Source organism: Eschrichtius robustus, chromosome 11 (assembly GCF_028021215.1).
Source record: "Eschrichtius robustus isolate mEscRob2 chromosome 11, mEscRob2.pri, whole genome shotgun sequence".
NCBI lineage: Eukaryota > Metazoa > Chordata > Mammalia > Artiodactyla > Eschrichtiidae > Eschrichtius > Eschrichtius robustus.
Genome location: NC_090834.1, coordinates 18,605,394 through 18,677,482, shown reverse-complemented (window position 1 = coordinate 18,677,482; position 72,089 = coordinate 18,605,394). Strand labels below are relative to the sequence as shown.

General features: G+C 40.2%; 1 protein-coding gene across 7 annotated transcripts; it reads right to left on the bottom strand.

Annotated features, from left to right (window-relative positions):
* Window positions 1-13,991: 13,991 nt before the first annotated feature.
* Window positions 13,992-70,773, bottom strand: USP28 (ubiquitin specific peptidase 28). 7 transcript variants are annotated; one of them, XM_068554613.1, is made up of 27 exons: window positions 70,671-70,689; window positions 59,946-60,009; window positions 59,741-59,830; window positions 58,705-58,797; window positions 56,913-56,990; window positions 55,791-55,923; window positions 48,809-48,914; window positions 47,728-47,887; window positions 42,442-42,528; window positions 41,586-41,723; window positions 40,566-40,639; window positions 38,950-39,029; window positions 37,537-37,685; window positions 35,670-35,797; window positions 32,990-33,085; window positions 29,796-29,975; window positions 27,554-27,771; window positions 26,520-26,590; window positions 24,884-25,133; window positions 22,825-23,019; window positions 22,081-22,220; window positions 19,761-19,939; window positions 19,580-19,658; window positions 18,693-18,772; window positions 18,004-18,127; window positions 16,335-16,530; window positions 13,992-15,185 (listed from the first exon to the last, which is right to left on the bottom strand). In XM_068554613.1, the coding sequence occupies exons 5-27, from the start codon at window positions 56,979-56,981 to the stop codon at window positions 15,010-15,012; spliced, it is 3,108 nt and encodes a 1,035-aa protein (XP_068410714.1). In that variant the 5' UTR covers window positions 56,982-56,990; window positions 58,705-58,797; window positions 59,741-59,830; window positions 59,946-60,009; window positions 70,671-70,689; the 3' UTR covers window positions 13,992-15,009. The 7 variants fall into 7 exon arrangements, with proteins under 7 accessions (XP_068410714.1, XP_068410715.1, XP_068410713.1 ...); XM_068554614.1 differs by lacking the exons at window positions 58,705-58,797; window positions 59,741-59,830; window positions 59,946-60,009 and adding exons at window positions 20,633-20,728; window positions 21,734-21,919 and having other exon boundaries at window positions 24,884-25,112; window positions 70,671-70,773; XM_068554612.1 differs by lacking the exons at window positions 59,741-59,830; window positions 59,946-60,009 and having other exon boundaries at window positions 70,671-70,757.
* Window positions 70,774-72,089: the final 1,316 nt, after the last annotated feature.

Here is a 72,089-nt window from a genome sequence, read left to right as displayed (position 1 = left end):
ACCACTATTATTCAACATAGTTTTGGAAGTGTTAGACACAGCAATCAGAGAAGACAAAGAAATAAAAGGAATCCAAATCGGAAAAGAAGAAGTAAAGCTGTCACTATTTGCAGATGACATGATACTATACATAGAGAATCCTAAAGATGCTACCAGAAACCTCCTAGAGCTAATCAATGAATTTGGTAAAGTAGCAGGATACAAAATTAATGCACAGAAGTATCTTGCATTTCTATACACTAAGGACGAAAAATCTGAAAGTGAAATTAAGAAAACACTCCCGTTTACCATTGCAACAAAAAGAATAAAATATCTAGGAATAAACCTACCTAAGGAGACAAAAGACCTGTATGCAGAAAATTATAAGAGACTGATGAAAGAAATTAAAGATGATACAAATAGATGGAGAGATATACCATGTTCCTGGATTGGAAGAATCGACATTGTGAAAATGACTCTACTACCCAAAGCAATCTACAGATTCAATGCAATCCCTATCAAACTACCACTGGCATTTTTCACAGAACTAGAACAAAAAATTTCACAATTTGTATGGAAACACAAAAGACCCCGAATAGCCAAAGCAATCTTGAGAACGAAAAATGGAGCTGGGGGAATCAGGCTCCCTGACTTCAGACTATATTACAAAGCTTCAGTAATCAAGACAGTTTGGTACTGGCACAAAAACAGAAATATAGATCAATGGAACAGGATAGAAAGCCCAGAGATAAACCCACACACATATGGTCACCTTATCTTTGATAAAGGAGGCAAGCATATACAGTGGAGAAAAGACAGCCTCTTCAATAAGTGGTGCTGGGAAAATTGGACAGGTACATGTAAAAGTATGAAATTAGAACACTCCCTGACACCATGCACAAAAATAAACTCAAAATGGATTAAAGACCTAAGTGTAAGGGCAGACACTATCAAACACTTAGAGGAAAACATAGGCAGAACACTCTATGACATACATCACAGCAAGATTCTTTTTGACCCAGCTCCCAGAGAAATGGAAATAAGAACACAAAGAAACAAATGGGACCTAATGAAACTTAAAAGCTTTTGCACAGCAAAGGAAACCATAAACAAGACAAGAAGACAACCCTCAGAATGGGAGAAAATATTTGCAAATGAAGCAACTGACAAAGGATTAATCTCCAAGATTTACAAGCAGCTCATGCAGCTCAATAACAAAAAAACGAACAACCCAATCCAAAAATGGGCAGAAGACCTAAATAGACATTTCTCCAAAGAAGATATACAGATTGCCAACAGACACATGAAAGAATGCTCAACATCATTAATCATTAGAGAAATGCAAATCAAAACTACAATGAGATATCATCTCACACCGGTCAGAATGGCCATCATCAAAAAATCCAGAAACAATAAATGCTGGAGAGGGTGTGGAGGAAAGGGAACACTCTTGCACTGTTGGTGGGAATGTAAATTGATACAGCCACTATGGAGAACAGTATGGAGGTTCCTTAAAAAACTACAAATAGAACTACCATACAACCCAGCAATCCCACTACTGGGCATATACCCTGAGAAAACCATAGGTCAAAAAGAGTCATGTACCAAAATGTTCATTGCAGCTCTATTTACAATAGCCAGGACATGGAAGCAACCTAAATGTCCATCGACAGATGAATGGCTAAAGAAGATGTGGCACATATATACAATGGAATATTACTCAGCCATAAAAAGAAATGAAATGGAGGTATTTGTAATGAGGTGGATGGAGTTAGAGTCTGTCATACAGAGTGAAGTAAGTCAGAAAGAGAAAAACAAATACAGTATGCTAACACATATATACGGAATCTAAGGGAAAAAAAAAAAAAAAAAAAAAGACCATGAAGAACCTAGTGGCAAGACGGGAATAAAGACACAGACCTACTAGAGAATGGACTTGAGGATATGGGGAGGGGGTGGGGTGAGATGTGACAGGGTAAGAGAGTGTCATGGACATATATACACTACCAAATGTAAAATAGATAGCTAGTGGGAAGCAGCCACATAGCACAGGGAGATCAGCTCGGTGCTTTGTGACCACCTAGAGGGGTGGGATGGGGAGGGTGGGAGAGAGGGAGATGCAAGAGGGAAGAGATATGGGAACATATTGTATGTGTATAACTGATTCACTTTGTTATAAAGCAGAAGCTAACACACCATTGTAAGGCAATTATACTTCAATAAAGATGTTTAAAAAAAAATACTGGTAAGCTCATAACATTAATTATATACTTGATTCTTTTATTACTAGGGAAAACATATTACAAAATAGCATTCAACCTAGAAAACCTAGTCTACTGGATATGAAGATAGAAAAGCTAAAGATATGCCTTTGCAAATGAAAATGAATTATTGGCCTATAATATCACCTCAGGACAGGGACTCTCCTTGGGTTCATTTTCAGTCTCGGGTGCACGATTTGAAAGGGAGCTTCACCATACATCAGTCCTTGTGGCTGTACCCAAGGACTGCCCAACGTGGGCATACACGTGGAGAGAATTATCAGCTCCTCGGAAATGTCTTTTACCATATGCAAAATCACATTATAAATCCCTTAAATTTTAACCCAAATGTCAGCAGACCTACCTAGGCTGTGGCAACCAGTAAAGTCCCTTTCACAACAATGACCCAAGTTCCTTTGCTTCCTGACCGCCTGGCCCAGGTCTTCCTCAGGCATTTCTGCAAGTCCTCAAGGAGGAGCCTCCCATTTGCTCATAAACCTGCTCATCAGCTGAAACTACCCTGCGTGTCCACCCTGATCCTCTCGCTACCATCTGCCTCCCACTGCCTTAATCAGTTGAGAGTCACCACTGACCCCGTCGACAATTCCCACAGGAGAACAACTAAGGGTGATGGTTCCCAGTGTCCCCAGATATGTCCCTTTTCCAAGTTCGGAGGCACCTTTTGCTCGCAGGACTGAGGAGCTCCCTCCCTCCACACGCTGGTCCTGTGCTTTGCCTTGAGGCTGTACTGCCTGTGCTCAGATGCCTCTCCTTCTCAGTTAAATAACATCGGCATAGCCCTGGCATCTTGAGGTAGCCGCCACAGAATACGCACGCACCAACACAAGAATAAACAAGTTTGCCGGCATAGCCCAGACCAGTTCCCTTCTTTTTTTTCCTGAGGAAATGAGTCTGCTCAGGTGCAACTTCGTCTTCAGCACCTCACTCAGTTACCTTCTCACCCAGAATAGCATCCTCTAGGAGGCACAGTTTCTCCAGAAAGCTCCTTTCCCAGTATGTCCTTTTGTGTATGTCCACTTGACATACACAAATCCAAGTGACTCTTAGGTAAATACATTTTTGAGTATAAAAGAGCGGTTTGCATCAGATTTGTATTCTGGCCTTCTCTGGTTCCAATGCCCATTTTATCAACTACCCCTTCTTGATTATGTTTCAAGGATCTTTAGGCCAAGTTTCAATCAGGGGTGAAGCTCAAATATCCAAGAGTTATCCTTGGGTCCCATAGGATCTACAAGAAGGACTCATTTTGTTATTCATCCATCTGGCCGCTTATTCACTTTTTGAACAAATATTTATTGAGCACCTACCACGTGCTAGGCATTGTGCTAGCAACCAGGAATAAAACGGTAGGACAAAATGTATCCCTGCCCCTCATATAGGCAATTAGGGGAGACAAATATTAATGGGGAATCACATCAATGCAAATCGTAGTTGTGACAAACTTTACAAATCTGGAAAGGTACATGGTTCTCTAAGATCATGCAATAGGAGCAATTTAACCTAGTCGGGTTAAATGAGCGGGTACCCTAAGGAAATGATAACTGCCTACGAGCTAAAGGATGGATAGCAATTCTAGATAGAGAGAGAAAAAAGTAAAAGACAAGGCTGGTGAAGTAGGAAGGAACAGGATCTTGCAGGACCTGTAGGGCCTGTAAGGCCTGGAGAATATTGTCTCTGTTCTCAGAACCAAGGGAAGCCAAGCATGCGGCCAGGAACAGGAGCTCAGCTGACCGAAACAGTTGCTTGCTCCCCCTTTCCTAACGCCTTGTCCCTGGGCCGTATCCCTACCACACAGTTGCGTAGGGTTTAAGAGATGACAATGCACTTTCACATATCTTGTGTTTTATTTACTGTTATATTGAGGGTTTTTTTTTTTTTGAGATTGGGAGAACAGATATTATTTGTTTTGCTAATGGGAAAATGAAGAATTTCGGCAACATGCCCATGGTGAGTAATTAGCTGGCTGAGACTTGAATCCAAGGCTTGGATGCCATGGCAGGCTTTTGTCACCCACCCCATCCTGTTGCTTCATGGGGATGGGTTGCTGAGACAATCCACCAGACCAAAGGAAAAACTGGCACCCAAGCAGAAGAAAAAACCAAAGACCTAAAAGAAAAATCTTGTGCTCTGTGCGTTTGTTGAGGTCTAAACAGGATCTTTGTTGCCAGGTGGCTCACCTGGTCCTGCTGGTGACCTGCAGCCCTCATCCTAATCCCATGTGTGCAGGCGCTGATGGTATTTTTCATCAGCATGTGCTTATGGCTTCCTCTGCAAAGAAATGGACACAAACTAAAGATTTATTAAGAAAAAAAATAGCCTGTCTTCCTAACTCTCCTTTATGAAGGACACAAAGGCATTTAAAAAATTTTTTTAAAGGTCTGCATTTTAAAAATATTTACTTATTAATTTATTTTGGCTGCGGCGGGTCTTACTTGCGGCACGCAGGATCTTTTAGTTGCAGCATGCAGACTTCTTAGTTTCAGCATGCATGTGGGATCTAGTTCCCGGACCAGGGATCGAACCCGGGCCCCCTGCATTGGGAGCTCAGAGTCTTACCCACAGGACCACCAAGGAAGTCCCCAAAGGCATTTTTTAAAACGATAGGAGTGGAGCAGGGACTGTTGATTGATTCCCAAGCAGTCAATAGCATGTCATCCCCTGAAGGAAAGGTGATGCATTCTGGCCAGAATCTACTTTTATAGAAAGAGTCTGAGGAATAAGATGCTTTTCACCAAAAACTGCCACTGTTTTTATCTACCTGCCTTGTAGAGAAAATAATGAGAAATAAAAATAGAACTAATTAAATCTTAGCTTCAGTTCAGCCTTTTCTCATACATTTGTGGCAAATTAACATTAAAAACATTTCTTTATTGTGGTTACACATGGAGAGGTGTGTTGTCATATGTATTAGAAACAGAAAGGGACATCAATCAATCGATGTTTCAAGGCAAAAGCTTTTATTATGTGCAAAGCATTGTAAGAAAATAAGCCGGGGACTCGCCAAACGTGATGCAGTTAGAATTTGATATGTTCGGTGCTATCTTCTCCACCGGCCTTCCTTTGGGTCTGAACGTTTCATCATTAGCAGAGAAGGCATTCCAGAAGGTCCCTATCAAAACATTCATCTGTTACCCTTCTGAGCCTCTGAGACTAGCTCTAAGGGAAAAGTCCCAAGGGTTAGACACATTCTGGGATGGGAGGAAAGTAAGAAATAGTTTTATGGGCTTCTGGACAGGAGATGTGTCTTAGCAGCCAGGGAGGGTTAGGGTAATACAAAACTCAGAGTTAGGGAAATGTCTGCAGTCACTGGCCTCTGATATGGAACTGAAAGAAGCTGGGATCACATTCCACTCTACTAACTGATGGATTTCTTGTTTTAAGCCAGTTGTTCTTGCTACCTTGTCCACATTTATAGTATGTGTACAGACTGTTTTGTTGTTGCCCAGAATTTTTTTTTTTTTTTTGAATTTTGGTAGGAACTTTATAAATTTATTTATTTATTTATTTATTTGCTGTGTTGGGTCTTCGTTTCTGTGCAGGGGCTTTCTCTAGTTGCGGCGAGTGGGGGCCACTCTTCATCGCAGTGCGCGGGCCTCTCACTATCGCGGCCTCTGTTGTTGCGGAGCACAGGCTCCAGACGCGCAGGCTCAGTAGTTGTGGCTCACGGGCCCAGTTGCTCTGCGGCATGTGGGATCTTCCCAGCCAGGGCTTGAACCCGTGTCCCCTGCATTGGCAGGCAGATTCTCAACCACTGCGCCACCAGGGAAGCCCCCAGAATTTTGAATAGTGCCTCAAAGCCAAATCCCATGGGTGAAACACGCCCTGGATTCCAAAGACAGGGGCTCACCACACTGCTGCTAAGAAGTCACCAAACTGGTGGTCAGCCTTCACACCCAACACCTACATAAGAGAAACACCCAGACTCATTAGGGAGGCTTCCTGGAAGGGAATTCATAACAGTTGGGAGCACGGTGATGTCTCTACCCTTCCCTGTGCGGAGTCGGGTGGAGATAGACCTCAGAAGCACCACTCATGGATGGAGCTGTTCCCAGCAGGGAAGACGGGTATCTGAAACACACCCACCCCACCCGTGCCGAGCTGCAGAAACTCCTGGGCTATGGAGGCACAGACGAGGGTGCCTGACCACCACCGGAGCAGCCTGAAGCAGGGGGCTGGCTCGAGTGGGGCAGAGTGGCAGCACCTGCCCTTCTGCCTTTTACTGGGGCAAGGATGGTAAGCCTTCTGTAGCCCAGATGGGTGCTGGGGCAGGCAGTCTGGGTGACACTGTCCCAGAGCACTGCTGGACGGCGTGAGGGACTCGAGTGGGAGCTGAGAGGGACTGAAAGAGGCCAGCCAGGATGTCCAAAAGCCCTATCAGGGAATGATCTGGAAGTTTTCTACAGAGCTCTCTGAAGAACCCATAAAATACCCCACCCAAAAGCTAGTAATTGGATTCTTGCCATAACAAAGAATAAGAGTGTATTAGAAACAAAACTATTTCTTTAAAAAGTAAACAATGTCCTTTGCCTTCTTCTGCTGTAAACTCTCCTCCCCCAGGCTCTAGGGCTGCCAGGAGCTGGGGGTTAGGAGGGGAACGGAGCAGGGGAGCAGAAAAACATCCTACGGCTCTTTCCTTACTGTTAGTCCCTGAACTTCAGGCTGAGGCCTGGACTAACATGAGGGGAGAAGCACTGAAGCAAATGCATGAGAGTGAACTTTTGATCTAGACTGGTCCAGACACTGTAATACATGAAAATTATTCTTTTCATACTCAGACGTGACAATAAAGTTCTCAGGGAAAGGACAGCCAAAGGATCATACTGGAAGGTAGCCATGGGAACAAAAAGAAAGCTATTGACTCATTGTTCCCTATCAAGTTTAGGCCATTCAATAAAATGATTAAATAAAAAATATACCCAAAGCAAGAAAGGAATCCGATAGGAGATACTGTGATTTTTCTATCCAGCATAGGCCCGGATCCCTTCAGCATCTCTCTTCCAGTCAGACTGGCTAATATGAGCACATCCGCTTGCCAGAGACCTACAGCACCCTGGATGTCTACATTACGTCCCAGTTATTTAGAATCCACCTGTGAGCCCTACATAGGCCAAGGAGAAGCCTTAAAGACCTTGCCCCACAGTACATTTCCACACGAGACCTGCAGCTATCAATACTTTACACCGGGGGCTTCCCTGGTGGCGCAGTGGTTGAGAATCTGCCTGCTAATGCAGGGGACACGGGTTCGCGCCCTGGTCTGGGAAGATCCCGCATGCCGCGGAGCAACTAGACCCGTGAGCCACAACTACTGAGCCTGCGCGTCTGGAGCCTGTGCTCCGCAACAAGAGAGGCCGCGATAGTGAGAGGCCCGCGCACCGCGATGAAGAGTGGCCCCCGCTTGCCGCAACTAGAGAAAGCCCTAGCACAGAAGCGAGGACCCAACACAGCCAAAAATAAAAATAAATAAATAAATTAAAAAAAAAAAAAACTTTACACCGAGTCATTGCTGCATCTATTGTTTCTTTTAACCCTTAGAACATAACTGCAAGGTTAAGGATATTTTTGTTTTATAGACCAGGAAAATAGGTTTAGCCAGTATTTGAACTCAGTTGTTAGATAACGATGCCAATATTCTTTCCATGAACTACATCTTCGTGAGACACATTGATTCAGCAGTGATTTATAAATCAGGAAAGCTGTAAAACTGTTCAACTCATGAATGAGATCTGGCTATTCCCTACGTAGAGACGGTCAAGATGACTTAGTGAATGACGATGCTACTTCCGGGTCATCATTGGGAGTTCTATCCTTACTGTTAAAATCTAAATGCTAATTTGGGAAGACCATCTTTGGCATGAGTGATACCTCTAGCCCACCATTAGGGCTCTAGATAGAAAACTGGTCATACCTCCATGAACATGATTAATACCAGGACCGGCAGCGCACATTTAATTTTCAAAACTCACTCTTGGCAATCCCTGAGTACTTAGGTAGCAGCTTATCAATTCCAAGTGACCTAAATTCTTTTTTTTTTTTTTAATTTATTTTGTCTTTGTCTGCACTGGGTCTTCGCTGCTGTGTGCGGGCTTTCTCTAGTTGTGTCGAGTGGGGGCTACTCTTCGTTGCCCAAGTCACCTAAATTCTTTAGAAGGTTTCTGTCCCCTTCTCCTACCCAAAGTTAATATTCCTGCTTCATTGCTTATTATCACAATTTCCTGTCTTCCTCATAGCAGGAACAATCCAGGTTTATCTTATCTGGGAAGGGAAGAGACCAGGTCTCTACCTTATAAGACCCATTCACTTGTCTGTAAATGGCCAATCAGTTACACACAACAAGGAGGTTGCAGGATCAGGTAACTAGCCAACAGCCTATTGGGCAATGCAGCAAACAAGAGGGCTGAAAGGAGGAGGACATGAAAGTGCCCTGAAAATCTCTTAAGGCAGTTCCACTCTGATTTGTAGTAGATTACAATGTCAGTTTAGTGTTTAATAGCCTAAGAGAATGTGGATAATTTTTTTAAAGGTTCAGGGAAAAGCAATGTAATGACTGAATAGCTGAGAAGTTGAGCCTGTGAGCGAACTTTAAGGAACTGATGTGTTTACGGTAATTAAAAGAAAGGTTAATTACACAGAAAAAAATATATTTTTCTATATCTCCATCAAAGTTGAGTTTCACAACATGAGGAATACACCAAAGTTATAATATATTAATTCAGAAAGCATAAAAGCCTGTAAACTATCATTGCAGAAGATTCTACAGACTTTATGAAACCACAGAACTCAGTGTGTTGAGGACAATGTAAAAGCCACCTTACTAGTAGGCATGGAAGTTCTATGAAGAAATAGTTCTCAGCTGTGACTGTATGTTTATCAGAATCACCTGTGATGCTTTCCAAGCATAAAAGCATCTGGGGTCCAGCCGAAGTCTAATTAGTCCATATCTGCAGGGTTGAGGCTTTGGCAACCGGGATTTTTAAAGTGACAGCTGATTCTGGATTGGTGACCAGGGTTAGGAATCACTGCTGAAGAGCTCTGAATTAAAAAGGCAGAAAAGGGAATTCCCTGGAGGTCCAGTGGTTACACTCTGCGCTTCCACTACAGGGGGCACGGGTTCGATCCCTGGTTGGGGAACTAAGATCCCACAAGCCTCATGGCATGGCCAAAAATAAATAAATAAAAAGGCAGGAAAAAACTTACAAAAGAGAAAAATAAATAAAAACAAAATAAAGTTGTTTGAAAAGACCAATAAACCTCTGGAAATACTAACCAGAAAGAAAAGAAGATACGTGTCACCCAGTATCAGTAATGAAAAGGGGGACATCACTAAGATCCTGGAGCCATTAAACACACACACACACACATACATACACACACACACACACACACACACACACGAGGCGTTATTATAAACTTTTTGCCAAGTAAATTTTAAATTTTAGACGAAATGGACATATTTCTCTTTTTTTTGGACAAATTTCTAATAATTTTCCAAAACTGACACAAGAGGTAACCAAAAAAAGTGTGAAAACCCTAAATGTATAAAAGAAGCTGAATCTATAATTAAAAGCATCTTTTCAAAACACACAAAAAACAACTCTGGGATCAGATGGCTTCAACAATGAATTCTGCCAGACATTAAGGAAGAAATAATCCTATCTTATACAAACTCTTTCAGAGCATAGAAAATGAGAGAACATCCCAACTCATGCAATAAGGCCAGAATAATCTACACCAAAGCTTTGATAAGAACATTACAAGAAAAGAAAATTAAAGGCCAATCTCTCTCATGAATATACATGCAAAAGTCCTAAATAGAATATGAAAAAATTCCATATGCATATAAAAAATATATCACGATCAAATTCAGTTTCTTCTGGCAACATGGTTGGTTTAAAATTAATAAATGTAATTCACACATGAACAGAGTAAAGGAAAAGATCCATGTAATCATTTCAATAGATAAAGAAAAAGCATTTGATAAATTTCAACACCCATTCATAATTTTAAAAAAACTCAAACTTGGAATAAAAGGAGTCTTTCTTTATCTAATAAATGGAATTTATAAAAAGCCTACAGTATGGTGAAATACTGAAAACTTTCCCCCTGATATGGGGGTGGGGATAATGACACCCACTATCACCACTTCTATTCAGCATTGCACCAGAGGTCCAAGTGTGACCAGGCAAGAAAAAGAAATGTTGTAAGGACTTGAAATAAAAGTCATCATTCACAGATAACATAGTGTATAGAGAAGATCTAAAAAAAAACTGATAAACTATTGGAATTAATAAGTAATTCTTACAGGCTTGATATAAAAACATCCATTTGTTTCTAGATGTCAGCAACAAACAATTAAAAAGGGAATTTTAAAAAATCACAGCATTTACAATAGGTTGAAAAACATCAAAGATCCAGAAATAAATCTTATGAAAGAGGTGGAAGACCTTTATACAGAAACTGAGGAAAACCTAAATAAAAATTATATACAATGTTCATAGATCAGATGATAATTCTCTTCAAATTATCTATAGTCACTATAAACCACATCAAAATCCCTGGAGATTTGTGTATGCATGTGTGAAATTGACAAACTGATTCTAAAGTTTATATGGAAATATAAAAAAATCAAGAATAGCCAAGATGATATTGAAGATGTCCAGAACTGGACAATTTATTGTACCAGAAATCAAGACTTATAAAGCTACACTAATTAGGACAATGTGATATTGGTACAAGCAGACAAACAGGCCAATAGAACAGACAAAAGAGCCCAGAAGCAGAACCCTACATAGACACCTTATGACAAAGGCATAGCACTGGGAAACACAAAATGTTTTCAATAAATGGTGAGGGTCAGTCCACTAAATGTGAAGGGTAAAACAGTGAAACTTCTGGAAGATAACACAGAATATCTTTATGACCTTGGAAATAATTTCCTCAGTAGGGCACAGTAGCACTAACCATGAAGGAAAAGACTGATAAACTAGACAACCTTAACATTAAAAACTTGTTTTCACCCAAAGACATCAAATGAAAAGCCAGAGTGGGAGAAGATATAGGCAATGCATATAACCAAAAAAGTTTCCATAACTGGACTATATTTTCAAAAAACTCCTATAAATCACTAAGGAAAAGAAAAAAAAAAAGTGAGCAAAAGACTTAAATACGTATTTCAAAAAAAGAGAATAGCCAAAGGCCAATAAGTATATTAAGAGATGCTGGACATCCTTAGGACACAGATGTGGACAAAAGAATGTTGCCTGCCATCCCAGGAAAAAAACGAATGTTGCCCACCATCAAGCCATCAGCCACTGCAGCCAGCCCTGACGGTGCACCCTGAGGGCAATTCAGGACAGAGAAAAACAGGATACTGGCCCCAGATAGTTAAGATGCATATCTAAGGAATAATTTCAATGAGGCTCGCATCTTCTCATAGGTAGAAAAGCACTAAAATCATTAACTTGAAATGTCTGGTGTTTTTGTGATTATTAGTAGTCTTTTAATGTTCAACTACATGTTTTTCCCTCCCTTACCTCTTTGTAACAGTTCCTCAGAGTTATCTGAGAGGATGCCCCCAGGGCCACAGTCCTCAGTAAGGTCCCTAAATAAAACATAACTTGCAACTTGTAGGTGGTGCATTTTTCTTCAGCTGACACAGGGAAGTGCAAATCAAAATGAGATCATCACATGTCTACCAGAACGGCTATATTAAAAATACTGACCAAATCAAATCTTGACAAGGATATGGGGCAACCGGAACTCTTGTAAACTGCTGGTAGGAGTTTAAATCGGTATAACTGCTTTGGAAAACTGTTTGGTAGAACCTGACAAAGATACATCTACCTATTCCTATGACCCATATATTCTAATGATCCAGTAATTCCACTCAGAATTACATACCAACAGAAACGCACTCTTGGGTGCATCAAAAGACATGTACGTGAACGTTCCTTGTAGCATTATGGGTAGCAGCCAAAAACTGGAAACACTCAAATGACAATAGCATAATAAATTGTAAGATACATTCATTCAATGAAATATAATAAACCGAGCAAGGAAAATGAGTAAACTACGGCTGCAGTTAATTCTCCCTTCTACCCTATCCCTACTACATCCCAGCCCTTCATTCAATCCTTGCCTCTTCTTCATTCATTATTTAAATTGTTCTATGTATCCACTTCACACCTCTTTCTTGAAGTGGGTAGGGTAACAATGAGTTTATATGCTCCACAGTTCTTGAAAGAGCTAATTAACAAATCCAGATGGAAAAGGATTGCAATCCCAGTTAACCAGGGAAAGGCTAAACCCAGGCTCCAGGGAATTTATGCTGAGGTCAAGTACCCTGCCCAAACTCTTGAAATCATTTCTGGTGAAGGGTCACACTGGTTCTTTCTCCCACCCCACCCCCAACATCCCTTCCCCTCATCCTTCTTTTTCACAACCCTTTAAATAAGTAAAGCCATTCTTAGCTTGAGGCAGTTTGCTGACCCTGAAAGAAACTAAGCTGTACCTAAGGCAGCCCCAGTACCCGCCATGGTGGTCTGAGTGGATCCAACACTACAGATGTCCAGCTGTTCCTTTCTTCACCAACTGCAGATTCTCAAAAACTCATCAGGAAATAACTAATGTGGAAAGGTACAAAGCAAAAGATTTTACAAGACTTCCAAGGGCAGTCAAGCAGTTGTTAATAGCACAGGCTATGAAGTGAGACACACCAAGCGTTAGTGTCCTGGCTCCAGTACTTAGGACACCTATGACCTTGGGCAAACCACAGTCCCCATTTTCATCCCAGGGTTGTTATATAACTGTGCACAGTAATCAGTAATGACAGGTATTAAAAGCAGAAGGCAAATGGTGCTACTACCTAGAATTTTAAATAGTAAAAGGTAAATCAATGGGTAAGAAAATTGATCAATTTCCCATGAAACAGATCTTTGCAGTGAGCTTTAAAACACAAAAGCACCTCTGAATATCTGTAAAAGATGGCCTAACCATTAATTTAACCAAAATATAAGAATTGGTTTTCAAGAAAATAATTTTTTTGCCTTCTAAATCAGAAAAATTACAAAGTGGATACACTTACATGCAATGCAACTAGCAAATGAAATGAAAAGAGATTAGTCACCACTAGGTGCTGCTCAAGAAGTGACCACAAAAAGGTCATGAAGAACCTAGTGGCAAGACGGGAATAAAGACACAGACCTACTAAAGAATGGACTTGAGGATATGGGGAGGGGGAGGGGTGAGATGTGACAGGGTGAGAGAGTGGCATGGACATATATACACTACCAAACGTAAAACAGATAGCTAGTGGGAAGCAGCCGCATAGCACAGGGAGATCAGCTCGGTGCCACGTGACCAGCTAGAAGGGTGGGATAGGGAGGGTGGGAGGGAGGGAGATGCAAGAGGGAAGAGATATGGGAACATATGTATATGTATAACTGATTCACTTTGTTATAAAGCAGAAACTAACACACCATTGTAAAGCAATTATACTCCAATAAAGATGTTTAAAAAAAAAAAAAAAAAAAAGAAGTGACCACTGCCTTTCATCCCCATCAAGCTTCTCAACGCTCTTATCTGCCCTCTTCTTTTCAAGAAGAAAAACTGAAACATGAGAAATGCTTATTGAGTCCATCCATTTCCAAAATAGAAAATATATATTTAAATAAAGGCCATACTGCATACCAAAGGTAAAACAAATACTTTTATTGCACATTTATAAAATCTGCATTGTTGGAGTTAAGTGTTTTTCCCTCCCACGATTCCCTCATTAATCTTAAAATTTGGATACCCAATTTGGAGCCTTTTAAAAATGATCAACAGGGGATATTTCTCTCTCTACATATACATATATATATATAGATTTTTCTTTTCTTTTTACAAACCCACATCCCTTATTTTTTAAAAGCAAAAAAGGGGAGGGGCATCAAAATGTTCTTCTGGGCCAGCAGCAGCCTTAGACATGGGTTTTGACAATTTTCAGACACTAGAAAATTTTACCTAAATGGTTAACTATGAAAACGTGATCTTTAGTCAAGTTTCACAATGCTGTTACTCCGTCTGAAGTCCTTAATGCTTTCCTTTCTTTCACTCAGGGCTGAGTATGAGGTTTTCTGGTTTATTTAAAAATATAAAATAAAAGAGAGAGAAGAAAGAAAGGAGAGGCAGCTTTCTTTTGACTTTTGAACATCTTACTGCCACATGCATGACCTTATGTTCTACCCACGTGTGAAAGGGTAGTGGTTCATCAACAACCTATTTTGTCATCTCCTGTCAAGAGCCAGGCAAGGTGTATACTTCTCCTCTCTTGCAGTTAAGAATTTTTTAATGTCATCTGTATTTGATAAAATAACTAGTAGCTGTTCATATGGTTCAGGTTCTGATGAATCACCCTTCTACTCTGCTGTCAAAAATACTTAGGCCTGAAGGATAATTTTAAAAGTGTCAAGAGGCTTAGAAAAGCCCAAGCACGCTTGTAGGTACAAGAGGCATTTCAGGTCTTCTGCCATAAATCAATACCTTAATACACTGGTTCCTGCCTTTTTTAGTGAAATCGCTTTTATGATTCTGTACCTAAAAAGTGCAACTTTATTTTCAATCCTTCTTTACATACACAGCATGGTTGGGGTCTGGATCTGAATCTTACTTTTCCACCTAATCCCTTTCCCAAGGTAAACACTGTGACAACAGACTTCTGTGCAACAGACAGTCAATCAAAGACCAGGATGGGACTTGAACACGTGGGAGCTTATTTCACTGTCACAGTTGACACTCCTTGAATTGACTCCATGACAGCTGCAAACCTGCTACAAAGGTCATAGGGCGAATTGGGTCGAATAGTTGGAGGCTCCTTTAAGACAATGATTTCTGCAGAAGGATCTAGAAGTCTGGGTAGAAACTCCCCTAAGCACAGCTGCAGATTTTCTGTGGAGGAAAAATGGATGGTTACTATACAGCTAAATAAATCTCTGAGTAAAAACTAATAAGCCTGCAATGATAGGAGAAGGTCTTTCATATAGCCATCACCCACCCTGAAAGGTTAAAGCACTGTTCTGGCCAGCTAATGACAAATGATGATTCCTTCAGGTAGCAAAGACCCGTAGCAAAGACCTATTTGCCAAATATACCAAAGTTTTAGGTCACTGTTTTAAGCCATGTGACGTGTGGCAGAATAACACTATATATTCACTTCATTATGGACACGTCTTCCAATCAATCATCCTTTAAAATTTGAGAAAGTACCATAAATATAATGTACCATAAATATACTATCGCCATAAATATAATGCTGCTCTTTTCTTTCAAGTAATTAAAATATACCAGTGTGTACATGGCATTACGTAAAGCTATATATCACACATGGTCTAAATAAAAACTGAAGACATTAAAACAAAATTCATAGCTACTAATTATTATAGAATTTTTCAATAAATATTATAAACTTGAACATTTTAACAAGTCAGTAGAATATCTCTACATCAGTGAGAAACTAACAAAGAGGATTCGTATTAGGATACACAGCAACTTTCTAAATCTATCAAACTCACCTAAAAATACCTAGTTTTAGACTCCCTCTCCAAAATGCTTTTGGACATGCACAGACGTTCCATTTACTAATTTGTTAACCTTGAAGGCATCATAGTTAATAATATGTTTATGTCTTGCAACTTCAAGTCACAGGAAAATTTAATTACGGCACCAACAGGCAATCAAGCTGCATAAACAGATTTTTATTTTTAAACTATAAAATTAAAGTTCAGGTTTCGGCAGATGAAAAAGTAACAGCGGTCTGACATTCCTGGAGAGCAGTGATTTATTTCAAACAGAGCTGGCTGGCTGGCTGCAGAGGTGATTCAGCAGCCACAGAGGAGGTAAAGGGAGGCCAAGAAGGACAGGGGTTCAGGCTCCCACTCCTTGTTTCAACAGAGTAGGTGTACTTTTGACTCATTTACATTCAAGGGGATTCCAGTCCCTTAAAATGGTTTGACAACCGGTACTACAGACTGAGTCCACTGCAGTTTCTAGAATTCTCAAGGGCCTTAGAAATTACTGGAAGCGGCAACAACATCACACCTGCAATATCTTGCCCAAGGTAAGAGCACCAGTGGTTTCTCATGATCTCAATGGCATCCAAGTCATCCTTGGAGATGTCGTTATTAATGATAAGGTGAATGCAGGGAATGATCAACTCATTCATCACATTAATACCCTCTGTTACAGAGTGCTCATCATTTGTTTCAAACAGAGAAGCCGCTTTGGCATTCAGCTCCTACAGATAAAAAACAGAGTGGAAAAAAAAAAAAAAAGTCAGAAAGAGAAGATAAATATCTATTTTGGAAGAGCCTAAACAAGTACTTCCCAAACTTCACTGTACACTGGAATTGCCTGGGGATCTTTAAAAACTACTGATGCCCCAACCCAAGCAAGCTTACTGATTGGTATTTGGGTGACCTGGGCACTGGGAATTTTTTTTTTAATGCTCCCAAGGTGATCCGAATGCAGCAAAGTCTCTGACCCAGTGGCCTGAACTTACAAGTCAAGGTCATATTTAACACCCGCTTCTATCAAAAGGCCTATTCAATGGTTCTCAATCTTCACTGAACATCAAAATCACCTGCAGAAGGCAAGCTGGTGCCCAGGCCCCTCCCCAGGAGACTGGTTTAACTGGCTGGGGAGATGCCTGGGTCCCAACCATGTGAAAGCTCCTTAGGCGATTCTGACGCACACGGGGGGGGGGGGGGGGGGGGGGGGGAGTTGAGAGCCAGAGGTGGAAAGAATCTAAATCCCTAGTACTGTCTCCCTGTGGCAGCTGAGTGGGACATTCAAAATGTAATCTATATTTGGTGATTTAAAAAATAAAAGCATGTCTTTACTAAAATTTAGGTCCATCAAATCTACAAGGCCCTTTTTTCAGCTTCAAAGTACCCTGCCATACCTATAACTGATGCAGGAACCTAAGTCTAATCAGAAAATGAAGCTTCTGAGATAAATACATGTCATGACTTAACCTCCTCCACTTGGTATTAACAGAAGCAGTGGGAGAAATGCTGGCCTGACTCCTCCCATGAAGGGTGATCCTGCCGGGTGTCAGAGAGGCTAAAGGCAAGCACATGGGTCTGGGAAAGCCGCCTCTGTAGCTTCTGAAGGACAAGCACCTGCAGGAACCCCTGGGGAGGCAGAGGGGATATGGGTCTCCTTCCCACGTGGCAGCCAAATGCAAAACAGGTCAGGAGAGATCTCCAGTGGTGTATGACGAGGATATTAACAGAACGGCAGGACCAATCCTGATGGTTCATACCTTTTTTAAAAAAACTGGAATCTCTTTAGAGGTCACTAAAACTCTCATCTACTAGCTTAGCAGGGAACGCAGGAAAAACACACATTTCTTACATATTTACTCTGGGCCAGACACCGAGAAAACAGCTGAATAAGAAGAGGATCTGTGCTCAAGAACTCACAATCTAGCAGACAGGCCATGTGATAAAAGCTATAATGCAGTACATATAAAGGGCACCGAAATGGGGACAAGTGATTCTCACCTAACTTCTATCAGGGGTGGAAGAAGAATGACATTCACTGAAGTAACTTAATTTGTTTCAGTGTAAAACTACTCTTCAGAGTTTGGAAAAATCTAAAACCTGTTGGAGATATTTTAAAGTTGTATTTCTTCACGGCTTCAAGGAGCAGAGGTAAACACAATAAAATAGTAAAGAAGTCGTAAGGCTTTACAATCAGTACAAACCAGAAGGCATTTTCTTCGGTATAAGGCGATCACCGACTCTTTCACGCCCCGCCGGGGCCCCTTCATCAGCAGAGCGGCATTGCTCTGGTAGGCGTACACCAGGTAGGAAAGCGCCTCTTGGTACCTTAGAAAGTGGAAGATAAAAAACAGCTCAGTGCTCCTTCCCCAAATTCAGGGCTTAGTCCCCACCGTTCCCTAACACAAGAATGCAACTGGCTGAAATGACGGAAAAGTCTTAACGATGGAGGCAGCATGGAGCACCGGGAAAAGCCTGAGGGCCAAAGACCACAGCCAGTCTCAGCTCCTCTGCAAACTGGCCGAGAAACCCAAGGCAAATCATGGAACTTCCCCGGGCTTCTGTTTCTCCCAACTCTAAGACAAAGAAGTGGACGAGAGGCTCACTAAGGTCCACGCCAACTCTTAAAATTCACTTTCTGAGTTCATTTTCATTTATCACAAAGAAAACCTGGCCACTATATCTCTCAACTAAGAAATCTATCATTATGTAAAGGATGAAAAAACATGTGTGATGTTCAGAGCAAAAGTGAAGTGAAACACTGGAAAAAGGGAGAGGCACAGGGTGCATGTGAGAAGGGGGGTGAAGGGGCTGCGGTCTTCCGAATTCCTGGTAGGCATCAATAAATAAGTGTCCTGACCAGTAATCTCAGTGACATAAGAGGTCAACTTACTTTCCTTTCTGATAGAGCTCCAGGCCTGTCAGGAGATACACAGACACCTTTCGAAACAAACTGTAATCTTCATGCCACTTCTGAAAAGGAATGACAGCCATTCACGATTATGACCACCACTACTTCTACTCTTTCCACCACAGCAAACTTCAAACTCAGTACAAATACTCATTGAGCACATATGGCCAGGCACAAAAACAGGAGACACAAAAGCTTTCAGATAATAAAGTATTCGACATTTAGAATTAACGTCTACCGCTGACCTTAATTTTCCATGTCTTGTTCCTTCCACCAAGGAACAGAAATACTCATTTCATATGACCTTTAGAATTTAGGATCTTAATTTCCAACACCCACGTCAAAGTCATTCAGCTCTGGTCTAAATGAACGGCCTCCCAAGTTCCGACGAAACCATCCAGATGATGGAAGACGGAGGGACACGGCCATCCCAACCTCACAGAACAACACTAAGCTCAGTGGGGGTGGTGACATACCTTAGGTGGCACAGGACAGTGTCTTTCCTACAACACGATGCCTTTTTTGAAAATCTGTAGTCATGCATGCATTTTAATGTGTAAAAATCTAATTTCCGATATAGAAATGTTAGAGAACTAAATTATTTAAAGCAAACCAAAGCCATGAATTCAAGAATTTTATTGCCCAGAACAGAGCTAAAGTGGGTATTTAAGAGAAATGAAGTGCTGATTCAGGCTAACAGAACAATGGAATACAGAAACTGGCCATTCTAAGGGTAAGAAAAGATCATTCATTCATTCTCACCCAGCTTTTTTTGGGGGGTGGGCGGCGGGTGGTCAGTCTGTGATAATATAAAATTGTTGGTTTGGCCTTAATGTGTTTGCTTTGTAGATGTAAAGAGAAGATCTCACCTTGTACTCCTCCATATTCATGTCATCTGGACCAATCTCCTTCAATTTCGCTTGAGCCACCTTCATAATACTGATTGACCTGTGAACAAAGTTCAGAAAGCAATGAAAGCTCCCCCTTCAGAGGAGTTAGTCAAGCCAGACCCAGAAGGAAGGGTGGTTCACCGAAGTAGCCCCTCCTCACCTTTCGTCATAGCTAAGATTTTTGTCTGCAAATTGTTCCAGAAGGGTCCGCTCTACTACCCTTTTAGGCGCTTCATTCTGGAAGAAGTAGACAAGCACATGCTGAAGTCGAGGATCACTGTGAGAGGTGGGGGTCTCTTTGGCGAGCTGATAGAGCCTGGAGTACTCTTCATGGAATGCCTGTTGAAGACAGAACTGGTGGTTAGAAAAGTGCACACTGTGACCTTCTACACACAGAAACTGACGCCTAAGCGCTACAGAGGTTTTCATCAGTCTAAGAAGACTTCTGAGAAGTTCTTCTTACTGAGACATGACAGAGGCAACTATGGAATCTGAAAGTTTCTTTCATTTCATAAGGATAAAACTCCTCTGGCACCAAAGACATACTGTACTCACAAGAAACTCATCTTCCTCATCAAGTTCTCAGAAAAACAAATATTTAGTTTTAATTGTTTCAGGCATATCCTTGAGTACCAAGGACCTGAAATTTAGAAATCCACATGAATGCAATTTCTTCAAGTACCTTAAATTTTATTCAAGTACCTTAAAAAGCATGGCCTTCATTCTTATATTATGGCCCCCAAATTACAAAGGTAAGGTCCCATTCACAGCTTTATGAACAGACGGCTCCTAAGAACAACAACAAGCCCTCCAGGCCAGGTGTAACACAGAACACCAAAGCCGTGTCAGTGGCAAGAGAGGAGAAGCCATCAGTGCTGTGAGGTGGCTGGGTCATTAGTCGGGCAGGAAAGGAAGTTCTATGTTTTACTTCGATGAAAACCTTTTAATCCCATGTTTTAGCATCTAAGGAAATTACTGCCCCGTGTTATGATACCTGTGGTAAAAGGACGAGAATTCAAAAAACAGAGATACCTTAATAAGCCCCGCTTCAGACCCATCTCGGTCAAAGGCCTGACGGGCTTTAGCTATGGCCAGGATGACCCCTTGCATGGCAGGGCTCAGCATCACCTACCACAGGAGGGCACAAAGCAGAGAGAAAAAGGAGAGGAGAAAGGTTCAAAAGAAGACTGTATGAAAGAAAGGTGAACAGACGGCTGCAGGGAAGCATGGCAGCGTGCTCCGTGGCTGGAACCCACGGCGAGGCAAGGCTCACACACCGCGTCCTACACACATTCACAGCCCTGGCCCTCTGCACAATGTCAACACTTTGCCCAAGACAAGCTATTCCTACATATTCTCTCTGATTTAGCCAATGAATAAAGATGTATGTCTAAAAATACCTGCGATGTGGCACTGCTACAGAATCGAGTTAAATTACAACTCTCAGAGGGGAAGTGTCTGAGGCGAGAGTTCCAACTGAGTTCTATAATTTGGGTGTATATCCTAAATACACCAGTATTTTAGAATTTTACTAGGATGAAGAGCACATTTTAAACAGTCTGGAAACTAGGGGATACACAAATAACACTTTACAAAGTGAAACTCTTACAATGATTAAAAAAATACCCCACAGGAAAAAACAGAAACCTGAGGAGGCAGGATGCCTGACAGTTAGTGTGTGGTGACAACTGTACAGGCGGCAGACAATGAACAACCTGGGATTCTACAGCTTCTCCCTAAAGCTTCAGAATTAAAAACACCTTCAAGTCACATCTGTTTTTTTGCTCACTAGACAACTGAAAACTTTATATTTGGAGGAGACACAATGGACTAATATTACCAAAGAAAAAGACTCCTAAAGGCAATTTCTTTGCTCATAATACCAAACAAAAAAACTAAATTCTGCCTTTCTGAGCCATCTGGACTCTGCAGCGGCCCTCATAAGGACAGGTCTGGGTAGATATATACTGGCAGCAGTGTACAGTGGTAACTGAGATAGGCCCTCTTGCCCATTATTTGCGTCAATGAGAAAATAGTAACTATTGCCAAACACCTTACACAACTATATTCAGTCACGTGAGAAGGAAATACAAGACTGACAACAGACAGCTAAACCCTGACTCATCTCTGTACCTCCTCATCATATCCATCTGCATCAGATCTAACCAGAATCCTTCCCACACTGGGAATCTCGACTTCAGAGACCTCAGCATTAGGCTGGGCAGCAGACTCTGCGTCATGAGCCTGTGCGGGCTGCTCGGGCTGCTCTGCAAGGTCTGTTTCCGGGGACATGGGCTTCTGGGGTTCAGCTTCCTTAAGCTGTGGCAGCAGAATGGAGAGAAAGAGTAAGAAAAAAACAGAAGAAATAAAGAGGGATCGGTTAAATGCAGCAGGCACAGGGTAACAGAAATGCGAGAAACTGTGGCCGTTATTGCCAAGAGCCCACCCCTCTTGCACCTGGGCATCTAAGCCATTCTCACCTCACTCAACGCTGCTTCCACACCACTCTTCTCGTAGGCGCGTGCCGTGTTTGCAATAGCCTGGGCGGTCTGCTCCTTCACGATCACGGCATGCTCGGAGGACAGGCAGCGAGCCCCGTGGGAAGAGGCGACTGAAGACTCTGATAAAGAATCGCACAAAGGAATTAGCATCTAATGAGAAGTCACCTCTAGAACACTCTGTAAAAGGCAAGCAGGACTGATACAAAGTTTCATGTGCAAACCTTCTAACAAACCTTCTAACAAACCTTTTTAAAAAACCCATGCAAATTTCCCCTACAAACTAGTGACTAAAAGAAATGGCTACTTTAGCAAGAAGCCACTGATGACGCTATAAAGTTTAACGTGCTCCTGATGCTGTCATATTTCTTTATGCCAAGAAGCCTTCCTACAAACAACCATCTGTTAGGAAGATCACCTTCGGAGAATAGTTTTCATAAAATCTACCTATTCATCCTATGTAGTTTCTCCTGCAACCTGGGAAATAAGCAAAAAACTAAACAGAGTGAAAGTACAGGTAGCTAGTCTTTCTGCTCTTACTTCCGCTCAGCAGAAATGACAGTCTAGAGCCACAGGCTAGGCTGTCAGGTTGTGCAACACCAACTTTATCTGAACTCCAGTGTGCAGACCGTGGCACGGCTCACTCAGATCAAGTGCACGGGACTGGCTACTGGAGTGCAGCATGAATCCCACCAGATCACCGGCATAGACGCCCTTCTCAGGTACCTTGTGATGGAGAGAAATCCTGTGATGCTGAGCTGGTGGAAGACTCCATTTGAGGGATTTTGCAAGACTGCTCTTCTTCCCACTCCTCTACTTCCTGCTCAAACCTCCAGTTATCTTCCTGAATGTAATGCTTAAGTTCAACAGAGAGGGCTTCCACTTCTCCTGACATCTGATCTAATTCACTCGGGGCCGCCTCTGAGGAAGAACAAAGACAGAGTTTAAACGAAGTTCCACCAAGCAAAAGGTCTCAAGGAACCCAAAGGTCCTTTCTAGAAAGAAAGAAAATAAGACACTTTGTCTTTTTTTCTTACTCCTAATGAAAAATACATACACACGTACATAATCCATCTGAAGTACTGACAACATCAGGCCAACAGTCACAGCACCCCAGTAACAGTGCCTGGCATGTTAGTAGGTAGGCACATTGAATATTTGTTAAACGAATCAATTGACGATAATGACTAAGGATTTGGAGTAGAGGCCAATCAGTGACAAAGTAGCAAGAACAAACCAAACACTTCTTGGAAATTGAGAAAATCATTAGATCCAATGGATACTTCAAGGTAGACAGTTTTATCAGTGTAACCAATGCTCCTATTACTGATAAGAATATCCATCTCAAGACGGTTCGAGATGAATTCCAAGACATTTATACCCCCTTAAGTTTCACACAATCAAGTGCTATAAGAAAGCAAACTGATACAAAGGTTAGATGGTCAATAATACCTGGTTCATTAAAGGCTATGATGAAAAATGGCAAGGATATCAAGGACATATTAAATCTCATTTCTAACCCTGTGACCAAAACAAAACATAAAAACCTACAGCAGAATAGAACATCCACGTACCGGTTGCTATTAACTAGTCTTTTCACTAAGCAAATGACAGTTTCCACTTTTTGTCTGTTTCTGTAATATAAAAATGAGCCGTACGTGTAACAACAAGGCTCCTATATACCACCAACAGCCAGCACAATTATTTGTACAGTAACTCCCACAAGCAGCTGTTCCTGCTTTCACACTGCAAACATGCAATTATGAAGATCGGTTACCGTTAAGTGATCATTCTCTCCATCCCTTATCCCTCAAGCACACACTAACAAGTCAGAAAGATCATTTGCTGCCCGGACAAAATGCCTTATGTGTTTTCTTACTTATGCAACACAGTGAAGTTTGAATACTAAAAGAAGATGCCTTCCATGATCTCAGATGTGAAAGGAAGAAAGAAAGAGAGAGTAATATAAATGGAAAGCAGCACAGAACCTGGAATCAGAATATTTACTGGCTCTAAGACTCCAGACAAGTGCAGAACCTCAGCTGGAAAATGTGGGTGATAAGAATTCCTGCCCTGCCTACCTCCCTTATAGAGTTATAAGTTATTAGAGAAATAAAGTTTGAAAGCGTGCAGTAAGGAGTAAGGTACCAATATAAATGATAACTATGATTGCTCTTAGCAGTAGCAGTAGTATTATGAGAAGTATGAAATTGTTCAAGCAAATCCACTTGTAACATCTAGCTATTCTCCAAAGGGTGTAAAAATATGTGTGCAAGAATGTCCCTAAAAGAGAAAAAAAACTAGAGGCAACTTAAAAGTCTATCAATGGGAGGCTGGTTTAATAGATTATATACATATTCCATGCAATGGAATTATTATGCAGTTGTTAAAAAGAATAAGTTGGTTCTATTTATAAAAATATAGAGATCACTAAGAAAAACAATTAATGACAAAGAGGCAGAACAGAATGGAAAAATATCCCCTTTGGGGGGAAAAATGGGGTGTGGGAGAGATATTGATAAATAAAATCTAGCCTCTGCATAGAACATTTCTTGAAGACTACATAGGAAACCTAAGAATAGATACTCGTTGGGCTCAAGGACGGAAGTAGGAAAGCAAATCTATTTTTCCTTTTTAGTCTCCTTTATACTATTTGTATTTTTTAAATACATTATTACTTTATAATAAATCTGAGTTAAAATTTTTATTTTAAACTACAAGATTGTTCCCTTCCCTGAGCAGTACAGATTTCCCCCACCCCTGGCTTCTGTTAAGGTGTTTTTACCTGCACTGAAGTGGGGTAGCTTGTCGTTAATGTACATCAGGCAGTAAGCACTAACATTTCTCAGGCCCCCATAGGAATCTCTTTCAAGTTCTTCCCAGGAAGACTCGGTAACGGAGATGTCGTTGTACTTGAGCCAGACTTGTCGGGGCTGATTATAGATATAGGCCCAGTAGTGTCCTGCATTTGCTTGTCCTTCATGAACAAGAACCGCATGCAAACGATAAGGCACCTGCACATCACAAAGCAATTCCTGTATCAGGTTAAGCAAAATAATCGGACAAGACTTAGGTTACTACAATTCAAAAGTACACCCAACTATCAGACATCAGAAAACTGCCTGTTTATACATGTGTTTGATGTTAGGTTCACATCAAAACATCTTGTTGATTCAAGATGAACTAACAAAAACACAGCCTTGGAATCTCCTAATTATGTTTTGGTTCCTGAATCTTTAAAATCGGACAATTGAACTAGATGACCTCGTTGAGGCCTCTTTCAACTCTAAACTCCTATGGTTATAGATCTAAAACGAAAGATAACTGAGACCTATTTATCCCCCCAGTTCCAAACTCAGTTTATCTAAAAACAGAATCACCACGACTACTCATGTTGAGAAGATGTTTACCACACTTGGTACCTACAACAAGTTTAGCAGCTATCTTGTTCTATGCCTATTTTATTTGTTAACAAAATCTAAGTTAGCACATTTCATTATGAGTCAGTCTCATGGTCTCTATATTTCTTCTTGCAAGTAATCATCTACTTATCTGGGGGTGAAGACCCTTTTAACGACATACTTGTTTGTTTCAACATGTGAAAAGCCTTTTTTTCCCCCAATATGGGGAAAATAGAGCAATGCTTAAGTGTCAAGTAAGTACTGGTGAAAGAAAGGAAAGTCAGCCATCGAATCAAAGTAAACTTACATTTAATCAGTACCTTGACATGTTTTTACTGGTGGTGAAATTTTTTAAATAACAGAAAAGAGAAAATGGGGAACAGCCAAGATTTACATGATGCATTCCTGCCGTGCAACACAACTGTGCCTCCATGCGACGCTAGAAACAGAGCTCTCCTCCCGCGGCCTATCGTTCACACAGAAGCCAGTGGAGGGCAGGCCCCTAACTGGAGACTCTTTCCCCTCTATGCCCAGAATGTTACTCTAAACAAAAACATATGTAGAAACTAAAATTTCTGCCCTGCCTACCTCCCTTTTGGAATTACTAGAGATATAAAGCTTGAAAGCACGCTGCTAAACAAAGGATCACGAAGGATCATGGAACTTTGGGAAGGATGGGGAACCAGTCCCTGGTCAGGTTCCCCCCACTGCACTACTTAAATGACCATTTTATGAGAAATTTTTATTAATATTTAACGACGAACCTTTCAAATACATGAAAAAAATACCACGTGGCAGAATCAAAACAAATAAATTTTAGGTTCTGTTGGTGACAGAAGATACATTGCTTTTTTTTAGCCTAAAATATAGAATAATAGCTATTTCTTTCCTAAAGTTATTTTTATATCTCAGGGAAGTTTCCATTCAGTTTCAAAGAAAACCATCAACTTTTTTTTTTGTATCTACCATTAGCACCATTAGAACATGCCTTGACTACCTTCCCATCAATTTTCATTCTACCTGACGGAGGAGAGGATCACAGTACATCTGCTCAATAGTCTGGGTAGTGCTTGCAATACAGTTCTTTAAATCTGTTAAAAAAAAGAATACTTAGTTAAAATGATTTCATTACACGTCACCCAGGCAGCTTTAGCTCTGCAAAGAGTACTGCTTCTCCGTACCTGGGGTTCTGACCAGTTCAACTTCACTCTATGAACCACGAAGAAGGACGTAGTTTTAAAGTAGGTGGAGCTTTAGGTTACAAAGGCTTTTAGTTTAATATAACTACATTAAGATTTTTTTAAAAATCACCTCTTATAATTCACACCAGAATTCCTTAGAGAGAAAACAGTTTCTAGAAAAAGACCTTAATGGGGCACTTGGGTGTAAAATATATGTCCCAGAGACAGGACCTGAAAGGAGAAGGCAGAACAAAAGGCAGGGCCAGATTTCTATGAATAAGAACCTGGGAGGAATCTAGGTTTGTATTATTTCTTTATTTACTGCTCCCTAGATAAAAGGAGAAAGAAGGGGAGGAGGGAAAGTCTGAGCAACAAGACAACGAGGCCAAAGGATTTTCGGAACAGAATGCTGAATAATACGATTTTACATTGCGTGCATTACTCAAATATTCTTTGCTTCATTACCCTTCAATAAAGCATACTTCATGTAGAAAAGACTTTAAAAGTGGTAATTCAGGAAAACAAAATTCTAAGTTTGGGTCAACTGAAGCCAGAGTTCAGATAAACTACGGGAAAAGAAAATCAGCAGATGCAGAAAATTCTCAGCCAAAGGTAAGTGTCATGAGTGTCCAAGCTACCCAGGATTTCCCAGAAATTTTGAGGAGGGAATCCAGGGGGGATCTTTTCATGGTTGTAAAACAGAAGTGTGTGACCCAATCTCGCAGGGAACAAAAAGCACCAAAGAGGTCACAATCCCCAAAACTCAACAGTATACATGGCAATGGCAGGACATATACCCAAGGTAGCTAACTTCCACATATTCAAACAAACAGAAAAGGCAAAGAGTAACTGGGAAGTATTGAAAGAGCCAACCTTGTATATCTTGTTCAATCTCGCTCCTCCACCTCTGAAGGCAGGTCTTAACAAAGTTTATCTCCTCATCTGTGACCGTTCGAGGTGCTGGGTGTGAGGGCATTTCCATGGAAGATCGGGAAGGTTTAAGTGGCTGATTCGCCATCTTAGACTTGTGTAGAGAATCTTCAGAAGAAAAGGTACTTTCAGCATCTTGAGACGTGCTCTCTTTACTTGTACTGAAGGAAGATAAAAAACATGCTCAGATGATGATTTCCAAAATATGCCTTGGCCTAAATTAATGTGCTTTCTAAAGCAAGCTGCTACGTGGAGAAGTACAGCTATAACTTAGCGAGTGTTTACTCTGCAGAGTTACTGAGCCAAACCTTTCCTTTACACGCATCATCTCATTTAACACAACTTGCTCATGAGGCAGGTACTATGACCATCCTTATTTTACCAACTACAAACCTAAGATTTAGAGAAATAAAGCAACTCATCCAAGTTCACCCAGCTAGTAAATGACAGAGAGGGATTTACACCCAGATCCGCCTGGGTTTAAGAGTCTATATGCCTCCTGCTCTCTAACCACTTGCCTTTTCATGAAGAAAGGATGAGAAGGAACATGGAAAAGAGAAGATTGGGACTGGAATAATCAAGGAATCAACTATAGTGTTTCCAAGATGCAACTGACTAAAGTGAGATGGATAGACAGATCCAGGAACAAAACACACAGAAGAAAAATAGTATCAGCTCAACATCCAACTCACAGAAACACAAATAGGTGGCCCCCTGGGAGAGTACAGGGTGCAGGACTTAAAGGCAGACAATCTCAGCTCTACCACGCCTTAGCCAAATACCCAAGGAAAAGTTAGTAGCCTCAGGCAAGTAATCTAATACCTCAGCTATAAAATGTGGGATGTTAACTTCTTTACATCTTGTTGTAAACCAAGAATAAAGTATGTAAAGTAAATGTTAATTTATCTACTAATTAACTAATGCCAAACAAACTGCACATAGACAAACCAGCAGGAATATAAACTAATCCTGTAACTGTACTTAGGTTTCTGTTTCACACCAAAACTGAAGAATATAAACTTCCTACCTCTGACTTAAAAGAAACCCTCTCTCCCTTTCCCACCTGCCTTTCTCCCATACACAGAGTAATGGAGAAAACCTCTTTTCCCGAAGGACCCATACATATGGAAAAATAAGCCCAATATAAGCAAAAGAGCAGACATCTCAATCTCAGAAAAGATTACACACACACACAGAGCACTTTAAAATCTAATATAGGCAGTACTATTTTATGTTATTAAACAGATTAAACCACTTTTAAAAAATTAAAACCATTTATATTTTACAAAGGACATAAAAACATTCTACAAAAATCCAAAGAAATACTCATAGGTAGAGTATAAAAGTAAAAGAACCCCCCCACCCGTTGCCTCATGGCATCCCCTAGAGATAATCACTCCTACCATTTTGTATGTTCTATCCAGATATGCACTTCTGCACACACATGAATGAATGAATATTAATACGTGTGTGTGCAGCGGGGGGAGCTGGAAGGATGATTGTTTTGTTTTGTTTTTTTAACATCAGAGTCTAACCTTTTCTATAGGTTCTAGTGTTTTTGTTAGCCAGGACACACACATCAAATTTGATCCGCGCTGGCCCCAGTGGCTCCTCCAGGCCACAGAGGGTGCTGTACACGGCTGAGCTGCAAGAGAATCAAGGGCTCATGTGACGTGGCCTCCCTGTCTCTTTACTGCATAAACCCCTCTAGGCTGTCCTCTTCAATTTCTAGCCAGTTCTTTTCCATATCTTAATTTTCTATTTGTGAGTAAGTTTCCCTTCCCTTGATGTTTACTTAGTCATGCACACTTCTTCAGCAAACGAGAAAATGAGATGTTTTAAAAGATCAGGGGGCTGAGGTTTCCTCTGAGGAAGGCCTTTTGTGGCACCTAGCTTATAGCAAGCTCAAAGCAAGGTGGGCCTGCTGGAGAATGAACACTATTCCAAACAGTTCAACACACCTCTGAAATAATCCCAACTATCCTGTGGGCAAGACGAAGGCACCGGTGGGAATTATGAAAAATTCACCCAAGTGACAGTTGGCGAAATCCTTCCCTTTAAGACAAAGAGCTCATGGCCTTTGAGCTCTTACGGGGTGAGTGTTAATCAGGTGGAAAGATGGTGCACAGTTCAAATTAAACCAATAAACCCATTAGATACTATTTTTAAAACTCGTTTGCATTACCTTTCCTTGGATATCAGGTCAGAAGCCGGGCAGTGCGCAGAGGAAAGTGGTAACGTCATGCGTGCATCACTTTGAGATGCAGAGTTTTCTGAGGCAGGCTTTGTACTAGCAAACTCAATAACATATTTCAACATGTCCGGGAGCGGGAACCGAGCTGGGCCCGAGCCGTACTTCACATACCTAGGAGGCAGAGACAATGGTACTCTACTGAAAAGGCTGCCTTGTATTTTCAGGCTCGCTGACAAAAGATCTGTTATTTTCTGAAGAGTCAACGGAAAGGTTTATTCCTAAATGCCATACAATATTTAATACGTTAATCTATAGAGCAAAAAGTTCTCTAACTACAAAAGTGAAAACTGACAATAACCTAAATTTTTACACCTGGCAAAAAGCATTTAAAATGGGCTCCTAGTCAAAGTCACGCCAGTGATGCTTCCTCTTGATTCATATCACATTTAGGCTCTTGTCATAAAAGTAAATTCTGTTTCTTAAAGCAAAAGAGATATATTATCATTACTCAAATCTGAAAATAATGCTGGTGAACTAGTACCCAAGGGTTTCTTCTCTGCTGCCCTTTAGATCAAGTGCTCTGCAATTAGGAAAAATGAGAGAGAAATCTGGAAATGGGAAGCAGGTATTGACAAAGGTCAGAGATAAGAAAACGCAAATCTTTCTTCTGTCGAGTCCTACGTACCCTATTATTCACATACTCATTCAACAGCACAGGCCAGGAATAAATTATTGAAGATTTCTTTGGGATTAGTAAATAATAAATGTCTTCAATATATAACCAAAACAACTAATTAATTATTTTAATAATACCCAATGTTCTGCCATTAGTAGCACATGCTACACTCAGTAAAGAGATTTACTTCAGTGAATTCTACAGTTCACTGCAGAAGACAGTCTAAATGGTACATAATTAACCTGACTCATTGGTACAGGTAAACTATAATCCTGGGATTCCATTTATAAAAGGATAGAGTCATTTCACATTTCTCTTCTCTAAAGAAAGTGAAAAAAGAAACAGGCATAAAACTAGGAAGAAGGAAAATTGTCTGTTTCTATATCAAAAAGGACATTATGAAACAAAAAAAATATAATGCGACCCAAATTCAACGTTAGAGGGTATGCAGCAAAGACACTTCAGATACTCTAATTGAAAGGAGAAATAGAATGATTTCTCCTGTGGATCTGCCTGCCACAGAGAGTTACAGCTTTCACTGAAAAGGATATTAAATATGTAAAACTAGAAGAACTTTGAAGAACTGTTCTATTCCTTACATCTATTTCCTTGGCTTAATTTCAGCTATCAGCTTACCTAAACTCAACTGGTCTTTCAAGATCTACTTTCTCCGTGAAGTCTCCCCTCCATATGCCGTGCCCCCAAATGCCAAAGGAACATCTTCCCTCTCTGAACTCCTACAGTACATGAACTAAACCTCTTGTCTATCCCATAGACATGGTTAACATGTCTTCTTAAGCTTTCAGTGTTTGTTGAAAGAAGTTATTAATACAGCACTGGCTTGGACCAAAGGAAACATCTTCTTACTGGCACTGCAGCATTGATAATCTGTCATAAGATTTTAAGTCATTCTTTTACATCTGTAACTCTTCTCAGGTTTGCTGTATTTTAACGTGATACTTATACAAAATTTCAGGAAAAAATTTTCTCTAAGAAACTTATCTTCAATTTTATGACAATCATTTTTCTGTTCTTCTATTGAATTCCTTTAGACCAACTACTTCATACAATGCAGCACTTGTATTAATTTAGTAGAATCAGAGCAAAAGTAGTTTCAAAAAAGATGTCTACACTGTACACAAGAAATCTTATTTTTAATATTAGAGTACCTTATAGAAGAAATGGTGAACATTTTTATTTTTTTAAATAATAAAAGTAATGCATGCACCTGGTAAGAAAACAAATACAAAAAAGTGTAAAACAAACCACAAAAGCCATCCATCCCCATCTCACTTCTACCACCTAATGGTATCCACTAACAGTGTCTTGTATAGATTCCCAGGATTATGTCACACACAGACAAGCAATTTTTTAAAAAATTACCCAAGTAAAATTATCTGAAATTTTAGAAGTCACTTTATTTTAAAAAGAAAGTAGTATCATACTATAGAAAATGCTCCTGTACACTATTTTAAAATCTAAATAAGCCAGAATGCCTTGCTGGTTACTGGCAAATTGAGTATTTTTGAGCTATAATGCATCACGTATATCTGGTTGTATAAAAACAGAACTTTCCAATCGTACAAAGTATCACTAAAACCTTAAAAGTAAAATATTGCCACAGGTATAAAGTCCCATAAGTCACTTCCAGGAGTATGTGAGGAATCAATCCCCAGCTTAAGTCTATATTTAGATAACTAGGTGATGGATCATAATACCTCTTGGATAAGTTCTTCCTAAGTGAGAGAGACGGAGCTGGGGAGGGGCACCTATAGGTACAGGGTCTTTCTTGGGCTGGTATGGAAGGTTCTGCCCGTCAGGGAAATTACTGAGCTAGCAATGAAGTGGGTAGAGGTGGGGTGGTAGCAGCAAAAATGCTAAGTAGATAAAGGGAGAAAAGCCACTGACAGTGTACTTATGATTTCCTTCCTGCACATTAGATCAATGGGCTCTCTTCTACTAGAGAGAAATGACACTGACTCCTCCTTAGGAAGTCACGTGGTGATTCCACAGAAACAGTCCTTGCAGAACAGATGAACAAAAAGGGAAAGATCCCTCCACAGGAGAAAGGACTTGGTATGTGTCACAAATACAAGCCTTCAGTTAGAGTCAGCACCACTCTAGAGAGAACACCATTGTTTTACCTTCCCCAGGCACCTCAAAACTGCTTTCCCAAGACAAAGGGATTAGAGTTTGTGGCAGTTACCTCTCCTGTGTTTGTGAAAAAGATGGCAAGGAGAGCAGAAAAAGTAAAGAGCTGTGAAATCCGAACTTGGGTGCTCTTCAGTACACTGCCAATTGTGTGACTTGGGTCACTAAGGTTCCCTGGGACTACTATTGCACACCTTAAAGACAGTTTCACACTTAGAAACACATTTTTCTTATCTATTTTATAAAATAACACTAGTTAATACTTAAACTCTGACTTTTTAGATAAAAGCAAATTATCCGTTTTTAATATCCTACTCTATCTTTCACATTTCTAAGTACAAAGGTGCCTATGACTTACCTTTCCAGTTTTTGCTGCAGAACTTTTATTTCCTCTTTCAACTTTCGAATACACTCTCTTTTACTTCGAACAAGCTCTTTGCTCCTGTACATGTACCTAAGCAAATAATAATCCCACAAACACAATTTAAAAACATTAATGACACAAAGTTTCAGCAAACTTGGGATACACGGAAACTGCCTTAATCAGACAAAGGATATCTATGAAAACACAGAGCTAACATCACATTTAATGGTGAAAGACTGAAAGCTTTCCCCTAGTATCAGGAACAATCCAAGAATGCCCACTCTTGCCTCTTCTATTCAATGTTTTACTGGAGGCATAGCCAGTGCAGTAAGGTAAAAAAAAAGAAGTAAAAGTCATACAGATAGAAAAGGAAGAAGTAAAGCTGCCTTTAGCTGCAGATAACATGATTATCTACATAGGAAATCTCAAGGAATCTACAAAAATGCATCAGAACTAATAAGTGAATTTATTAGTAAGGTCAAAAGATGCAAAGTCAATTTAAAAAGAAAGAGGAAAAAAATCTACTGCATTTCTGTATACTTGTTAAGAACAAACGAAAAGTAAAGTTTTTAAAAAAGGCTTATAATAACATCAAAAGCAATAATTATTTAGGGATAAACAATCAGATATGTTCAAGAACTGTACACAAAAAATTATAAATCACTGTTCAGAGAAATTAGCAAAGACTCAAGTAAATGGAGCTATACCATATTCATAGATTGAAGGACTAAAAATTGTTAAGATGTCAATTTCCCCAAGTTGATCTACAGGTTCAACACAGTCCCAATCAAAATCCTAATAGCTATTAGGGGTTTTGACAAGCTGCTTCTAATATTTAGATAGAAATGGATCAGAATAGCCCAAACAATTTTTTAAAAAGAATAGCAAAGTGGGAGGTTTACACTATCTGATGTCAAGATTTACAATAAAATCACAGTAGTCAAGACAATGCAGCAGTGGCATAAGATTATACAATAGACAGAATAAAACCTCCAGAAAAAGGCCCACAAATATAAGTTCAACTAATTTTTGAAAAAAGTACCAAGGTAATTCAATGGGGGAAAAGAGAGTCTTTTCAGCAAATGATGCTGGAATAATTGGACATCCGCATGCCGCCTCACCCACCCTGCAAAAAAAATCCCCTTACCTCATACCATATATGAAAATAAACTCTAAATGGGTCATAGACATAAATATGAGTTAAAATTACAAAATTTCTAGAAAAATATCGAAGAAAACCTTTGTGACCTTGGGTTGGCAGATTTCTTAATTAGAACACAAAAAACACAAACTATAAAAGGGCACTTGATACATTAGACTTCATCAAAACCAAAAACCCCTACGCTTCTAAAAACACCAGTAAAGAAATGGAAGTGACAAGTAGAGTTAGAAAATATTTGGATTTGTATCTAAAATATATAAAGAACCCTTACAACTCAGTATGAACACAACCAACCAAATTAAAAAGTGGACAAAAGATATGAACAGACACTTCACCTAAGAAAATATACAAATGACCATTAATTAAGCACATGAAAATATGGTCAACATTGTTAGGTATCAGGGAACTATAAATCGAAAGAAAAATAAAATACTCCTACAAACCCAAGAGAATGGCTAAAATTTAAAAGACCGATAATTCCAAGTATTGGTGAGGATTTGGAGCAAATGTAGCTCTCATACACTGCTGACAGGAACGCAAAACTGTATAGCCACTTTAGAAAACAGTTTTGAAATTTCTTATAAAGTTAAAAATATACTTTTCATACAACAGCAATCTCACTCCCAGGTATTTTACCCAGAAACACTAAAAACCACACCAAGACTTTTATGTGAAAGTTCACAGCAGCTTTATTCATAATAGCCTAAAACTGGATACATCTGAAATGTCCATCAACTAGTTGATGGAAAAAATATTGTGGTACCTCCATACAATGTAATACTACTCAATAATATTAAGAAAGAAATCACTGATATATGCAACAACATGGATGAATTCCAAATACATTATTCTAAGTGAAAGATGACGGCCACAAGAGGGCTCATACTGAATATTAATGTCCCTAATTATGACATTCTAAAAATCACAGAAGTACAGGGCCAGAAAACAAGTGGTTGCCTGAAGGTGGAGGGAAGGGACTGACTGCAAAGGGGCATGAGGGAACCTTCCGGGTGATGGAAATGTTCTATTATCTATATCACCTTCCGGGTCATGGTGGCATTACTTGGCTGTATACATTCGTTGAAATTCATCAGCTGTACACCTAAGAATGGTAACATTTCTTTGTATGTAAACTATATGTCAATAAAACAGACTTTAAGAAGATTAAAATTCTATAATGTAAGTCTGTCTAGGATTTTTTTTTTCAGGAATACAAATAATATTAAGTGAGAAAGAAATACACAGCAGCTACTCCAGATACTGTTCACCAGACAGCAGGGCTTTCACCTAAAGCCTAGCTACTCAAATTGTGGTCCAGAGATCAGAAGCATCAAACAGCATTGCCCTGAGAGCTTCTAAGAAATGCCAACTCTTAGGTCGCAACCTAGATCCACTGAATCCAAATATGCATATTATCAGGAGCTCCAGGTGAGTCCTATGTACAATACACTTAGTATATGCTCACTTCTACTGCTACAACACATTAAGAAGACAATCAACCACAGAACTCACCTGTCCATATAAATGATCTGAGGAAATTCCAGCTTATTGTGAATTTTCTCTGGCTGACCAAGGGACTGATTGAACTCAAATCTTGAGAGTTCAAAGGTCAACACTGGAGGTAGTTTTGTAAACCAACGCTATGTCAGGAGTAGAAATGCGGGAGAGAAAAGTTAATTTTAGGAAATAGTAATAGCCAGATTTAAACTATCCCTCATCAGACTTTCTTCCTTTGGTAATCAAACTCATACTACAGTTCTTTTTTTTTTTTTTTTAATTCCAAACAGTAAAATGACCACTTAGAATCATGCCTTCTTAGAGAATATGGTTAAACACTTCTCAAGACTCCAAATTTACAAGCCAGTGAACAACATTTTAACTCAACTATCATCTTCAGAAATGACGACCCTTAAATACGTGAACTTCACCAAGAATCTACACATCATTCACTGCATCATCAGTATTCAAGAGGTTTAAAACCTGGAGAAAATGGCTAGCCTAACCAAAGAATTAGAAATTGTCCAGAAAGATTAATATGTGTACATATACTATATACTATTTATTTACAGTCTATTAACCATAATTTGAATCCCCTTTATTTCTAAAAAGGAAACTTGAAATTGCTTCATGATTATGAGTTCTGAAGTTTCTGAGAAAATCTCTGAGTTCCAAGAATTTACAGATCTCACAAAGGACTTAGTCAAATCAACCTATAATGAGTTTCAAGAACAGAAAGCACTGAATTATAAAGAAGATCTCAACTGCCACTGATCGTAGATGAGGAAAAAGCTAAACCAGGAAAGGCGTTCCTGTTCAATTCACCTGTATGCCAGAGGTCTGTATGAACAGCTTTAAAATGTTCCCTGTACCAAAGGTGCAAATAGCTATATTCCCTCCACATACCCTTGTCAGCATGAGGTGAATCCAGACAGCCTGCCTGACCACCTCAGAGCTATACCTAAATAGGCACAATTTTTTTTTTTAATAGAGAGGTCCCATTCTTGAATAGAGGTCTCCAGAGGTCTAAGTCGCTAATGAACAGTCCTTGCCTTTTGTAAGAGCAAGCATCAGCTCTGCACAGATGGCACAGATGACATGCCTCCCAATCAGGAATTAATACTTTCCTTGGAAAGCTAGGGAGGCAGTAGCTCTCTCCCAGTTCCAACACTGCTCTACAGCTAATGCACTTTTGACAAGGCTCATGTCAAGCTCCCTATTTAATTCAAGAAAGATTTTCTTTCTCTTATAAGTAATTACTGAGTTGGACTCATATAAGGCACAATTCTGTTCAAAATGTATGATGAAAGGAGAATAATCCAAGCTGTGTGGTGTTGGCAATTATGCTACAATGTAACTAATTCTTAACGGGAACTTGGAGATATTAATTACCCTTGCTTGCCCTGTAATTCCCCCTTTCTTTCCAACCCACAAAAATAAATAAATGAATCTTACATTTAAAAAATTTTAAAGCAAAGGCAGAATTTACAACTGAGAAAAGTAAACACTATAAGAGGGAAAATATTCTAAATGGCATACCATAGGAGTTAATCACTGTACTTTTACCCTCCGAAAATATGGAGGCAGTGGTTCTCCCTACTCAGGTACAGGTAGGCTTCAACAGAAAGAGAGAAACTTGATCATACTTAAAACGTCAGAAGCAGCATACAACCTTTATACGATTAACTCAAATTCATACAAGAATTTATTCATCAAACACTAAGACTCACTAACTCTTATCAACTCATGAGAGACTTCAGACTAGTTCAAGTCCTGTTAGTGTAAAGTTAGTTAATATGTGATGTGAAAACAGTCTGCCCAAAAGCTCAGTCCTATTTAACTGGCTTTGTCTTGGCAAAGCAAATAAAAATATCCAACTCACCTCTTGTCCGTATTTCACTGAATGATCGGAAGGAAGCAGCTCAATGTCACCCTCCACCATGGCCCCTTCCAAACATTCGTCTAAGTTGCGATAACCATTTACCTGAAGGGGATACTGGCCGAAGGTCTCATTGTTACAAAAGGGCTTCCCTAGGCAAAGAAACAGATTGCTTTTTTAAAGACATCACTACTGCTATCGAAAGCTTTTTTCCTGGCACCACAGAGACACTATCTTCTTAATTCAGCAACTTGCTGAGAACTGGTTAGAAGTATACTTAGCCGGGATGGCTACCTCTAACGAACCAGCGGATCCAGGCATAGATCATTAACAACTGCTAACATCACAAAAAGAAAGACAACCAACTATGCCTCCTGATCAAAGACGGTCCCACCACCTGTGAATTAGTCTTGACTAATTAAAAAGCCTTACCTGAATCTGGTCAAACTCTAGATCCAACTATCAAGTTACAAAAAGAGGAGCAAAGAGGAACATGTTAAACTGTATCACAGATACGCAAGCAGCAAAATTTTAGACTGTAGAGAACATAAGAGAACAAACAACCTAATTTCTTAAAAAATATATTTCAAGGAAGAAAGAATGGAGGGAAGGGACAGTCTGTAGATTTTGAAAAGAACTTAAAAGACCAATCATAAATGAACCACATTTGCATCCTGATTAAAACAAACTGTAAAAAAGTATACATATGGGGAAGTGTATTTATTTTTACATATGTAAAATTATGTATTTATATACACATGAAATTGTAAAACAAATTGGGCGTTTGAACACTTGACTAGTTATATGATATCAAGAAATGCTGTTTTTTTGGGAGTGACAGTGGATTAGATATTTTTTTTTTGGCCACATGGCATGGCATGCGGAATCTTAGTTCCCTGACCAGGGATTGAACTGATGCCCCCTGCAGTGGAAGCACAGAGTCTTAACCCCTGGACCACCAGGGAAGTCCCTGGATTAGATTGTTTTACAAAGGCTATCAGAACGGTAAGAGAAGACAGGTGTTAGATGGAGAATGATTGGCCATGTGTCCAACATGCAGCTTAGATAAGCCCCTAGAGTAGACACACTTTTGGCAGCCTGACTCAATGAAACCTTGAGATTAGATAAAACAACAGAGAAAACTGATTAACATCAGTGTGTGTCTGACATTAATACCAGATTTAGGCTGTGCAAATACTACACAATTCAATATAGCAACTCTGAGACGAACACTGTGCCCATTTTACAGATGAAGAGACTGAGGATCCAGGATCTCATGTAATTTGTCCACGATCACACACATACTAAGAGGCAAAACAAGTATTCAGACCTGCATTTGTCTGACTCTCAAGCCATTTCACAGTAATACAGATGTGGTCAGAAGTCTAGAATTAACATTTAGAGCAGAGAATTTACCTTCATGAATCCCTTCAGTGAGGAAAGTACCATAGAATAGCTGCACCATTGGATTTTCAGATTTGTTCCTGGGATTGCTGCTTTTAAAACAAGGAAACAATTCTGTATCATTTGGATCAGATAAGCAATACATTAAGCCAAACCACCATTCAAAAGCAAAAATAATATATTTTCATCAACCCTCAAAGATCTAAGTATGCTCTAAAATAAGTAACGGATTAGTTCAGTTCAAAAACTCATTGAATAGCCAGGACATGGAAGCAACCTAAGCGTCCATCGACAGATGAATGGATAAAGAAGATGTGGCACATATATACAATGGAATATTACTCAGCCATAAAAAGAAATGAAATTGAGTTATTTGTAGTGAGGTGGATGGACCTAGAGTCTGTCACACAGAGTGAAGCAAGTCAGAAAGAGAAAAACAAATACCGTATGGTAACACATTATATATGGAATCTAAAGAAAAAAATAAAATGGTTATGAAGAACCTAGGGGCAGGACAGGAATAAAGATGCAGATGTAGAGAATGGACTTGAGGACACAGGGAGGGGGAAGGGTAAGCTGGGACGAAGTGACAAGAGTGGCATGGACTTATATATACTACCAAAATAGATAGCTAGCAGGAAGCAGCCACATAGCACAGGGAGATCAGCTCGGTGCTTTGTGACCACCTAGAAGGGTGGGATAGGGAAGGTGGGAGGGAGACGCAAGAGGGAGGAGATATGGGGATATATGTATATGTATAGCTGATTCACTTTGTTGTACAGCAGAAACTAACACACCATTGTAAAGCAATTATACTACAATAAAGATGTTAAAGAAAATTAAAATTAAAAAAACAAAAAAACCCCTCATTAAACAAGTATATGCCCAGTACTGTACCAAATTCTGGAGACACAAAGGCAATACAGGCATGATCCCTGGCCTTACAGACCTGAAAGTCTAATAGGGGAGTCATACATGCAAATACATGTGTGTGTGTACATTCAATATATACATCTATATCCAGTGACAGAAATATATAAGGTATAGAAGTCATATAAAAGTAAGAATGAACCCTCTTGTGCAGTTTTCCAAATGAATATGAAAATGTTTTCCTGGTGGCACAATAGAGATGGAATGAAAACAGCTTATTTCTATAAGCCTATCTTAAATTAACTATGTAAGATGTTATTTGGAAAGCTGTTTTATGAGTTTTAAAAAAAAACTTAGGAAGCAAGTATCTCTGCATCTGTATCTGGCAAGGGCTATTTATATTCTTTGAATTTTACTTCTGTCAGTGACTGAAATAATTCAATGTATTCATATTATACCTCCATTCTCACATCAAGGATTGATTTGTATCTTTCAATACTTTTACAGCACAGGTGATGACTTTTAAAAAGTTAATAGTTATGATCCTTTTAGAAAAAAAGTTACAGGTTAATATGATTATCTACAGGGGGAAAACCAAAGGCAAGGGGGATAAACAATGACAAATATGAGTGGTTATCCCACAGGGTTTGGTAAAAATCAGCAATTTCTACTTGAGAAGAATAATTTCCCCCCAAATCATAATTCTCACTGGCCCGCTGTGAGTAGGAAGGATGTACAAACAAATCCTCAACACTCACTTAACATTAACAGCTAGCTGGAATGCGTCCTCTAGCCAATCCAGGAGCTTGTGTGTGAATTCACTCACATCTTGCTGTAACAGACGCACAAATTGCATAAGAGTTAGACCCAACAGTATACTTAGGGAAATGAAAATTTGCCCTTATCCCACCAATGATTAAGATTCTATTACTACAAAGGATTTCTTTTTCAGGTCCAAATATCGTGAAGATACAAGGAATATTGGAACCCAGCTGCTGCAGACAACACACAAGACCCACTGGGCGATTTCTGACTAGGAGGAAATGGGAACACTACCCCTTCCAGCCACATCCACTTGTAACAAACAAAATCTTCCAGTTAGGCCTTTAAAAAAAGGTCCAAAGAACAGACTGAAGTCCTCTAGAACAATATGAGATCTGAATGGAGAAAGGAAACCTTTATGAAATGTTTTGAGAATTTTGCAGAACTGCAGGACCTTTAGACAAATACAGAAAAAAAGTAATTTTATGAAGAAGAAGCTGCTCTAATAGTGATAGCTTTGATCTGAATAGGAGGTAGGGAAAGGAACGTACTAGAGTCTAGAAGAGAAAGACTGCTCAGAAAAGCTACTGAACTCAGGTTTAGATCGTTTTAAAAATAGGATTTCTATGTGGGCCATTCCAAGACAAAGGTGCAGACAAAGGATAGACTTTCCTTTTCTCGGTGACCCTCTGCCATGATTTACCGAGATATTTTCCAATCTCCTCCTTTCTACTTCAACAGCCCCTGGAAAATTCTATTCTTTCTACTATTTTTTCTTCTTTCCTTTAAAACAGCCAGCCTCCCCCACACAACATGTACATGCACACACGTTTTTTTTTTTTTTTACTTGTTCCTTAGGCATTACAAAGGGCAAAAGCAGGCACCCGGCGTCCTGCATAGTCATGTTCATAGCTCATGACACAGCTGAAACAAGGCAACATCACAGTAGTAGTAACAAGGCATCACTGCAAACTCCAGAGTCGAGGGAAAGAACGAGGACTACGGGCTTCCTGTACCTGCTGCTCCTCAGGCGATCGGAATGCTCCCTTCAAGAGGTCCAGGGCTGCTGAAGGGTCTACAAACTTGCGATTTGATCCCATCATCAGAGCAAACAAATACTGAAGCTCCTGCATAAACACGATATTTCTCTTTTCCTGCAGGGAAGATAGTGATGTGTACTCTTATAACCTCATATTTGGAAAATGTGAACACATAAAGAAAAAAGTCGTCAACAATCTCTCCCTAATTTATATTTACAAAGTTCTAGATTGGAATCAGGTCTCAAACTGTTACAGGTACTCTGATAAAGTCTGTGTAGGGGACTGCCCTAAACTCGAGAATATCCATGTAGAAGCCAGAGAGAGAATAATGTCAGAGAGCAAAAGTGTTTATTTTCTAAAACCGCTGCCATTCCTCCTTTTGGGAAAGGCATCACCAAGGGAAATCCTGGGAAGGGTTGGTTAGATCTCGGCAGGAGGCTATATCCTTTGGCAAGAATGGACTAAAGACTCTTCTAAGAAGGCCCAGGCCTCCTGGCATCAGGTCATCCACTCTGCACTCCTCAGCGCAAGTGACTAAAGGAGCCTGAAGAAGGTGCAAACAGAACAGGGATTTCTAAACCTCCCACCCAGAGGCAGAAAAGCTGAGGCCATCAGGGTGACCTGCCACTTTCTTAGAACTGTTTTCTTAATTTTATTCCTGCTTAACTTTACATTATTCCTTGTCACAAAGAAAGAAAAAGAGCCATTTGGAAATGAAAACAAATGTTGTACAAGCAAAAGAGCATCACAGTAACCAGCTTTAACCAAAATTAAAAGGCCTTTGGGAAGAATGGGACTAAACAACAGTGAAGATTCCTTGACACCAATTTACCGTGTGACTCGGACAATTTTCAAGTACGTTCTGTGGTAGGCTATAGCTGAGGACAAGTCTTCGGAATTCAGGCAATTGAAACAGAGACTGAAATGAAGAAATGGATTAATAGGCTTTCTTTCAAAATAACTGCAGCAAAAAAATATTTTTTACCTTAAAAGTATGTACAACCGTCAACCTAGTGATTCTACTTCTACTATGTCTAAGGAAATAATAATGGCTACACATAAAAATTTCGCCCGAAAAAATGTTAATCCTTTTTAGGAAAAAACCAGAAAAAACCTAACGGCTAGCAGGAAAAGATTAAATAAACTATAGTACAGCTGTATAACAGATTATTATATAGTCATTAAAATAATACTGTAGAAACAATGTTTTCATAAAAGGACAACTACACAGTAAAAATGAATGATCAAGAGCTGCATGTATCAACATAGAGGTATCTCAGAAACATTCTGTGTGAGAAAAAGGTGTAGATAGATAGAGTATTATATTGTTCATAAGAAGTTTAATCATATAAAACAACATGGTACACTGTTTAGGGTTACATACACCTGTGGTTGTATCTGTGGTGAAGGGGGTGGTATGACGGGCGATGGGTACAATGGGGACTTAACAGTACAGGGATTTGAGACATTTCTTTCTAAAGCTGGTGGTGAGTACAGCGGTGTTTACTATTCGCCACTCTTTGTCTTAAATACCGTATTTTAAGAAATTTTAACAGATATCTCCTGGCTGGCAGAATTAGGGAAAGGAATTCCTTTTTACTGTTTGTAAATCATACATTTTTCCAACTATGAATATCTTTTGAAAGTTAATGTTTTAAAAAGTCTCTTGTATGAATATAACTCCTCATCCCAACATAATGCTCAGATGACAAACCCCTCCAGCCCACAGGCTGGAACTCCTGAAGCAGCATCCTGGGTGGCCTGTAAGCCTCCGACTCCCCTCACTCCACTACAAGCTCTACTGGGATTCAGCCAATAGGAGGAGTGTACACCTGGGCTGGGAACTTAAGTCAGGTTAGGATGTGATACCAAAGTTCTACCTGGAGCCAGGGCTGGGATGCTCCGCTCTACAGGCAGCCCAGTCTCTTCTCCTCCCACCTCCCAGGTCTACCTAGCGCATCTCCGTTCCTCCTGGTTTCATCCCTACTCGGCTGACTACCCCGTAACATGTTCCAGGACTTCTGTTCTACCTTGAGAAAAATGGCTTTACGTTCTCAAGTCCCTTCACTCCACCTCCTCACCTTCACCAAAATCTGGCTTTTCCCCAAGACGCTATTATTCTTAAAAACTACAACCGTGTGAGCTAATATTACTCATTTCCCAAAACCAATATCAACTTCATCCTCCAACAGCTGCTTCTTCTCCTGTAGTCTCTGTATCACTAACGACACCCTCCTCCTCCAGGCATCAGAGTTTAGAACTTCAGAATAATCGTTGACTCCTTTCCCTTTATCAACCATTTACATCCAGGAAGAAGTCCCTTGCACTCCGCCTCTGGGGCGCTGTTTGATTCATAACCACCTCCTCTCTATCAGTCTCTATCACCTGCTCTAATCAGACTCCCATCACTGCTCACCTGGATCACGGCACAGCGCCTCCCTGCCTCTAGAACCTCCTCTGTACCCGCCCACTCTCCACACAGGTCCTTCTAACTATCTTTCTAATGTAACCAAAATAAAGCACCTGATTCACTGAAGACTGTCATACGGTGAGAGCTCTGCCATCCCAAGTCTGCCATTCTTACTAGGTGACTTTGGTCAGTACCCAATCCACAGGACATCCTGTCAGCTCTGCCTTGGGAATAAATCAAGATTCCAACCTCTTCTCTATTTCCAAGGCTACCAACCTGGTCCAGGGCAGCACGGCCTCTCAGTGATGACTGCAGCGGCCCCCTTCATAGGTCTCTCCACTTTGTATCCATGGCCCTTCCATTCTGCTCTCCTCACAGTGGCCAGAGGGAGCCTTTTAAAACTCGAGTCAGCGTCCATTACTCCTCTGCTCAGAACCCTCATGACTCCCCATCTCACTCAGAGCAAAAGACAAGTTACCTCTCCAACCTCACCTCCAGGGATCCTTGCCTCCGCTCCTAGCATTCCAGCCACTCGGGACTCTGATGTCCTGTGAACACACCAAGCTCACTCCCACCTTGTGGCCACTGTTGGGTGCTTTCCCTTCTCTGTGGAATGTTCTCCCCCGACAGCTGCCTGGCTCACTCCCTCGCCTGCTGCGTCCCGGGCATTTGCTCCACTCTCATCCCCTCGCGAGGCCTAACCTCACATCGTAGTTTGTGTTGGAACCTGCTCCCGTACCTGCTGCAGCAATTCCAATCTCCCTTACCCTGCTCTCTTTTCTATCACACTGACCAGAGTTTAACATATTATATAAACATCTATGTAGTTAACTAGTTAGTTTTTCAACTATTTATTGATTCCTATTTCAACTATTTATCTTCTATTTATTGTTCCTTGTCTGCCTTGCCTCACAAGAATCTAAATCCCTAAGGGCAAGGCTCTGTCTTGGCTTGGTTCACTCCTATATCTCAAGGGCTTAGAACAGTGTTAGGCACACAGCAGGAGTCCAATTCACATTTTCTGAGGGAACACAGGTACTTTTGTTCAGCCGAGGGACCCCCCAGCTCCCTGAGCATCTTACCTCTCATGACCTATTCCTCCACTCCATCTCTACATACCCAGGATATGTCAATACCTGGAAACACTGCCACTTCTCAGATCACAAATTCAGAAAAACCTCCTCTTGAACCATAACCTGTCTTCTGGCTCATTTGTTCAATGACCCACAGGACACCTGTGCTTTGATGTCATCAGGAACCCAAGCAAACAGACCTCTTTCCTGTCCTCCCTTCCTGTTTTCATTTCTCCCTCCCCAGCTTTGACTCCGTGGTCTCTACCCATCTTTCATTAAATTCTCAAACTGCTCTTTTTTTTTTTTTTAAACAATCTCTTAGTTTTTATTTATTTATGTATTTATTTATTTGGTTGCACCAGGTCTTAGTTGCAGCATGCGGCCTCCTTAGTTATGGTATGTGAACTCCTAGTTGTAGCATGCATGTGGGATCTAGTTCCCCAGACCAGGGATTGAACCCGGAACCCCCGCTTTGGGAGCGTGGCATCTTATCCACTGCGCTGCGCCACCAGGGAAGTCCCTCAAACCGCTCTTTTGTCCTTTCATCATACCCAGCAAATCCTCCAACTTAAATGAATTTAATTTTCCACTGAAGCGTTTTGGAGCACTGCTAAGAGAAAAAGTCCCGATCAAACAGGACATGTGGATACCACTATACATTTAAGGTCTACAACCTCAAGTAGACCTTCACATTTTCAGAAATCCCACCATTGTATTCTGGCGCCAACTGGTTTCCCGCTGTTTACAACAACAATTTTAAACTTTCACTCCCTTTAAAACCTGATTCTGTCACTCTTCCACTCTGCCTCAAAAAATGGCTGCTTATTTCAGAGGAAAAAATGACTACTAGGAACTATTTCAACTTTAATTTGCAGTCATCATTTCCTCCTTGTCCTCTCCCGTTACCCTCTTGCCCTCTTGCTGTTGGAGGCCAAGCCCTCCCCACACGCCCTGCTCTCTGTCCTGTCCTCCCATGCTCTCTCAGAAGCCTTTCTCAGTCATCCCCTCCACAGGCTTGCTCCTTTCGCCAGCTCTCACAGGAGGGAAGTGAATCCAGGGAAGGGTCTCGGTCTCAATCTCAATCTCTCCCTCTCTCGCAAAAGGAAAGAACTGACTCGTGTCCCGCATTCCCCAGGACCTTCCTACATCCTATTCTCAATGCAGAGGCCAGTGGTCCTCTTAAAATGGAAGTAGGATCGCAGCACCTGTCTGCTCCAGACCTTCCAATACTTTCCCACCTCACGTGATTCCTGAACCCTCATCACGACCCCAAGCTCCCCCCGCCACCTCCACCACCTCCCTGCACTCACAGCTGTCTGCTCCCCGTCCTCGATCACTCGATCCAGTTCCAGCCTTCTTCCTATTTCTCAGCTCCTGACCTGAGTCTCTGTACTTGCTGTTCCCTGTCTGCAGTGTCCTCTATATAATTATATGAAACATTCTTCACGGAACTACATGGCTCATTCCCTCGCCTAAGTCAGGCCTCTACTCAGATGCCCACCTTAGCAGAAAGGCCATACCTAACCCCCCTACATAAACAGCACCCCTTCCCTCTCTAGCTGAACCCTTTCTAGCCCCTCTTGCCCTCATTCATTCATCTTTATAGCACTTATCCCCATCTGATATATATTTTGTTTCCCGTCTGTCCCACTCTTTTCCAAGTAAACTCCATGGGAGTGAGGGCTTTGTTTTATCCACTGCTGTTTCCCCAGTGCTAGAACAGTCCAGGCACACGGTAAGCTGAAGGAACCCATGGATTTTATGTGTGGAAACGGAGGGTTCCGTTTTTGGCTAAGCAGCTGGGTCGGTGTCAAGCACTGTGAAGGAGAAGCTTGCAGGGCGGGGTCAAGTGCTGCACCGCAGCCAGGTTAAGTTGAAGAGGCAACACGCTCCCCAGGGGAATCCATCCTCCAGCTTGGCTTTATCACCATCTACGTGCTACTGATTCCCCGAACTATATCTGCAGCCCAGATCTTTTTACTGAGCAACAGATTCACATAGATAACTGCCTACACGGTATCTCCACATGGACCCTCAGACTCAGCATGTATAAAACTAACCGAAATCCCCCGTTTAACACTCAAACAAATTATTCCTCCTCCAGTGTTAAATGGCACCATCGTCCACCTGGTACCTCAAGCTAGAAACCTTGCAGTCTTTCTCAGCCCCTCCTGCACAGATCCCTACCCGGTTGCTTACCAAATCCTACAGATCTGATCTCCTAAATACCTCGTGAACGCTTTGACTCCTCCCTTCCATGGATTATGCTACTTCTCCATTCCAGGCCGCCATCATCTCCTTCCTGCCTGGTCATCTATGATAGCCTCCCAAAGACTGATTTCTCCTTGTTAACTCTTGCTCTGCTGTAATACAGCATTCAGTAAATGCTTATCCAAAACACCTCCTCAACCTATTTACAACCACAGAAGATTCTGTTTTCACTACTGACCAATTTAGACACAAGAGCATCTAGGTCCAAAACACAAGAAAGCAACCAAAACACGATAATGCCATGGGGAAAACCCTCCAGTTTTATTTATCTGTTTCCGGTTTTTTAAAGTTACGTGTCTCACATTTCAGTTTAATAAATTACAAAATCGTTTCCAGAAGACACAGTTGTCTCCTAATACCATACCTGAATAACAGCACTAAACCAGCACGTATTGCCAACGTTTTTCAGCCCAACGGGCCAACCATCAACTCGCCTCCAGTCGTTGGGATTGGGATTTTCTCCCCAGACTTCACAGCGTTTTCTCTTTGAGCGTTTAGTTTCTGCAGAGGTTGCCTCGTGCATCCTATATCGTGCCAACATACCACACATCAAAAAAGAAAAGAGTTAAACAACAATATACTATATGGAGGACGCAGGTAAGCTGTCACGGGTAATTCAAAATGCCAGATAAACTATTTACTGGGTAACCACTGGCTATATAATAACTAGAAGGTTGCAACATAAGTGAAAAGGTTTAAACATCGAGTGGTTAATCCTGCCATAACAGAGATTATTACTAACAAGGGCCCTGATGGAACTGAGTTGAGACTCAAGACTATTTATGGCTACCATATTAAAAGTTTTACATTTCAACAATAGTGCCTTATCTCAGACCTTGCCACTGAAAGAGGCAGAGAGACACTCAGCTAAAGATAAGAGCCTCGAAATTGCTTAGCACACAAACCATGGCCCTATGTTTCCCTGAAAGAAACAACTTGGCAGTATGAGGGGATAAACGTGTCTGGAAACTGACTGGCCACCACTGGAACTGGATATCTGTGAACAATACCAGACAATCACCAAATCAGTACCAATGCAAAACATATATCCCCCTAGTCCTAGGGGAGCTGAGTGATAACTTTCATTTTCAATAGCCAACAACAAAACGTTCAAAGTTTACAAAGGCTCAAAGTTAATAAAGAGAATACATATTTATCAGATATTTGCCCTAGACGGTTTTTTCTCCCCTAGCAAATGTGAACTACAAAACCTTGCAGGCTTCTACTCGACTCAAAGACCACAGGCTGCAATAATACCCTTATCATATTTAGCTTCTTCAAAAGTGAACCAAAGAGTAAGTAAGCTAATGTGAATTTAAATTTTCTCATAAAACAAATTTCATTTAGGTGCAATTAAAGAAGCTTGGCAGAACTGTTTCACAGAGATACGGCCTTTGACCTACACACTAATGTGCAGAGCAAAGATTATAAATTAAATCAATAACCTGTTAAGATCTCTTCCATCAGCTTGAATTTTGGGGGACTCCAGCAGACTCAAAGCAATGGCGGCCTGAAGATCATCTTTGTTATCATGAGTAAGGTCTATTACTTCTGTAAGATAAATAGAAATTTAATTAGTCTACATGCAGGAAACATTGCCTTTCTGTTTGTATTGTAGGAAAAAAGGTAAAAGCATTCACAAAATTAGATACACTCCCTAGCTCTCAATACAATGGCTCATCTGTGTAAAAACAACTTTATTACTCTATGCTAGAGTCAAATGAATAACTTACAGCTACACTGTAACCTTATGATTAGCTAATAGTACAGTAATAACAAGCTGCTAAAATGCAATGAATCAAATACCCCCTTTTGCAGTCTTACTTCACAGAGTCAGAAATATACCCCATACCTGTAGGTTAAATAGTCTCTTTACTTATCATTGTAAAATATCAGCTAAAAGTTGAACATTCAAATAATGGATATTTTCAATCTCACACAAACTATTCTAGAGAACAGAGAATATACTCCTCAACTCATTTTATGAAGTCAGCATAACACCTTGGTATATCACAAACCAATCAAGAACAGTAAGAGAGAGGAAAAATGACAAACTCACGCATGATCACAGATGCAAAGAGCCTGAATAAAAGCAAATAGAATCCTGCTAACACACCAAAAAAGATTATATATTAAGACCAAGCTGAATTCACTGTAGGAATGAAAAACTGAGTTAATGTTAGAAAATAGACCAGTAAAATCCACTATCTTAACAGTTAAAGGAAAAAATGATCATCTCAATAGATCCAGAAAAAGTATTTTATAACATTCAACCTCCATTAAGGAATAAAAACTCCAAGCCAAGTAGGAAGAGAAAAGAATATTTTTAGACTGAGAAAGAATATCCATGGAAAGCCCACAGCAAACTTTACACTTAATCGTGAAATGTTAACACACATTTCCTTTAAAACCAAGACTAAGACAAAGATGTCTGTTGTGAGGGCTTTTATTCACCATGGTTCTGAAAGTTCCAGGCAGTGTGATAAGAAAATAAAATAAATTTTAAAAAATAATAAAGATTGCAAAATAAGAAACAAATCTGTCATAATTCACAGATAATGATCACCTACAAGGGAAACCCAAAATGATTTATGGAAAATAGTTATAATTAATAAGAGATGGTTAACACCATTGTAAAGCAATTATACTCCAATAAAGATGTAAAAAAAAAAAATAAGAGATGGTTAGATAAAAGATCAATCAACAAAAGTTGAATGAATTTCTATACATGAGGAATGAAATACTTAATTTATAAAGAAAAAAACCACAAAGAACACAAAGCTAAAAATCAAGACCTTGTGCTACCGGCATAAGAACAAACATATGGATCGATGGAACAGAATCAGTGGGACTGAATTGACAGTCCAGGAATAAACCTCACAGTTATAGTCAACTGATTTTCAACACAGGTACCAAGACAATTCAATAGAGAAAGAGTGACTTTTAACCCCTCCTTCACATCATTTACAAAAATGAACCCAAAGTGGATCAAGCCCTCAAGATAAGAGCTAAAACTACAAAACTCTTAGAAGTAAACAGGTATATCTTCATGACCTTGGATTAGACAATGGCATCTTCGAATCAAAGCACAAGCAGTGAAAGAAAAAATTGGTAAATCTGACATCATCAAATAAAAATCTTTGGGCTTCAAAGGACACCATCAGGATAGTGAAAAGACAACCCACAGAATGAAAGAAAAATTTTGCAAATCATGTATCTAGTAAGGAACCTATATACAGAATACATAAACTCCTGCAACTGAATAATAAAAAGACAAACAGCCCAACTTTCAAAATAGGAAAAGAATTTCATTAGACATTTCTCCAAAGAAGATACACAAATGGCCAATAAGCACATGAAAAGCTGCTCCACATCGTTAGCCATTAAGGAAATGCAAATCAAAACCACAATGAGATTAACATTTCACACCCACTTGGACAGCTAAATAACAAGTGTTGGTGAAGATGTAGAGAAATTAGAACCTTGTGTAGTGCTGGTGGGAATGTAAAATGGTGCAGCTGCTGTGGAAGTTAGAAGAATGGAGGCTGGCAGTTCTTCAAAAAGTTAAACATAGAAAGTTTCATGACATTGATTTCTTGGATATGACACCAAAAGCACCGACAAAAACAAAAATCAACAAATGGGACTAAACCAAACTTAAAAACTTTAAAGCATGAAAGGACACAATCAAAAGAGTCAAAAGGCAACCTACGGAATGGGAGAAAATATTTGCCAATCATGTATCTGATAAAGGGTTAATATCCAGAGTATATAAAGAACTCCTACAACCCAACAACAACAAAAAATCAACTAATCTGATTTTAAAATGGGCAAAAGACTTGAACAGACATTTCTCCAAAGATGATGTAATATGGATAACAGACATATGAAAACATGCTCAATGTCACTAATCATCAAAGAAAATGCAAATTAAAACCACTATGTGATAATGCCTCCCATCCATTAGAATGGCTATCAAAAAAACAAAAACCAGAAAATAACAAGCATTGGTGAGGATGTGGAGAAATTGGAACCCTTTTGCACTGTTGGCAGGATTATAAAATGGTGCAAATGCTACGGGAAACAGTGTGGAGGTTCCCGTACTTTTTAAAAAATTAAAAGCAGAACTACCATATCATCGAGCAATCTCACTTCAGGGAATATATCCAAAATGAAAAATCAGGGTCTCAAAGAGCTGTTTGCACATCCACGTTCAAATGGCACCTATTCACAAAAGCCAAGAGGTGGAAGCAACCCAAATATCCATTGACGGATAAATGGATAAACAAAATTTGGTATATACATACAATGGAGTATTATTCAACCTTAAATAGGAAGGAAATTCTAACGTGCATCTGAATGAACTTTGAAGACATTATGCTAAGTGAAATAAGCCAGCCACTAAAGAACAAATACTGTAAGATACCACTTACATAAGGTACTTAGAGTAGTCAAAATCATAGAAAACAGAAAGTAGAATGGTGGTTGCTAGGAGCTGCGGGACGGGGTAATGGGGAGTTACTGTTTAATGGGTAGAGTTTCAGTATTGCAAGACAAAAAAAGAGTTCTGGAGATGAATGGTGGTGATGGTTGCACAATGACATGAATGTACATAATACCACTGAACTTTAAGATGGTTATGATAGTAACTTTTATGTGATGTGTATTTTACCATAATAAAAAAAATTGAAAAGAAAAAAAAAAGGAAATCCTGTCACATGCCATTGCATGGATGAACATTGAGGACATTATGTTAGGTGAAATAAGCTAGTCACAAAAAAATAAATACTGTATGATTCCACTTATATGAGGTATCTAAAGTAGTCAAATTCACAGAAACAGAAAGCAGAAGGCTGTTACTGGGGGCGGGGAGGGAGCAAAGGGTTGTTTAATGGGAATAAAGTTTCAGATTTATAAGATGAAAAAGTTCTAGAGATCTTTTATACAATAATGTGAATATACTTAACACTACTGAACTGTACACTTAAAAATGGTTAAAATGTGGGACTTCCCTAGCAGTCCAGTGGTTAAGACTCTACTTCTACTGCAGGGGGCAGGGTTCAATCCCTGCTCAGGGAACTAAGACCCAGCATGCCACGTGGCATGGCCAATAAATAAATTAATTAATTAATTAAAACTGATGCAAAAAAAAAAAAAAAAATCCATGATGAAAAAATTTTTTTAAAAGGTTAAAATGTAAATTTTATGTTAATGTGTTTTTTTAACTACAATTTAAAAAAAATAATTCCAAATAATAAATTATGAAGTAATGATAGATAAAATATTGCCATTTTGAAATCTCCAATAAAATATAGAACCTAAGCAATCATCACCAATAGTGGCTGGAAATACTAGGTGGGGAATTTTATGATAAATTAATCAAACTAACAATCTGAACACACTAACAATTTTAACAACACAAAAAGAGGGTGACCAGACATTATTTTCTTCTTGATACGACAAAATAGAAGAAATACACACAACACTACCTATGACTTTGTCATGCCAGATAAGCATCTAAATTAATAGGAAAGACAGAGGACATAAAAATCCATTAAAGGATACCACAGGAATGCAATCATGTGGTATCATGCAAATCCTGTCATGTGTGAAACATGACAGAACAAAGGACTTTATTTCTTCTAACATTAAACTGCAAGAAAAAAAGAGAGGAGGACTATATAGATAAAAGGGATCTTAAAAAACATTTCAAACATACTTTAATGTTTTCATTTTATGTGGATCATTATTCTCACAAACCAATTACAAACATATTGTTAGTGAGACAATCAGGGAAATTTCTACACTGGTATTTGACGAGATTAAGAAATTGTTATTAATTTTTAAGTGTGATAATATTGTTGCAGTTATGAAAAAAGAGTCCTCCTTTAGAATTTTTTTTTTAAGTTAAACACAGAATTGTTATATGACCTAGCAATTCCACTCCTAGGTATATACCCCAAAGAATTAAAAACAGATACTCAATGAAATAGAATGGAAAACATGAAAATCGGATATAACACAGAGCTAATACTGCAAATCAGTGGGTAAGTATAGCCTATTCAATAAAAGGTCCTGGACCAACTGAATAGCTGGAGGAAGTGGGGGGGGTGGATCGAACCATATTTCTATCTTATGCCTTACCAAGATAATTCATTTCAGATGAATTAAAGATTTAAATGTGAAAAGCAAAACATTACAATTTTAGAAGAAAATATAACAGAATATCCTATAACTTCACAATATAGGAGTTCTTAAACAAAAAACACAAACCACAGCAGAAGATTAATAAATGGAAGCTATTTGTTAGTTCGTCACCATAGTGTAAAAACACAAGTCATCAACACGGAGAAGGTATCTGCAACACCCAAGTCCAGAAAAATGGGTTAACATCAAGAATATAAGGTCATTATCAATAAGAACATCAAGAATCAATAAAAAGAGGCAAACAAACAGAAAAACCAGCAGAAGACACGAAGAGAAATTTCACATGAGGAAACATGAATGGTCAAAAGGGAAAAGATGCTCAATCTCATAATTTAATTTTTAAAAATTCTAATTAAAAACAAGATTATCATTTCATATCAAAAAGACAGGCAACAATTTTACAATCTAACAAATTTGAGAGCAAGAGTTACCCTCAAACCCTGTTAGTGGGAGTATAAATATGTAAAAAAATCACTTTGGGGACTTCCCTGGTGGCACAGTGGTTAAGACTCCGCACTCCCAATGCAGGGGGCCCAGGTTCGATCCCTGGCCAGGGAAATAGATCCCACATGCATGCCGCAACTAAGAGTTTGCATGCCACAATTAAGGAGCCCACCTGCCGCAACTAAAGGAGCCCACGGGCTGCAACTAAGGAGCCTACATGCCGCGACTAAGACACGGCACAACCAAACAAATAAATAAATACGAAAAAAAAAATCACTTTGGAAAATAATGTCACTAATAATAGCTACTAAGTTGAAGATGAGCACATCTTAATACTCACCAATTACACTGCTAGGCATATACACTAAGGAAACTCTTGCATACATGCACAAGAAACATAAATCAAAATAGCTCACAGCAGCCTTGTTTACAACAGCAAAAAAATTCAAAACAACCCCAAAGTCAATCAACAAATATATCAATTCTGTTGTATATTCAGACTAAGAAATACTACACAACAGTCAAAAGAAATAACTACAGGTACAACCAACATGGATGCGTCTAGAAAAGAAAAATGTAGATTGAAAAAGTCACTACGTGCACCAAAAGACATATACAAGAATATTCACAGCAGCATTATTCAGAATAGCTCAAAATTGCAAACAGCTCAAATATCCATTAACACCACCTTGCACAGCTGATAGATCCCTCCTCCTGGAAGCCTCTTTGGCCTCCAGAGTACCACTCTCCTGGTCTTCCTCCTACTCCCCTGTACGCTCTTCACGAACTCCCACCCCCACCCTGCCCCCCGCCCAGACATCTCAACACTGGAAGCTGGAAGCGTCTACTGCTGAACCTTTTCTCTTTTCTATACCCACTCCCTTGGAGCTCATCCCTTCTTGTAACTTTAAGTACCATTTACAGGTTTATGATTCCAAGTTTTATCCATCTCCAGCCCAGATCTCTCCCCTGAACTGCACACTAGGACCTCCACTGCCTTTTTGATACTCCACCTGGATGTCTAACAGGCATCTCAAACTTAATATTGCCAAAACCGATCTCCTCATTTTCCACCCCAAATCTGCTCCATCTGCAATTATTCCCATGTCAGTTAAGTGCAACTCATCCTTTCAGCTCCTTAGGAAAAAAACCTGGAGTCATCTTTAACCCCTCTCTTTCTTTCACAACCCTCAGATCCTTTGTAAGCAAATCCTGTAGAGCAAGCACTTGTCACCCTTCCACCACTGCATCCTGGCCCACACCGCCTTCATCTGCAATAGCTTCCTGAGTCGCCCTGGGCTCCCTGCTCTGCCCCATGCTCACTACTCCCTCCCACACATTCTGTTCTCAACAGAGCAGCCAGAATGATCTTTAGCCAAAGGAAACCAGTTTACAGCATTCCTCTGCACCAAACTCTCCAATGGCTAGTCCTCTAAGTCAGAGTAAATGCCAAGCAGCTATGAAGGCTCTGCAAGATCTGCCTCCCATTTGTTCCCTCAATGGCCTCATCTCTCACAGGGCAGCAATTCCTGTTTCTTTTGTTCATCTGCAGTGCCTAAAAGAGTGCTTGGCACATAATAGGGGTTCATTAAATAAGTGCTGAATGAATAGAACCATTTAAGTGCTGAGAACTGTGCCTGGCGCCTAGTAATGGCTCAGTAATTAGCCATTATTACTACTATTTCCGAAGGGTTGATGTGATGGAAAGGACACTCACAGAAACTCATCTCTTACTCTCTGCTAGTTCAGAGCGGGACCAAGCCAGGATATACCTACTTGCTAATTCTTCTTTGCTGGCAGCGCTGCCCGCTACTTCAGATGGTTCTGTAGCAGCAGTCTCCTGGCTGGGCTCCTTAACTCTTTCGTCAGTGAGAAGGCTGACTGCCCGGGTGATGTCACCATTACTGGCCTGAGGGGAGGAAAAAAAGAGAAATTTCAAAAGTAAAGCATCACAGCATTTAAAATAAGCAGCAAGTTATAACTCTTACTACCCTGGTGACATACTGAATAAGTCTAGGCATAATTCTAGGGTATAAAGGAGGAAACAGAGTACAGTGGAGGATAGTAGGTCTATTATGCTTAAAGCACTGCTATTAAACTCCTAGTTACAGGAAGGGAGTTGCCATGCTCTGATTTCCCACAACATGCAAACAAGAATGAAATCTCACTGCTTTGGCTACTATGCTGCCTGATTTCACAGAATAGCTAAGGCATGATGTATCAAAAAGGGGGCTGGCGATTAACACAGAGATTCTACATGAAGTCAGCCCCTACAGTAAAGGTGCCAAACAGGAATCATATTCTGTAGTGATGACCATACTTCTATTTCATTTTAACTTTTTAAACTTTTCTTAGGAAAAAATTCTAACATACACAACAGGAGAGGGAATGTATAATTGAACCCCATGTGCCTATCACTCAGCTTCGATAATTACCGAGCCCTGGTCAGTCTTATTTTACCTATTCTGCCTCTCCTCCCCCAGATACTCTGAAGCAAATTCTAAGTGTCTTATCTTTCGTCAGTCAACATTTCAGAATGTATCTTTTTAAAAAAATATAACCCATAATGCTATCCTCACACAAATAACCGGTTCAAATTTCCCTGACCTCAAATACCTTTTAGTTCGAATCAGGATCCACAAAAGGCCCATACAGTACAGTTAGTTGACAGGTACCTTAAATCTCTGTAGGTTTCCCCCGCACCGTGAGTCTCTCCCCTCCTCAACTTTTTCCTGCTCTTATAATTTACATGTTGAAGATGCTGGGTCATTTGACCTTGAGAACTTCTGTCCCTATACGTATGCACTTTCATTTTGGCATAAATATAGCTTTAACTGACATAACTGATACGAACAACAGTTTTAAAACCTGTTGACTAATAGAGGCCTTGAGACTAACCTTCAGAGCTTCATGAAGAAAAGAAGGGTCCTGAATGCCCGTGATTTCCCTCAGTTGATTTAACAGCATTTGGCAGCTCTACATTTGAGAAACAGAAAGAACACAGACATGTGTCAATCGGAAAGTAAACCTGGATACATTTAAAGAATAGACACCAGCATCTTGGGTAAACAGGTTTGAGACTTGCATTGTTTACTTTAAAAAACCAACAAGATCCAAGGAACAAGGTACTGACTGTCAGACACATTCTGAAATGCCAAATGTATTGCTCTTTTAAAAGCTTAATCATGGAAAATGCTTTTGGCATTTGTGGACAAAACATGAGTAAATAGCAAAACTACAAATACATAAAACATTTAAATGTAATATTCTAGCCTTAATGGACGCTTCAAGTGCCTCAGGTTTCTCTCTGTGAGCAGTACGTAAGTAGGTCATTATAAGGAGTCCAGGGAATTTGCATGGATGTGAAGATGTGCTATTTTAAGCTTCACTGCACATGCCATTTGTGTGTGTCATTTTTCACTGACATTAAGTTTCCAATCATGTAATTAACAAACAATACCACCAATGTCATATTTGAAACTTTAGGTTTGATTGCTTAAAAAAATGTATAGATAAAGCTAGAATTTTCTGAACTATAAATACAATTGCAGAGGGAATAAAGTATGGAATGTTTTCTCTTCATTAATCTGAATCATGGAAAAACCCTTCTTATTAACTTCCAGCTACAAGATCAGTTTATAACCCTTTTCAGCCTTAAAGTCTTCAACTGACAAGTGAACACAGACAAGTTAACACAGAACACCTATTTACAAGTAAGCTTTTAAACCATTTAAACAATTGGCTGGCCCAAGTGAAGACACAGTGATCTTACAGAAGAATACTGAAAACGAAATAGCTCAGATTTAATCCAGTGAGAAGAAACCTAATTTATTCTTAACATTGTCCTAGAATGAAGCCCCGATTCAATACTTGATGCTTGACCATTAACTGTCTTTCAGTTAGTCCTATGTCTCCAAGAGGCGGTCTAGCTCACTGCCAGCTCTAATAGAAACAGTATCCTCTGTTCTTCAACAGCTGAGGGCCCAATGCAACACTCAAGCAGCACACCACTAGAAATAACGAACTGAAACACCCCTGTACAGTCCTTGGAAAATCATCAACAGTCTTTCTGTTCTAGTCACAGGTCATCGTCATGGGCTAGAAATGGAACCCTACGCTGCTGAGCCCAGCAGTTCTGGAGGCTGTGAGTCTGTCAAAGGCAGTCACCGCCTGGGCACTGCTAGAGCGACTCTCACACTAAGAGGCATCCAGATTTAACCTTTGAAAACACTGAAAACACAGCATGTGATTTTTAGAAAAATAAAGTATTAAAAAGTTTGTTTCCAAACAAATTCAAATTCCATTGATCGTATTGTATAAAAGTGTGTGAATCTATATAGGTCAATCATAACCAATTTTCTAAAAAATCCAAATCAATGTACCCAAAAAAGGGTGGAATAAAAGGAAGAGGAAATGGGTAGCCTATCAGCCCTGAACTGGAACCAAGAAGGTAAGAGTGGGATAGACAATCACATCTTCACCTCAAATTACTCTGTGCACCAACGGATGCAGGAGTCACAGAAGACAATCCCAGTTAAAAAATAGCTCACACCCACTGCTTACTTTTAGCCAGGTGCTGTTCAAAACACTTCATATGTATTAACTCATTTAACCCTCCTAACAAACCTGTGAGATAGACACTGCGCCCATTTGACAGAAAACTGAGGCATAGAGAGGTTAAGTAACTTACACAAAGTTATTGCTAGTAAGGGGTGGAGCTGGGATTTGACCCCAGGCTGCCTGACTCCAGAGTCTGCACTCTAACCTCTATGCCATGCTGTATCTGAGAAGACAAAGAAAACAGGCAAGAATACCTATTTAATGCAAAACAATGCAAACATTTTATTCTTATATTTTGACCTTGATCTCTGCATCTTAACAAGTTTCCTATTTTTATTTTAGCTGCCCTTATATAATCACAATTTTGATTACTCAGTAGTACAATCAGTTCCAAATAAGCTATCATTAGGAAGTAGAGAGGTAAACACTATATAATGGATGGAATCTAAGGTGCCATCAGTTATAAAAAGCACCATTATTTTATGCACCACCAAAGATAAAAACGGCTGCCACTTAAATGCCTTCATGACAGTGAAGTGTGACGAAGTCCTTCATGACAGTCCTAGGAGCCAATGCCTTCATGACAGTCCTAGGAGACACATGAATCGGTCACATCAGCTTCTTGTAGTTCCAAAATGTCTCATTTATGTTGAGAAACAGAGCAATTCACCCTACTTCCAGGTGCACTGCCTGGCATGCAATAGATAATTCTTTGGCATATTTCTCAGCAACAACAACAAAAAGCTTAAAACACCTATAGTATCTTCCTTTCTGAGGTCCCATAATGCACTTGATTGTAGCTTTGCAAGAAAATTTGAAACTGTAATCATTCCTCCAATGACAAATATTTTACTTCACATGAAATCAAATCTGTACCCTGCTATTCTATTCTATGCCTTTCTTCATAGTTTTTTCGATCTTTTTAAAGCCCTTTTAAATGGCAAGTAAACTAACCGTGCGGTACCAAGAGTGCATATAACCCGACTGCCATGACGGCAGGAACAGCTATGACTCAGCCCACACATGCGCAGACTATGATAACTACACCACATGTGCTACTTGGATGATAGTAAATGTAAGGACCATCTCAATTTCAGAGATCTCAGAATGCCAAATAAATGCTAATCAATGAAATACGGTATTGAAATGATAAATAATTTACTAACCATTACATTTGGCTGTAGGTTAAAGTCCCACTCCTCTGTCTCCACTTTGTAACAGGTAGCAGTGGACATTAACACATCTAGAATAATACACTCAGGAAAGGAAAATAAACTCTTAGTTTCCCTTTTTTAAAAGCTATTGGGCAGAGATGACAGCTACATAAAATCATTTTGTACGGTGTCAAGAACGACGTTACATTCATCTTACCTCCTTCAAGAACTCTGGTCCCTTACTATTCTCTCCCTCTCCCATGTTGAGGGAACGAATGAGCCTGCGAAGGAATAGGACTTACTGGCTTTACCTGGTATTTCTCACCATGTGGTTTCCTAACTGTTTTAAGTGAAATTCCTGCCTCTGTAAAGGCAAGAGTCACACAACACACTACCTGATTTGAATTAGCCATAGGACAGTGCTACTAACAATTGTAACTAACACTTACTGAACGCCTTTCTGTCAGGAACCTTAGATGCCTCACACACACATGTAATCCTTGGAACAACCCTAAAAAAGTTAAGAATCATTATCTTCATTGTGCAAATTAGAAAACTAAGGTTTACAAAACCTATTTTGTCATCAAATGTCTTGAATTAAAAGATTAATCAAAAATAACTAACAGTCTGAATACCAAGTTTCACAAGGATTAAGCTATGCTAGTGATACACATAAACAACTGCTATGATGTGACTCAGTCTTATAAATATTTAGGTAAACCTAAATTCTCACACAGACAACGCAAATCCTGATCAGTACTATATATGACCTGTTAATTTTACCACAACAGACAAGCTAAGCTCATTAGGATCCTACTGTATTACTAACTCAGTTTCTTCTGGAACTTCACAGGAAGCTGATTTAAATATTAACTTCACCCTAACTATGATGCTAAATATAAAGTACACACCCAACATGAGACAAGACAAAGCCTGTGCTCCAGTCATAATGAAGTCAAATAACTGGCAAGAGCCAACATGTTTGCATTTCCTTAGCTAACTACACATTATTTTCATAAAACAAAGAGTACTCTCTTTTCTTGCCCAGAGGCAGTGAAAAAAGACAGGCACACACAAATCTCTAGAAAGAAGGAACTCAAGCTTTCCGACCTCAACTACTCCGTGGTTTTGGTGCAAAACTTCTCAGGACTGAGGTTTTCTTAAAGCAAAGACAATAACTCACCTTACAGTAAGCAATAAACAGGATTAGTCACCCAGTAAAACATTAAACTATGAAGTTTTATAGTCCTAATCCTACTGCAACTAAATTAAAACTCTTTGATCAGCAAATTAGTGAGATTACTAATCTCACAATCTTCAAATACCCAGTTTAGCACTGTGATGAGGCGCTTTCTAGATTATTCCATTCCTTCAAACAGGGATGCTATTTTCATCATTCTGATGCACACATTTCCTGATCTCAACTGTCTATTTTTACAAAGCCATTTCTAAATTTAAAACTAAGTACATAATTGATAAATGTTACTTTACTCCAAAGAACTACCAAGGTGTGCCTAATAAAATTTCCTCCAAAGTTAAAGATCTGGTTTTCTAATTTTAAAATTAAACTTAAATACCCAAGGAAACCAAAGGAATAACTTTAGGAGTCAAAGAAAATATAGAGCAGCAACTCCAGAAACCCAACCTACACAACAGGGTCTTAACAACACAGTCTGAGACTGCCGCTAACCTTTCCAACTTTCACGAAACAAGGAACAAGTCCACAAAAGCCCTGGTATTTTTTCACTTTTTCTCCCAGCAACAACTCCATGTTGGTCCAATTTACTCATAACATAGAAATCTAAAGTGCCTTATGACTCTACAATTGACAAATAGCATTTTTTTAGTGGATGAAACTAAATCTCCCGAAATGGGCTACTTGATAACTTATTTTAATGGTGCAAAAATTAGGTACGGGATGAAAATCACTGTTTCAGTTCATCAACTGACTTAAAGTTTTTAAAAAGCATTAAAAGTTTTTAAAAGTTAGCCAATTCTAAATGGTATAGAGGGGTTTAAACTAAAATTAAAAGCAAGAAAAAAAAGAACTAATCATTATTTACTCAAATTTTTTCATCTTTTTTTTTCACATTAACTGAGCAGGAAATTCTAACAGCACAGAAAGATATAAAATGAAAGGGAAATTTCCCTCTTCCTCCCATCCAGTCCCATTTCCCAGGAGTAACCACTATTAATAGTTTCTGACATATCTTTCCAGAAATGGTCTATGCACACAAATATATTCTTTCATACTATACATCCTGTCCTGCATCTTGTTTTTTTTCTTATTTTTTATTTTTTTATTTTTTTTATTTTTTATTTTTTTTTATGGCTGTGTTGGGTCTTCGTTTCTGTGCAAGGGCTTTCTCTAGTCGTGGCAAGCGGGGGCCACTCTTCATCGCGGTGCGCGGGCCTCTCACTATCGTGGCCTCTCTTGCTGTGGAGCACAGGCTCCGGACGCACAGGCTCAGTAATTGTGGCTCACGGGCCTAGTTGCTCCACGGCATGTGGGATCTTCCCAGACCAGGGCTCGAACCCGTGTCCCCTGCATTGGCAGGCAGATTCTCAACCACTGCGCCACCAGGGAAGCCCCTTTTTCTTACTTTTGAATACATTAAGACAATATTTTTTTCATTTCTTTAAATACATATGTGCCCCAACTAAATACAACAAACGAGGCCAGGAAACTGTTACAATAAGGTCTTATGAAATGTGTCTTCAAAAATTAAAGAAAATGCCATTCAGCAATCTACTGCTAAGGTTTATTGAGAAACTAAGAAAATATGGGAAAAGATATAAGAAATCAAGTTTACATGGTTATAGTTTTAGAAACCTAACAGTAAAATTTTAAGTTATTATGTGTGTAATACATAATACTATGTGTGTAATACTCAGTGTGTAGTTTCCATTTTTGATAAATAACAGGGACCAGAGAGGTGATGTGGGATTGGATTATAAAGGGTTCTAAATGTCAGGATGAGTTTAGACTTGATCTAATGAACAATGAAAAATTATTACAGGTTCCTCAGCAGGGAAGAAATATGAGGGGTAGAAAAGGTACTTTAAGGGGATTCATCTAGCACATGTCAACAACTAGTTTAAAGTGGGATGAGCCTAGGGAAAGAAAGCTTAACCATGAGTTACAGGGCTACTGAATAAACCAAGTGTGATGAGAGAGGTAGGAAGCTGGCAGGAGAAATGGAAAGGTAGAGTATACTCTGCACATCTCAAAGAATGAAGAGATAAAGCTTAGCCAAATATTTGAAAATGGATGCCTAAGAGAACGTGATTGATGAAGACATGAAAGGAAACCAGTAAAAACCAACCAATGTAATATGCCACACTAACAGAATGAAGGGGATAAAAACACAGTTATCTTGGTCGATGCAGAAAAAAATCCAACACCCTCTGATGATAAAAACAATCAGGAAACTAGGAACAGAAGGTCATTTCCTCAACATGATAAAGAGCCTTTATTAAAAAAAACTCACAGTTAACATCATTCACAATGGTGAAAGACTGAAAGAGTTCCCCCTAAAATCAGTATGAATACAAAGAAGCCCACTTTCACCAATGTTATTCAACATTATACTAGAAGTCCTAGCCAGAGCAATTAGGCAAGAAAAATAAATAAAAGGCACCCACACTGGAAAGGAAAAAGTAAAACTATCTCTATTCACAGATGACAATATATAAAATCCCAGAGAATCCACAAAAAAGTCACTAGAGCTAATAAATTAATTCAGCAAAGTTGCAGAGTACAGGATCAACAGGCAAAAATCAGTTGTGTTTCTATATAGCAGCAATGAACAATCTGAAAAGGAAATTTAGAAAACAATTACACTTACAATAATATCCAAAAGAATAAAATACCTAGGAATAAATTTAGCCAAGGTGAAAGACTTGTACACTAAAAACTACGTAACACTGAGAAAGAACTTAAAGGAAACCTTAATGAATGGAAAAACATCCAAGTTCATGGATTGGAAGACTGTATCAGTCAGGGTTCTCCAGAAAAACAGAACCAATAGGGCACATGTGTGTGCAAGCGTGTGAAGAGACCCTGTATTCCTAGTTTCCTGTGTGTGTGAATTAAGAAATTTATTATTAGGAATTGGATCTTGGGATTATGCAGGCTGAGAAGTCCCAAGATCTGCAGTTGGCAAGCTGGAGAACCAGCCAAGGGTGTCATTCCAGTCAGATCTGGAAAGCCTGAGATCCAGGAGAGCTGATGATATAAGTTCCAGTCTGAGGGCAGGAGAAGACCTGCACCCAGTCAGGTAGGTAAAGTTTCCTCTTACTCAGCCTTTTTGTTCTATTCAGGTTTTCAGCTGAAGGGGTAAGGCCCACAGACACTAGGGAGGGCAATCAGCTTTATTCGGCCTACCAATTCAAATGCTAATCTCATCCAGAAGCACCCTTGCAGACATACCCAGAATAATGTTTGACTAAATGTCTGCACACCTCCTGATCTAGTCAGGCTGACACATAAGACTAATCATCACAAAGATTTAATATTGTTAAGATATCAATACCACCCAAAGTGATCTACAAATTCAGTGTAATCCCTATCAAAATTCCAATGGCCTTTTTTGCAGAAATGGAAAAGCTGATCCTCAAATTCATATAGAATTTCAATGGACCCTGAATAGCCAAAACAATACTGAAAAAGAACAAAGTTAGAGGACTCACACTTTAAGATTTCAAAACCTACTACAAAACTACAGTAATCATGACAGTGTAGTACTGGCATAAGGACAGGCATATGGACAAATGAATAAGAATTGGGAGTCCAGAAAAAAACCATACATCTATGGTCAACTGATTCTTGACAAGGGTGTCAAAACCATTTGATGGGGAAAAAATATTCTCTTCAAAAAATGGTACTGGGGGTGCTGTAGGGATAAGATTGATGGTGTTTAAGAGTACAAACTTGTAACAAGTACTAAAATAGTCACAGAGATTTAATGTACAGTTTATTGAACGTAGACAATAATATTGCACTATAAGTATGTTATATGATAAATATCATTACAGGAGCAAACATATTATAATATACAAATTTACCAAAGTAACATGATGTACACCTTAAATTTACACACACCACAAACAAAAATGGTGCTAGGACAACTAGATATCCATTTCCAAGAGAGTAAAGTTTGACCCTTACATCACACAATATTCAAAAGCTTACTCAAAATGGATTAACAACCTAAATATAAGAGCTAAAACTATAAAACTCTTAGAAGAAAGTTAAAGGTAAATCTTCATTATCTTGAATTTGGCAATGGATTCTTTTTATATTATACCAAAAGCACAAGCAACAGAAGAAAAAATAGGTAAGTGGCACTTCATCAAAACTAAAAACTTTTGTGCATCCAAGGACATTATCAAGAAAGTGAAATGACAACCTACAGGATGGGAGAAAATATTTTCAAATCATAAATCTGATAAGGGTCTAGCATCCAGACTATATTAAAATTCTTACAATTCAAACCACCAAAGACAAACAAACCCAATTCAAAAATGAGCAAAGGACCTGAATAGCCATTTCTCCAAAGAAGAGATACAAATGGCCAATAAGCATAAGAAAAGATGCTTAACAACATTAGCCATTAGGAAAATGCAAATCAAAACTAAATGAGGAAGTGAGAGAGTGGCATGGACTTACATATACTACCAAATGTAAAATAGATAGCTAGTGGGAAGCAGCTGCATAGCACAGGGAGATCAGCTCAGTGCTTTGTGACCACCTAGAGGGGTGGGGTAGGGAGGGTGGGAGGGAGACACAAGAGGGAGGAGATATGGGGATATATGTATATGTATAGCTGATTCACTTTGTTATAAAGCAGAAACTAACACACCATTGTAAAGCAATTATACTCCAATAAAGATGTTAAAAAAAAAAAAGCAATAATGGACAATAACAAGTGTTTGGGGAGGATGTGGAGAAACTGGAACCCTTGTGCGTTGCTGGTGGGAACATAAAACGGTACAGCTGCTGTGCAAAAGTCTGGCAGTTCCTCAAAACATTAAACATAGAATTACCCTATGATCCAGCAATTCTACTTTTAGGTATATACCCCAAAGAACTGGAAGCAGGACTCAAAATATTCGTACGTGAATGTTCACAGAAGGACTATTCATAAAAAACAAAAGGTGGGAACAACTCAAATGTCCACCAATGGAAAAACAGATAAGATGTAATGGATACATAGAGTTGAATACTAGCCATTATTGAAAGGAATGAAGTACTGATACATGCTATAACTTGGATGAACCTCAAAAACATTAAACTAAGTGAAAGAAGCCAGACACAAAAGGTCACGTAGTATACAATTCCATTTACATGAAATATCCAGAACAGGTAAACGCAGAGACAGAAAGCAGACTGGTGTTGCCAGGGGGAGGGGGGAGGGGGAATAGGGAGTGACAGCTTAGCGGGTTTTCTTTTGGGGTGTTAAAAATATTTTGGAACTAGATAGAAGTGGTGGTTGTGTAATACTGTGAATATACTAAATGTACAGTTTAAAATAGTTAATTTTATATTATATGAATTTATTCAACTGAATAAAAAGGGAAAGCTTTGCACAATCACACGCATGCACATACACACACACACACACACAAAAGAAGAAAAAAGACACCAGGCAAGTACTAACTTGGGCTGGAATACTGAAAAAGGAAATATTTGTTTAGGACATCTCAAGTTTAACCTAACTACCAACCATCATGCAGCAGCTGCCAGCACCTATTCACTGCAGATCTTTAGTTTGACTTTGAATGTCTGGTATTTTGACCTCCCTTTTGATTATAAAGCCTTGATGGTGGAAATAGCACTAAGTAGCCCAGATTCTTAGCACACATTAGCCTCTAGGCAAATTTCAACTTTCTTGAGCATCAATTTCCACACGTGGAAAATAAAGTATACCATAAGCCTTGACAGCACTGGTGTGACTATGAAATGAAGTAATGCATACAGGAATTGTTACTAAAATGAAAAACTGATTTTTAAATGTAAAATATTGTGACCTGCCCATCTAACAAAACTCATCTAGAGGTTGTAGTAAAAATACTGATATCCTAGGAGAAAACTGCCTGTGCTATGGTTTGGGTTTTATCACTTACTAGCTGTGTCACTTTGCAAATTCTACTTCCCAGTCGCACTAAATTTTACTTCATAGGGTTGCTATATGGGTTCAATGAGAATAAATGTTAAAGTGCTTCATAAATTGTCCAAAAAGTCTGGATGCAGGACAAGTACAAGCTGGCTACAGCACACCCAAACTTATACATTTCTAACGAACTCCTAGGTGATGTGGATGCTGCTGGTCCGTGGACCATATTCCGAGTCGCAAGGAAGCAGAAGTCAGTGAAGGTGCCTGGGGGTTAGGCTCGGATAAGGAAGCTGTAAGAAAACTTAGGCATGTGAGGAGAGACATCTAAATCAGGGTTTCTTAAGCTCAAAATTATTGACATTTGGGGCCAGACAGCTTTTTGTTTAGGGGGGACTATCCTGTACACTGTGGGATGTTTCGCAGCATCCTGGCTTCTACTGGAGCATTCTCCCCCAGTAGTCACAATCAAAAAGGTCTCTAGGGCTTCCCTGGTGGCGCAGTGGTTGAGAATCTGCCTGCCAGTGCAGGGGAACACGGGTTCGAGCCCTGGTCTGGGAAGATCCCACATGCCGCGGAGCAACTGGGCCCGTGAGCCACAACTACTGAGCCTGCGCGTCTGGAGCCTGTGCTCCGCAACGAGAGAGGCCGCGATAGTGAGAGGCCCGCGCATCGCGATGAAGAGTGGCCCCCGCTTGCCGCAACTAGAAAAAGCCCTCACACAGAAACGAAGACCCAACACAGCCAAAAAATAAATAATAAATAAATAATAAATAAATTTAAAAAAAAAAAGGTCTCTAGACACCAATGATTTAGATTCATCTCTAAGAAATGAAGGGAGAAGGGAAGGGTACCTCTAACACTGAGAGAAAAAGAGATGCTGAAGAGGGCGGAAAAAAAACCCAAATATGAGACAGAGAGCTCTTAAGGTATCAGCAAGCTCAGTTAAGTAGAAAGGAAGGTTATCTATTTAGAAAGAGTGCAGGGAGGACTGAAAGTTTAAAACATCAGGAAGAGAGTTCTAGACAGTAATAGAAAGGATCTGACCCAAAACAGTGGGTTCACTGACTAAGAAGTAGGATCAGGGATTTCCTGGGCTCCTTGGAGTCAGAAGTGCCTGGGTTCAATCCTGGCTGTACCACTGACTAGCTTGGTGACCTTCGGCAAATTATTTAACAAGAAACAAGAAAATTTCCTGGAGTTGTCATAAGTACTGAGATAATATATGTTAAATTCGGAGCACAGAGTGTGGCATATAGTACATGATCAATTAATGTTATCTACTACTATTATCAGCGTCATTATTTTCCTTGAAAAATGTTTCACTTGGCTATTGCTTTAAATTTCTTGGATGAAACAAAACACATGGAAAGATCTTGCCTGGTGAGGTGTTACTTGTCAATGTGTTTTATAAATTTCCTAAAAGTACTGTGTGAATAGGAACTGTTTGTAGCTGGAGGCATGAGAGTTGTGGAAGCCAACCAAGCATTGACTTACTGATGTTCCAAAAATCACAATTAATGAGACAAGGTAAAAGACGGTGTAAAGCCAAAAAATCAAAAGAAAGCATTACATTTTCACCGAAACGGACAGGTTTTCACAGGGCTTCAGTTAGCAGAATGTGTGATGAGCCCTAGTATAGCTGCCAAGGACCACAGGTTTCTAAGAGCCAACCTGACTTCAAGTTGTTTAACCTACAATAACAGTAAACATTGCTGCTGGTTTTCATCTAAGTCAAGAATTGATTGAAATAGTACCCTCTTTTAGACTCGAGTACATACTGAGAACATATTTCAAGAGTACTACATTTTTCTTGCACTCAAATCTTGGATGGCTATAATGGGTTCTGTCTGTTCCATGTACAAATGACCAATAATGGAAGGGAAGCATTCTAGGTTTTAAATAGATTCTGAGTGTCAGGGGAGGAGCACTCCCCTCAATTAAGAGCAATTAAAGATCCTTTAAGGGCAATGTAGAATGCTTCAGAGAATTCAAAATAGAGTCCATTCTAACATGAAACTTATGAAGATTAGGAAGAAGATATTAAAATCTTTCCTCTGAGATGTGAAAGGTAATTTCCTCATATAAGACTCCTTCAGCCTAGCCTGCTAACTTCAAGTATTTTACATTAGCAAAAACAAAAAGGGCAAACATTATCAAGCATTCCAAGCTTATCATCTGTCTGTATGGGGCGAATCACTGAGAAGAACAGTAAATGTCATCACTCTGCAGGTTGCCAGGAATCAGGGTCCCCCAGCTAGCCACAGCCACTGGAGTTCCAAAGCCTTCCAAAAATAGCTATGACTTATATACAAGTGTTCATCAAACACCTCACATATGAACTCTTAAACAGAGAGTGCTGAGACAGTGGTCACCTATTAAACTGCGGCAGAGGTAAATGCAGCTGCTGCTGACCGAAAGGCACATGGTGTCAACCAACGAATTTAAATGACTTGCTCTCCCTTAAAATAGTCTCTTCATGACTATATCAACATGACTGTCTCAAAGCTAAGATTTTCCCACCTGTTTTTAACTCACTGTCCTAAAAACAAATAGAACTGATCTCTGAAACCAAAGAAAATCCTGACTCAGGTTCCAACAGGCATTGGTAAACACCTAACAATTTTTCTATTACAAATCAGCACATGAAACACCATCTGCCTATTTTCATTTTGGAGTCCACGACCCGGAGGTATCTTTTACTATAGGAGTTTAAAAAGTAAGTGCGGTCACTTTACACACTATTGGTCTCCCGAGTGCCTGAAGAGGAAAAACAAAAAGGCATAGAAGGTTTCTCACGTGGAAGTCTCTGACAGCTCTGTACTGTAAATATTTTATGAAATTCCTCACTTTCAAACTCGCATTTAAATACTTGGTACAGGGTTCCAATTCTGTCTTGAAACAGCGCAGCACTTGACGGGTGACAAGTAGTCTTAAGTTATAACATTCCAAAGTAACATTAGAAGACTTCCTCAAATTGCCCACTTCCCAAGTTTTTTTCGCACAGACATTAGCCATTTGATTTTCTCTCAAACCAGTATTCTTTTACTCTCACCACCTTAGCCCAGAAATCCTCGTATTGATTTCAATCTTCTTAGATAACAGAAAAGGGAAAGCATTATCAGCATACCTTGTATTCATCGCGCTGTTCTGTTCCTCCCCCTTCCTTAAAAATCTAGAGTGATGAATGCAGTAATTGGGAAGGCTGCCTTCTGCTTAAAAAAATAGGGGTGTGTGTGGAAGGCATGAAGTGGTAACAAGGACCCCTGGTCTTTCACACGGTGTAGATAAATCCTGGCTTTAACTTAGATAACTTCGGTCTGCTTTAGACTCTTAGAACAGCACTGCCCTAAAACGGATTCGAAAACAAAAACAAAAAACAAAAACCACCAAAGCTGCCCCTTTTGGAAGTTTCTCACCCTTGGTGGGGGGCCAGGAGCGCTCTTCTTAGAGATCCCTGATGCAGACAGCCCACGTCCAGCCCTTTATATTTGATTTTCCAAATTAGCTAATCTCCCTCGAACTTCAGCCCGTCCCCGAACCCGAAGAGAGTCCTCAATCTCTGCGACCGAGCCTTGCAGAGACTTCACCCTCCTCCTCGAGCCCCGGGGCTCACCCCGGCCGGCGCGCCGCCCTCTCCCCAGCCGGGCCCGGGCGCCCTCCGCAAACCCCTCCCGCCTGGCCCCGAGCCCGAGCCCGAGCCCCGCAGGCCCGCCCGCCCGCGCCCCGCGCCGCTCCCGCGCCGCTCCCGACCCGACCCCGCACCCCCTACTCCCGCGGGACCCGGAGCCAGCCCCCCGGCTCCCGCCCGCCGCCGCGGGGCCCACCGAGCCGTGGCGGTCGGCTGCTCCGGCCGCGTCGTCCTGCTGCAGCTCCGCAGTCATGGCCGAGGCGCCCCTCTGCGGGTCACCCGCCTCCCGCCGCCGCGGCCAGCCCAGCCTCGCCGGAGGAGGAGGAGAAGGAGGAGGAGGAGCAGAAGAAGGAGGAGGTGGAGAAGGAGGCCCCGCCTCCGCCCTCCACCCCGCTAGGGCCCCGCCTCCGCCCCGCCGCGCGCCGGCGGCTCAGCCCACACGCTCCGCCCCCGGCCTGCGCGCGCACGCCAAGCGCGCGGCCGAGGGCCGAGCCGCTCTCTGCGTGCTCCCGCGTACGCCGGGATAGGACCCGGCGCCGGTCACGTGACCCCGGCCCCGCCCGCGCCTAACGGTCAGCGTCTGCGCCCGAGCGGTGTGTTCCGGGCGGTTGACGTCCAGGAAATGGTGTTGTGGAGTGTGGACCCTGTTTTCCCAAGTCTCCTCTGCCGTCGTCCCTCAAACCTGCTCATTTCTAGGACTCACCACCGGCTCAAGACTCCTCACAGACGAGTTCAGGCTGCTCCCCATTTGGGGAACCTGTCTAGGGACCGCGTAATAGAGGGTTTTCCACCTGGCGGTGGAGCCATTTCCCAGTCCAGTGACACGAAAAATTTATCATCCTTGAGAAAAGGAAAGGCGGAGGCTGAATGGAGTGGTCTGACGGGTAAAGCTAACCAAACGGACCAGAGCCTGTATTCACTGATGCTCAGGGAAGTGCCCTAACACCGACCTGGGCAGGGGGAGCAAGAATTGCCCAGTTTTCCCATTTTAGATTTTATGGCGTTCAAACTAAAATTTTATAGTGTTTTTAAGTTTGAGCCAGATGCTTATGATGGCACATTAAGAGCTAAGGTGCCCTCAATTGGATTGTGTTTTCAACAATTTGATGGAGATTGTAACTGCTAAACCCTGTCTCCCGCAATGACAATCCACTTGGCACACTTTGGGCTGGTCCAAATCTGTGTGGAGGCTGGGGAGGGAAGGGCCTCTTTTAGAGGGTAGTGCTTATCTGGTTGCCCTGCTCTAGCCCTTGGGCAGCACCTTCAGTGTGAATTTTATGTGTATGGTGGCCTTTCCTGTGCTGCTGGCATTGTCCTCCATGTGATTGTGATGTTTTGCCTGCAGGCGTTTCTAGTCTGCATGGGAGCACAGCTTGAGGCATAAGGAAACAGATACAGATCAGGTGCAGCTCCCATGGGAGACCCGATTACTCTCAGGAGCCTAGACAACGACTGCTGCTACTTCCTGCACCTGGAGATTCAGGGGGGGGGGTCTCCTTTCCCTGGCAGGTAAACTGGCAGCGTGATCATAATCTTCCACATTCAGCAGGCTGTGTGTTTATGTCTGGTGGTTGTAGGACTCTTTATGCTCGTGGCTTTGACTTTTTTTTTTTTT

What these genes read in the sequence shown, in the direction of transcription:
- USP28 (XM_068554614.1), bottom strand. Translation starts at nt 70,727, where the DNA reads ATGACTGCGGAGCTGCAGCAGGACGACGCGGCCGGAGCAGCCGACCGC. An exon ending in TTCTTCATGAAGCTCTGAAG is followed by an intron (nt 55,924 to 56,912) that starts GTTAGTCTCAAG and finishes TCCTCCCCTCAG; the next exon opens with GCCAGTAATGGTGACATCAC. An exon ending in GTGATCCTCTCCTCCGTCAG is followed by an intron (nt 25,113 to 26,519) that starts GTAGAATGAAAA and finishes TGTGATGTGCAG; the next exon opens with GTGCCTTATCGTTTGCATGC.